We start from the raw sequence: 67,054 nt of genomic DNA, 5'->3' as shown, positions 1-67,054 counted from the left end.
TTTGTCGAGCAAATGCTTCAGATTTAACTGACGTCTCACCGTCAGATCATTTCTGAGTCATGTTTATGTTTTTATATTTTGTTGGTCTCACAAACCAAACGTCACATTCTCAGGAAGTGAGATCCACTCATGAACACATTCATGCACAACGCTGCTCAGATTAAACGGCTGGATTTTATTTAGGGGTGCCACAGTAAAAAGAGTTGACTACAAATGCACGACAACTTTTTCAGAGGGCTGTTTCTGGAAAATTGTAGAAACATTGTCTTGTTTCCCTGTCTCTCTCTCTCTCTCGCTCTCTCTCCACTTTTGCACTTTGTATTTGTCTGTCACATAAAATCCCGGAATAATAACCAGACATTTGTGTCTGTAACCCGACAAAATAGGGAAAAGTTGAAATGCATTCATTATGGAGAACCTGCTCTCTGCACACCGTCTTACTCTCCTGATATTAATGTGAAAGAAACAACATTTAATGAGACAAAATGGTGAAAGTTACCTGCAAATGAAGAAAAAAAAAAAACTTCTCCGATGTCTGGAACTTTAATGAATTCTTTCATTGTAAAGACGTACCTTTGATGTCAGCTCGGGGTTTGTTTACCTGCTGTTTGCGACGCCGGAGGTGTGATTAATTAGGTCAGGCACGTCTGAAGTACACCTATCCACTTTCATCATTAGAATGAACATCGCCTGCTGGGATCTTTTCTGTTCTTCTATAATAATCTAATAATAATTAACAATTATCTGTCACCATGATCAAAGTGCTTGTATGTTTGCAGACGGTGCTCGGCGTTGTTCGGTTCAGTTAGAAGGAAGTTAGGCTAAAGCCTGCAAAGGGCTTTAATCTGACCGGAATATGTTACTATGGATTCACACATATGGTCATCAGCAGACGTGATGGCCGTCATGGATGCACCCAGCATTGACTGGAATGTAATGTCTGCAAAAGATAAGCAGCAGCTACGTTTTCACCAGAGAACACAGACAGACAGACAGACAGACAGACAGACAGACAGACAGATGGACAAGATTAACTCTTGTCCATCTCCTACTGTAGTCAACAAGTATGGTGGGGTGAGACCCAGAAGAAAACAGTGGCAGAAACCCGGCGTCTGGTTTCTGGAACAAGTTCTGTGAGCTTCTCACATTTAAAAATGAAAGGTTATATCTACAATATGCAGACGACCCTTTCTTAACAACTGAAAGGAAGTCTCAAAGATGACACCTAACTGCTGGCCGTATGGGGCGCAGTCTCAACATGGTATTTCAGGAAACTCCTGTTCACTCCTGATTTATTACCCAGGGTTCCTCAGTGCTGGTGAGCACGGCTGAGGAAGCAGTGGCTCTGGTTTAAGGGCGTTTTCCAGAAGCTGCATTTATCCGCACAAACAGTAGATGTGCATCATGTGCGCTGTGCAAGATTAATGCTAGACTGTGCAAACGAGCAGAGCCCCAGTGTGACTCCGAGACTTTATCCAGCCTGAATTCTTTCAGATCATCAAACAAATGCTAATATCACAGAAAACTGCAATTTAAAAAAAAAAACATCAAGTTTTCAATACTATTATTATGTGTCGTTTATTGAGGGAAAAACATTTCCAAACAAGCCTGGCCCTTTGAGAAAAAGCCCCCAAAATGTAACACTGTAACTGCCTCTATGGTAGCAATGGTCATCAAGTGTTTTGAGACTGAGGCAAAGCAAGAGTGGGTTGAGTTGATTTTTCTTAATAAAGTGTTCTGTTTAAAAAAGTATGTGTCTATTCCAGCAGGAAGTGTAGCCATGCTAATCACTAGCCTCTTCAAAGCTAACAACAGCTAATGGACAGCAAATCCAGTGGGTTACCAGCCTAGCCATGCTAGTCACTAGCCTCTGTGATGCTATCAAAAATGAGTAACCTCCTTCTTATTGGTCCCCCTGAGTTTTTGTTACTGGCCTATTGTTAATCAGACCAGTGGTAGCAACACTGACAGATTTATCTGCAAGACTAAAATATCAGTCTCATTGTCTGTTTAGCTGAGTAACAACTGCTGAACCCTATACAGTAGACAAAGTTAAAATAGATAGCATAAAGCCTGTAGTACATTACACAGGCCGATGCTGACTGATATAAATTGCATTTATGTTTTTTCATTCATTTACATTCATGTACAGTATCTTACTACCAAATCATTACAATGAAGTAAAACATTCATTAAAAAATAAAAACTGACAAGCCATACATACTGAGTGCTTCACTTACAAACACTGCTGTCTGCACTGGCAGCTCGAGAGGATTTTGTTTTTATTAAACCTGTCAAATGATATCATGCTGATTTGTATTTTAAGTATTCAGAGTTTCATAAAGAGTTTAATGAAGTGCCAAATTCAAAGGATTGCTTGACATGAATCAGTGTCGAGAAGATAAATACTTTAATTAAAGTCAGAAATGTGCGGACATTAGCCTTGAGATAATACAGTGCCCTTTATACACAGTCACTGTTAAGATGTGCAAAAAGCAGGAAATCAGTCTCATATTGATTGGCTGTTCAGAGTCCCTGGGAACTTTTGGTTTGTAATCGTTGACTTCCTGTTGGCCTGGGGTATTAACATAATACCCCAAATACCCCAGGACAGAAAGTCAAAACGGCAACGGAGAGCAGCGTCTTGCTATCAACAAGTCTCCACAACAACCACTAAACTAAAACTTTCCTGTCCTGCAGTCATAAGCTCAAATATGTAGAGTTTGTCAAACTCTTCTGGAACTTCAACTAGAGTTGTGTCCTTTGGTCAAATGTGACCAAGATTGAGTTTTTCAGCAACAAACGCTGGATAGGAAAACATGGCTGCTGCTATTTATGGAGAACGTCTGATGGGTTAGGCATGTTTCTCTTCCGACGCTCATGGAAACCTTCATGGAGGGCATCAACAAGTCTTTACTGGTAATGGAAAACCTGTGAGGTGAACTTGGTCAAATTAGGTTATTACTTTGATGATGATAACTCCAAACATTTTGTGGTTTCGATCACAAATTTACTCTCATTAAATGTTTTGACATTTCTCCGTCGTAGACTGTTTTACTGCAAGAAAAGATCAACTTAAATTACTTTAGCCATGAATCATTTGGATCATTGTGTTGTTTGGGTTTTTTTTAGCCTTTTGAAGTCTTTTAGTTTATTTTTTCATACTTTGGCTTGTAAATTATTTACGGCTTGTTCTCTCTGTTTTCTCTTTTAAAGATTGCACTCACATACGGCTCTGCTGAATCTACATGTGAGGCTGAAACCAGGTTTTGAAGTCCATTTTAGTAACCAAGGCGAAATGCTGCAGGAAGGACTGATAACGCTTCATTCTGGACGTTAAAGTCCAGTAAATTCAGGCTCTTCAGTTACAGCTTAATAGAAGTAAACTGATTCTCACCGCAAAGAAAATTCACTTTGTCAGATAAATGTCTGTTTTGTGTTTTCTCCACGGACTGCTGATTCTGATGTAATCCTTTTCCTGTTTAAACTGTGTTGTACATCTTTCACGCTGTGTAACAAGGACTTGTTTGTACGCTAGTGAGCACCACACATACATCAGAATTGATCTTTCATCTACAACTCATGCTCTTCTCCAAGTCCCTACAAAATATTCTTGTTGGATTAGAGATTTGTCACAGTAACTTCCTCTGCCATGATGATTTCTGTAAGCTCATCCCCAGTGTGTTTTACTCACAAACGCTTCGTACATAAAAACCCAACATTCATTGAGGTTAAGGACCATAACTTACTCTGGAAGCCATCTTGCCGTTACTGTAACGGCAAACATTTACAGTTTTCCTTATCTGCAGCCAATCAGCTCCAAGGTAAACAACAGCCAATAGTGTTTGAAGTAGTGGGGTTTTTTTAGCTTCCCCAACTGCATTTTCTTTCAAATATTTTGGATAATCTCATTGTAAAAAAAAAAAAAATCACTGCACCTCTGCACCACATTGTTTTGGAAAGCTGTTTTCCATTGGTTAACCGGTGAGAGTAAAGGAAGATCACTGGATTGTCCATTCCACAATCCAGTGCATTCCTCTTCTTGTTATTTCTTTATTCCAGTACAGGCCACCTGCCAATCGCCCCCACGGGATTAAATGGCCCAAAACAACACTTATCCTTACTGTTGGTGCTGGAAATCACCTCAAAGCCTTGGATGAGCCGTCCTCTGACTTTTCCCTCCCACTTCCTGCTCCGCTGCGTCTCCGCTTGTCCACCGTGCATTGTGGATGCAAACCACAGCAGCTGAAAATGTAACAAATGCTACAATTTTGTTCCCCAATGGAACTGAGTCTACCGGACTATCAGGTGTGAAAACACCCTAACATACAAATAATTTATGGAACTCCAATAAATATAACCTAAAACTCCAAGAAAAGAACAAAACCAGAGCCCAATCCTGAGGGCCAGAACACCATTTTTATACAGCATGTTCCAGTATGAACATAGGACCTGCAGACTTGTTGTCAATGGAAACATGCTTCACACTGTAGGCGTTGCAGTCAGTTCCAGTCCTGTGTTGTGTGTGACGTTTTACAGAGGAACTAAAGAGAAAACCGTCACAGTGATTACTCTGAATTGCTAGCATGAAACAGGATTGATGTAAATAGTGTGCGATCAGGGCTGTTTTGGCATCTTCAGTGCAAGACCTGGCAACCTACTTCAATTTAGCATCACACAGGAGAGACGGACTGCAAGCAGTCAACTTCCAATCGATGTGACAGGAGAGCAGCCCAAAGAAAGTTACTTTTCTTCTCTTTAGAACTTCCTACCTTTCATCCGAGCTGTGACAGAAAGGCTGGCTGAAGTAAACACCTCTCCTACACTCATCTCTGTTTGTTCCCGGCTCTTATCTAACCCCGCTGTCAGATTGAGCAGCAGCAGCGAGCTGAGTAAAGAGCCTGCGGGCTCATGCAGAAAAGCTACAGTACAAACAGTCAACTTATCTGACTAACTGTTCCTCACTCCTTCACCTCAATGAAGCAATGCCTGGAAATAGAAGAAATGCCTTGAATCTCCGAAAGGACAGGTGTTTGTTACAGGGAATGAGTGACAAATGTTCGACAAATGAATGAATCCCTAACACATTAATTTGTTTGCATTGACTAAATCACAGAACAATTAACAGAAAGTTGCTTAAAACAGAAGTTTGCATCAGTTTTCTCCTTTTCAAACCAGTAACAAGCAAATGATTTTCCTTCTACAAGTTTCCTGCATTAGTTTGCTGGAGTTTTGGCCCATTCCTCCTGACCGACCCAAGGTACTGGTTTGATAGGTCTCCCCTCTCACACATCTTTTCACTTTTGACCACTAGTTTTCTCTAGGACTTTGTGACAGCTGCTTTGAAAGCACAAGCTAGCTTATTGATGACCAATAGTGTATCAAGGGGCATTGCTCCCAAGCTGCTTCAGCTTCTCACGTTGCATTTTATTTTGAATATTTTAGATATAACAAATCTGTGAATGGAATCTTCCAGAATGAGCCGGAGAGGAGGCCAATCTCAGACTGACAGAAGATAATGAGCTAATGGGTTGATGGGTTGTCCTGAAAATGCTTCACCTAGCTGCTGATGAAAACCCATTTTACACAAAGTTCTCAAACTTCAGTCAGAATTCTTGAGCAATAGTTTTCAGAGAAATGTTTCAGGTCAAACGTGAGGCACGTTTTACTCTCTAGAGGAACCAGGGAACATCTCCTGGAAATCCTCCAACAGAGAGCTCAGGTCAGGAGTCACTGTGATCCGGTGGGTAAAAGGTCAGCAGCTGACTGAGCTCCATGTTTAAGTGAAACCAGTGCTACAATGAGAGAAACTCTGCTTTCTGCAGCTTTTAATCAGTCTTATACATTAACATAGGGGAGCTGTAGAAGTAATTTACTGGTTAATGTGAAGCTTCGCCCTGAGGCTGTGACGTGTGAACATCAATGTGCTTTGCTGCTGTCACAGAACAAATTAATTCCTAATAACAATGCGGCACAGTGCTAACAATCCAGCATATAGCCCATAATTAGAAATGAGCTATTTTTCTCATATGCAGCTCCAAACTACACCAGAGAGCATCCTCAGTCACCAGAGAGCAGGAGATCAAACAGCCAAACAAGCATTCATCATTGTGGTTGCTATGCAACACAAACAACCCATGAGCTGTCTTCTTAGTTTCACTGATCTGAGCTCTAATAACATTAGAATAGTAAAAAATTTACTGTCAGTGGCTCTCCGCTCGCTGCCGAAGAGGAACATGAAAAGCTAATTGTGAATTAGTATGCTGCTGACGCTTCATAATAAAAACGAATTATATAATCATAGCAAAAAGATTAATAAACCAAACCACCAACAGCAGCGAGACACAAACATCTTCACACCCAGTGAACTTCTCCGCATATGGTTCCAAACGCAAATTTCCGCTGGATGTTTTGTTTTTTACATGAAACACAGCAACGCAACGTAGAACATTTATTTAAAGTAAAGTGCAAGAAAAATAAAACTTGGAAAACCATCTTTTCACAGAGGGCGTCTTCGCTCTCAGTCAGCTGAAAGCGAGGACATCCACATACACAGCTGAATGCTAAAAAAAAAAAAAGAATCTGTTCTTTGATCTGGACTTTGACTAGGCCATTCTGACACATGAATCTGCTCTGATCTAAGCCATAGAGTTATTGTCCTGCTCAAAGTTGAACTTCCACCCCGGTGTCAAGTCTTCTGGAGCCTCTAACAGGTTTTCATCCAGGATTGTTCTGAGTTTGGTTCATCCACAGGCTCCAAACTCTCAACATGGAGAAATGATTGCTTGCTGGTGACATGGACTTTGTTGACGTTTTAAACTATTGGGTTGCTAATTTTTTTGGCCGTGACATATGTAATGTACCAGATCAATTATGAAGAAAGCTGCACTATGAAGCTTACAAGAAATTGCATGACACAGCTCTTTCACACAAAAAAGGTGGTAGCTAACACCTGGCTTGCTTGTCAAAAGAAGATCCTGGATTCAAAAACCTGAAAAAAATTATCATTGGTGTTCATAATGTATTTATTTTAAAATTGGTTTGTTTCACACGTCATCTGACATTTAGAGAAATGGTCATTTTACTATTTACAAGGCGCTGTGACTTAGTTGGTCAAATCGCCTGTCTAGTAAACAGGAGATCCTGGGTTCAAATCCTAGCAGTGCCTTTGATTAAGTGTTCTCCTGTAATGGTGGATGTATGCAAAAAACTCCTCGGAAAAGGTTAAGATCAAGGACATAAAGCTGTTAGTTTTGGATTTCTACACATTGGTAAGTTTCGGTTTGACTTTGGCAGTTTCTAACACAAAGTTGGCAGATAGACAAGAACGTGTCTCTGAGAAGGTCATAACACTTCCCTCCTACCTCGAATATTCTGTCTTCCATATACATTTGCATGTGGAGTAGAGGCACAATGTCTTTGCCAGCAATAAAGAGAGTTAGCATAATCCACCCGGCTGCTTCTGTGATTGATGCTCTCCTGCCAGTTTAACTAGACGTCCATGTCTTAGTAGGTCAAAAGAAACACGTTGGTCAAATTGAAAGATTCCATTAAGCCCGAATCTACCAGCAGTAGGAACAATTTGGGGCTTAACTGTCCTTCCCTTCACCATATTGTTTGCATAACGACACAAAAACAAAGTATGAAAAAGTTTGATTCATATCAGCACTGGGCAGCTCACACATCCACATAAACGCTCTCATAAATCCGCATTGTCTCACATAAGAGCAGGTGTCAGTTGTTTAGGTCTGTAATAGAGCAGCTAAAACAGAACTAACAAGCTGGAAGCTGCTCACCTCTACCTACAGTGGCCCAGTTGGACACACTTCTGTCAATAAATTGATTCTCCCTCCACGCATGCATACCAGGACAATGGCAGCTGTCCAATTAAACCGCCTGGTTGAGCTGTAACTATTGCTGTAACTATATCTCAACTTAACTGTGCATGGACACACTGTGACACCATGAAGAACAACTCCAAATGGTGTGTTAGTGTTCGCATAGCAGAGGGCACTCATTTTACACACACACACACACACACAATGCTGTCACATGATTTATATAGTCTATGAATAAGTATTGACCCTCTACAGATTACATCTGTATTTCCTTTCAGAACACCAAATAAACTTCCATAACAGATAAAAATAGCATGAATAAATACAACATAAAGTTTTCAGATGTCAGAATGGAAACTTATTTTTCTGTACTTGCTTGATCATCCTTCATTTTTGTTTTCCTTGACCTGGCTTGCTTTAAGTCACAATCTTTCTTTGAGATGTGAGATATTTGAGGAGTGTATCGCACACACACATTTCAAGTGATCTGCAGCACTTTAATAGAATTAAGATCAGGATTTTGACTTTTTTTAGGCCAGACTAACCCTGCCTGGATGGATTTTCATTACAAATATGTGCAAAACGTGTCGGTAAAAAAACACAATTTCACAGCTGTGGTGTTTCCATTAAATAAGAAGAGTAATTAAAATCACATGTGAAGAAGTTTGTTCACACGGTGTCATTAAAAAACAAGACGTGTTATGATCCTTCAACTACTTCCTGTCGTCTTCTTCTTTGTGGTTTGTGCCAGTGGCAACATCCAGTTTTTGATCATGTGACTCGTGTGATGTGAAATAAAGTGTTTCCATTGCAATTCAGAGAAACAAACCGATTTTTATGTGGCCAAGCAAAACAAAAATCACTTCATCCCAGTGGCAAACGTTTTATTGAAAAATGTGTTTTTCCGTAATTGGCATGTTTCCATTAAGCAAATTTATTTTCAAAATGTCAAATTACATAATTATGTGGTAAATGGAAAAGTTTCTATAGTTAATCATCACCAAGGCTTCAGTCATTAGCCCACACCCAATCTATTTCAGCCTATTCACACAACTAACTACCAACATGCACAGTCTCTACAGAAAGAACCCAACCGGGGATTCAAACCCAGGACCGTTTTGCTGCAAGGCAACATTGCTACCAACTGCTCGACCATGCGAACTGTCTTTTAATGAATTGGATTAATTGCTTAGAGATATTAAGAAGACGCTGCAGGATGCCCTGCTGCCGCTTGTTCCTCCTCAGTTTGCTTCCCTTTGTTGTACGAAGCGTTTCCCTGCTTCTGTCCTCGTTGCTGTGGGGTTTCCTGCAACATTTTCCTCTTCTGTGGCTGGGCTTCATTCTGCTGCTCAGCCGAGGCCGTTTAAAAGTTTTCTATGGGAACGGGACCTATTTTAAGTTGTGCGCACGGTGAATTATTGAGTATTAATTTTAATTGTTTCTGGGTCAATTGATTTCTTGAAAGTAAAATTATTGGCCTCCCTTATTGAGTTCTTCTGTGGTGTTTTTGTTACACTTGTTACCTGAGTAAATAGTAAATCCTTTTTTAAAACAAATGATTCATTTATCTATGTAAAAATGCAATTGCCATTCTGAGACAGAATACCTGATCAACATGGTAATAAAAACTCATTTAAATAGAACCTGTCTGACGACATGAAGTTGAGGAAACAAAACTGCTGACTTCTAACACTGAGGTTTGGTCAGATTATGAAATGTGATGATTTGAAATTAAAAAGATAAAATAAACCTTTAAGTGACTGAATACTCTAACAAAGCACTATGTAATTTTTTTTACCTTATAGTTAAAATACTTATTACCTATCATGTAAAGTTAACTTCAGGCAGCCTTCTATATTTTTTGCTTTTGTGTAATTTTTCATAATCCAGTCCATGTGCCATGTTTTTGCCTTCCTAATAAGATGTCAAATATTAAGTAAACCTAACCATGTAGTCTTTAGGTAGATAGTTAGCACATGTTTGTTATGCTGCATTGATGTTGAAATAATGATTTCATTATCCAAAACCAACCAACAAGCAGAATAATAATTAGATTTTTTGTGTGTGTATAAAATATAAGCATCTGTTTAAACTGTTGCCCTGTAGGTTATGGTTTCTCTAGTGAGTGTTACTATAAATAAGTTGCTATTTTCTTCACAGCTGGCTTTGATCAACATGGAAACAATTGTTTTAATGTTGATCAGCTTTAAAAATAAAATACCGGAATACAAGACTATTCCACACTTACTACAGAATCTTGGGAATATACTGTAAATTGTCCCAAACGCAAAGATACCAATCCATTGACAATCTGAAACACTTTCTGATGTCCACAGTAATGTGACTGATCTAAACTTGGACAGAAGATTCTTGATTTACAAGATTTAAATGACAAAATATAAACATCCTGAAACATATGGAGGTGGACAGAAGAAACATCTTAGACACTAAAATAAAATAAACAGAACATCAGCGAGAAAAATGTTTTAAAATCACACACTGGTACTCTTGTAGCTTTGTTCCAGTTTGTCTGCAGGTGTCAGAGAGACTTCTACCAGAACCCCTGCCCATAGGAATACTTCGATATCCGCTTACACACCGCTGCTCAGGCAGGATTCAGAACTATGAAACACTGATTAAAAATGTAGTCATCTAAGGCTGGAAAGTCTTTCTAATAACTAATGTTGATGTTCTGTAGGATGAACAATAAAGAACAAAATAATTAGGGAAGCAATCAAACCTAGAACCTAAGAAACACAGAGCTACTAGTGGTTACATGTGGAAACAGAAGTAAAATCACATTAAAGTCACAAAAAAGAGAAATGTTTTAATAGTAGTGGCTGCAAGATGGCTGCATTTGATTGTAAACACTTTAATGCAACACGTTGCATCACTTAAAGTCAATTTTAAGGCTTTTAAACTGGGACTTGATGGGAACAAGAACAATGTTTAGCACCTTCAGAGTAAAAAAAAAAAAAGAAGCTCCACCTGTAGTTCAATAAAAAATTTACAAAAAAACATAACGTGCTGTCTGTCATGAAGTGTGGTGAGGAGAACGCTGAGGACCCAGGTTGGGATGAAGAAGTGAAGCTTTAATGGTGAAAATACAAGTCCAGAAAGTCCAAAACCAGGCAGCACAGCTGAGCGGGAGGCTAAGGCTCAACACTGGTAGCGACTGGAACACGAACAGACAGCAAGACAAAAACAGACTGGTACGAACGATAGACAGTTTAGACAGACAAGACACTTTAGGACAAGGACCCGACGAGGAACAAGGTGGGATTAAATACACAGAGGGTAATCACGGAACGAGACACACCTGGGAACAATCAAGGGGTAGACAGGACAACCCGGAGACTCGAAAGACACAGAAATCCAAAATGAACACTCAGAAAAACTCAAATCCTTACACTGTCTCAGAAAACAACCCTAATTCCTGAAGTAGTCTCCTGCAGTGGAAACAAACTTCGTCCTTTTTGTGTTGACTTTGATTAGGACATATTCTTTAAGTCTCATTTAAAACATGTTTTTAATATATCAGAAACTACAAAATGTCCTGTTGCAAAGTGATGCAGAGAAGTGAGTCCATCCATGCTTTTTCTAACCTGGACAGGATGTTAAACAGAATATCTGTCTTTTGTATTTCTTGATTTTTTTTTTTTTGGGGTTGCTTTGATATAACAAATGATTAGTCACCTGTTATGTAAGCGGAGTGACCACATACTAGTAAACCATAGATGAGATAAGAGGTCGATTTTTAGTTGCATTAATAATCTCTCAGATCAGAGATCTTATGTAATTTTGCCAGGAATGGTGCCGTTATGAAAGATCAATCCAAGTCTGGATCAGATAGTTCGTGTTTTTCTGTGTTCAGGGCAGAACTCAGGCAGAATCGACGCTCTATGCGCCAAGGGTAGGGAGCATTTTTATCATTTCCCAAAGGCAGTGCAGACAGAGAAGTTGACAGTGCTTGACTGTTTTGCATAATGAAAGAAAAACAAAAACTTGTACTCCCCAATCGCAGGAACAAAGGATGGGGTCGAACCCCTGCCGTTACATAAACATGTTGGAATTATTCTGCAAAGAGAGGAAAAACAAACACGGATCCAGTGCATGATGTTTATCTGTTTCATACCATAATCAACCATAAACCAATTTTATTGACGAGGGTATGAAAATATCATATACAGTAGAGACAGAAAGAGCTCTAATAATAGCTATACACATAAGAATATACTCATAAACATACCATTGAAGCTACTTTAATGCTACTAGCGCCACCTTGTGTACAGTCTTTGTACTTCCATGCCTTAAGAGACTGATTGTGCTGTTATAGATCATCCGAGTTCAGCTCTTCAAAGCAGGTGGAGCAGGTGGAGCATTCCCTCTAATTATTCCTGAACCATCCCTAATAAAAGCTCAACTTACTGATGTGTGGATGTGGAAAGAGAAGCTTTCCACCAGATGTGGATCCTGGGATGAAGCGGACTCTCCAGCCTCTTGACCCTGCAGACATTCTTTTATCTAGTTTCTAGAATCCCCGTTCTCTTTACAAATAATCTCCAAATCCTGAAGGTTTTGATTTTGTTGCTTGGCAACCTAAAGTTTCAGCTCCTTTTACAGATTTTCCACAGGGAGACAGGTGCAGGTTCTCCTTATTGAACCCACCTTTGTACTCTTGGGTAAATCTACTGGGTCAAGTTCCATTCAAGGCAATTCAGCTCAGTTCAATATAGATGTAATTGTCTTCTAATTGTTTTTGCAGATGTTGAAGGCTGTGAAGAATCTCCTGTAGCAGTCTGTATTAAGACAAATCTGAAAAACCCTCTGACAGAAAATCATGAAGTTAATCCACAAAGCTCCAGACTGTAGACTTCAGACTGTTATCTGTTATTTCTTCGTTTTTTGTTTTTTTTTTGGAATTATGGAGCCATCAGCGGTCTCTTTCATACCGACCACCTCGTGAACTGTCTTGCCGTCTCTTCCAGTCTTTTACAGGTCAACAATCTAGTTCCAGATGGAGACCTTTAAATGGAAGAGGGTAGTTCTGGTAAACTACAACCTAAATGTGCTCTGTAGGATTGGAAGTTTGTGACTGTGGAAATCATTGGGGTACACTGAACTTGTTGAAGCAGGCAAACTTTCTCCAATCGTTGATTGTCTAATGCTTGAATAAGCATTAACCTAAATTTCTTGTTCTTAGCTGACAGGTCTGGCACCTGGTGTTGTTTCCTCCTGCTGTAGCAGACCTGTTCATGGACGATACTTTACATATCTCAGTTGCAACAAGTGGCTCTTTGAGCCACTGCTAACGTTTTTCCAAGTCAAACTACTAACTTCAACAAGGCATTTTTGTCCAAACAACTACTACTTACTGAGTTTTCCCCCTCTATTCCCTATACACATGAATAATGGTGGCACATGAAAATTCCAGTATATCAGCAGTTTCTGAAATAACCAGGATAACAACTAATAACTCTTCAAAAGTTGCTTAAATCTTCTTTCTTCCCCATTCTAGTGCTTGGTGTGACCATGCTAATTTAACAATAGTCAAGCAATAATTGACTGACATGATGAAATAAACTTCATTACATTGTAAATAAACTGTATGCCATTTCATCTGAATCTGTTTGAACTGAAGATATCAGAACTGGACGCTCAACAACTTTTATTTGCTGCACTTTCAGCAAATAAGGTGGACTGGGAAAAATGGAGGGTTTATTTTTTTCCATCACGGTTCTCAGATCCTCCTGCCTTACTTTTGTCTTCTTCCATATTTGCCTCAATGAACATCTAAAAAAAAAAATCTTTGAATATTACAAATGCCATTCTGGTAGGCTTCCACGTTGTTGGCTAAAACGGGCTTTTGGAGCTGGGGCAGGACAGAGCACACAGGCATTGTCTGGCCCATTGATAAAAAGGGAGAATGCTGACTGTGCTGAACTGCAGTCAGTCTAACTACATCCACACCCAGTGTGTAGCTGCTAAAAACCCTGAACCCAAACAGACTGCCCAAGCTGCCCCTGGGCCAGGCAGCCTTTTGCAGCCTTTTGCTGCCTGGCCCAGTTGCTCTTGGCCTGTGGCTGCATGGTGCCACTAAGCCCCCCGTGTTGGCTAGCCAAAGCCCAGAGGGATTACACTAATAGAATACAACGGGAAACCAGTGATGGTGAAACAAGAGGCTTGTGAAAATCCCCAAACATCTTCTAACACACTACAGCTGAGAGCATGAACATTCATAGCACTGGTGGCCTTGATTCTGTTATTTGTTCTGTTTGCACTGTTGCACTAAAATAACATCTTAAAATGTCCAAGACAGTTGTGAAGTAATAATACTGAATACCTGTTCGGGTACAGGAAAGGGAGCCAAAGCAACTCTCCCATTTCAGTAAAAACCACCTGCAGGACTCCATTTTGTGTCAGACATGTTGCCTGTAACAAATTTGGGCCTAATTTTTATTTTTGCAGACCTACAAAAACCTCTCTTGGATCATTCAGTGTAGGCTACAGGCACTGAAGATCAAAAGTTATCAAAAGGTTTTTTTGCCATGTGGACATGGCCATGCCACAAAATCTGACGTCTCACTATCAAACAGGATTGTGTCATAACTTCCACATACAAGGGTGGATCTGTACCAAACATGCATCTGTCATCACAGAACTCCCTGTGCATTTTTATTACCACCTCTTAAAGCTAAAATACATTCTGCTTCCCGTTCACTATGACTGTCTCTGTTAGTGGTTGTTGCTCCATTGATCCTGGGAATCATTGTACCTAAAGCTGGTCAACGTCCAGCCAGGCTGCAAAACAATCCAGCAGCATTATGTCACTGACTGGCTGAACAGATGTGTGTATCTGTTTCATGCAGGTAAAGTTGCTCTGTGTGTCTGTAGGCCAGATTCCTGGCCTTTTTGTTCCTCACATAGAATTCTTCCATCTACCCATGGTTTGTTTTGGCAGCCATGTGAGTCTGGTGTGTTTAGAGGGCATTGGGTCGCTCCAGGGTATGGTAGTAATGGTGCGTCCCCCACACACACACACACACACACACACACACACAAGCCCCTTCTGTCACCTCTGATTCTGCTGACAGGGTCCAACCCACCATGAGATAATGCCATTCCAGAGGGATTGTTGTTAAAGCCCGTCTTTCTGGTCCTCAGGTATATAAAGAGGTGTCAGCTGTGGAGCAGGGGACGAAGTACCGTGGAAACATTCTTCACTCACAGATTTTTATTGTCTGCCTTATTCTGCTATTCCTGCTCCGTCTGCAATTTCTGTCCTACTGGACTCTGAGTTCTGCAGGTGGACCTGCCAACCTGAGCCAAACCAAGCAAACATAGACCAAACCGCCTCCAACCACAATGGATATTGCCATCCAGCACCCCTGGTTCAGACGTGCCCTGGGCTCCATCTACCCCACCCGACTCTTTGACCAGTTTTTCGGAGAGGGAATGTTTGACTATGACCTTTTCCCCTTCGCCGCCTCCACGATCAGCCCCTATTACAGACACTCACTTTTCCGCAACCTTCTGGATTCCTCCAATTCTGGGATCTCTGAGGTAAACTCAGTTAAGACCGTGACAGTTGAGAACAGATTAACATTCCTTAAGCTCTTCATATTCCTCTTAATGTTAGCTGGAGTGAAATGGATCTTCTGCTGTGTTGCTGTTAAAATGCATAAGGTCTTTCCACAGTGCTGACTGAACCTCTATCCGTGTGTGTTTCTTCAGGTGAGGTCTGACAAGGACAAGTTTACAGTCTACCTGGACGTCAAGCACTTCTCCCCCGATGAGCTGAGCGTGAAGGTCACTGATGACTACCTGGAGATCCAGGGCAAGCATGGAGAAAGACAGGTGATGCTCTTGATTTTTCTCCAATCAGGACTAACTTTTGGTGATAATGACAGTTAGACAGCATTCAAGTCTGATGTCACTAGAGGTATACCAGGAAATAAAAATTAAAGAAGGAAGAACATGAGGACATTAGGGGGGGGAAAGGAGAACACAAGGAAAGGACAGATAAGGAAAGAGGGAGCGGAGGTAAGAATGGCACAAGGGGGTAGAAGGATACAAGTAGGGATAGAAGAAAAGATGCAAGAAAAAGAGGAATGAAGAGGGAACATAAAAAAGAAAGGAAAGAAAGAAAGTTCTCTATGGGGTCAGTCATTGAGGAAGAAAGAACACAAGATAGGAAGAAAAGAACAATGTAATGAAGAACAGATAAATATACAAGGAGGAAAGGAAAGAAAGAAGCAACACTGAAACCCAGCAACAGAAAATTAAGTCTGAAATTTCAATAATGTTTCCAAACTTAGGTGGACCTGGAAAATACTTCAATCTAGTCCCATTGTTTTCCAGACTGCCTCCTGGATCTGTTCTGTGGGCTGGTTCTCTAAATGTTCGGAGTACCACTAAATGTGAAAACTCATTAGTTTTCTCGCATCTTAGGACGTAATCTCGTGTTCTAAAGCAATGGCAACATGTGATATACTGTGTCTTATGTTCTAAGATATTTTCTAGTAAAAGCTAAAGCTATAAAAAAATATATATATCCCCAGCTCTTGGGAGTACAGCCAATCAGCGCAAAGGAAAATAAATGACGCTCCTCAATTGGCTAACAGCAGCCGGTAGTATGTCAAGTAGCATTGCCCCTCGGTATTTTAGTTTCCCAAACTACATTTTCTTTCAAATATTTTAGATATGCTTCAGGAAAAAAAAATCTGCCAATGGACAATTTTTCCACAAATAATTTGCTATTAAGTTCCACAGAAAAAAAATCAATAAATAGGTGACTCAGACTGGGTCCACTGTACTGAATAGTCCAAATCAATTCAGTTTACTTCTTTGGTACCAACACCCAAAAAAATCATCTCAAGACCCTTTACAGAAAAACAAATAGACCAACCACATGTCAGTCAGAACAACCGTCTTCACTTTGTGTTCAATAACAGAATCCAAAGTGATTTAAACTAAAAAAGACCTCCAGCCGAATCAGATGAAGTCTCAAGAAGCTAATTAGATTCTATACAGTCTAATACTGTTCAGTATGGTGTAAAAACACCATTTCATCTAACTGGAAAACATGTTTGAGCTCCACTTTGACTTAAAACGTTCAACCATAACCAGATTTCATAAACATTTTGGGCATAAGACACCTTGTGGAGAAGCCTATATATAACTTATGTTCAAATCTTTAAGAAATCACTAACTCTGTAAGAAATTGATTGGATCTCAAACTTTTGAAATTGAGCAATGGCAAAGTTTGGTCCTAATATTTCTTCTCAAAACATAAATTTGTAATCCTCAACCCATACCTTATGGCACCAACCGCTTTGTTTTTCAGGACGACCATGGTTACATCTCTCGCGAGTTTCATCGCCGGTACCGCTTGCCCACTTCTGTTGACCAATCAGCCATCACCTGCGCCCTGTCAACTGATGGTCTGCTGACGCTGACTGGTCCAAAGCTATCTGGAGGAAGCGAATCTGGTCGTGGTGAGCGTAGCATCCCCGTCACCCGTGACGACAAACCCAATGCTGCTCCATCCTCATAGAGGAAAATCGGTTCAGTTCCCCAAGAACCTGCTAGTCTGGGATGGACAACCAGAGATTTCTTCTTCTTCTACCCTTCCCTAAGAGGATACTCTTGTTCTTCTTCCTTCATTTTCTCTAGTTCCTCTATAGCTTCCTCATCCAGAACTACAGTATCATTGTTTTTAAGTATAACATAAATCAGCCCTTAGGGGTTGTTAAGTAAGGTGCTCGATACCCTTCCTTCTTTTGTCCTACCCTGTAATGTAGTGTAGACCTTGTTCAGTGAATATCTGCTAATAACATATAATAAAGCTGTAATATTAACAAATTGCAACCAGTCTATTGATTTATTCCCAAAGATTCGGCTGAACTTGGGATGCATGAATAACAGAAAGACTAAGTGGCCTGTAATCAAATGTTTTTTCATGGTAAAGCAGGTAAGTACAATTCCAACATCCTTCTAACATCTGGTCCTTTCCTGGTTTGGTAAGTTCACCATCAGATTTATGACAAGACATCATGTAGGACACTCCTCATTCACCAGCTTCTAGAACCACCTTCTTTATTAGGAAACGCTTTCTATTAGACTTGACAAGTCCTTTCAATCATTGCAGAGGAATTTTGGTCCAGTCTTTACAAGGTTGCAACAGTTTCTGTCATTGCAGTATCGGTGTAGTCCACAATCACCACCTCAAAAGACTGCTTGGATACGATGTTTAGTGAAACATATCTCAGACCTACAGTAGTTGAGTTTCACTTTAACATGATGGTTCTTCATGTTGTGGACGCTCCTACCACCATCTGGTGTAAATATTGATTGTTTTCTAATCTTTTACATTATTAGTTAGTCAGATGGACGGCTGTAAAGCTGGCAAACCCTGATCCATACCAGGTTGTGACTACCTGCCCAACTATAACTACTTCAACATCAGTGGGCTGGAGCCGACATATGGAGTTGGCGAAAATGCATTTAAGTCCTGGCCTTAAGTGTTCTGCTAAAGATGACAAAAGATACTTTAACGATATGGTGTTTGTCAGTTTGTAGTTCATAAATGACAGCAGGTGTCAGAAAAAGGTGGCAATCCTAGATTTACCACTAACAAATTTGAAACTCGCTCTGCATGCAAGAAGTTATTTTTTTAAACATCTGTGTACAGTTCCTTTTAATGTCATCGGTGACCAGTTTTAACATCTCAAATATTCAAAAATCCAAAGAACAACCATTCAAAATAAATCCAGGATGAAAACTTTCTCGTCATTTCTGATGCCTAAACACCAGTTAAAATTAACATTATAACTTATATTTTTCTATGTTGTATTGGTGCAAGGATATGTAGGTGTACAATGGATGGATGAGTACTGGGATGTGTACCTCCTCCTTGCAGGTGGCTGAACAGCAGAACACCAACAGAAACACAATTCTCTCAGGAGTGTAACCATCATCTTTATGGTTAATAAACCAATTAAACATACCATGAATATTAATGAAGAACAGTTTAACAGTGTAGCAAGAGAAGTATAAAATCAATCAATTCAGACCCCGTCAGGTCAGCTCAAATCTAACTGAAAGACAGCAATGGGTGACGCCAAGCAAACTGAAGATGCAGAATCCAGCGTTCACACTTCTGGGTTTATCTAACCAGACCTGGAAAACACACACGGCTTTGTAAAGACACAGAGAAGAGCCAAATGTTTAACAGATTTCCATCTTTAAGGCAGGGTTGTGTACCTTGGAGGGCCTGCAGGTCCTCCAGGGTTTGCTGAGCTGTGGCCTTCAGGCTGGGCTGCAGGCTGGAGGTGAGCCGGCCAACCCGAGCCTGGAGCTCCGGATCCAGCAACGAGGAGCCGAGAAGCAGCACAACATCCTCCTCCAGCAGCACGGACTGGAGGAGGCGCAGGCAGTGGAGACACACCTCCCAGTGCTCATCTGACAAGGGGCCAATCAGAGGGCAGGATTCTAAACTACAGCAGTCCATTACTACAGAATGTCAGAATGATCAACCCTACCGTCCAACAGCGTCCAGATGAGTGGAATGAGATCTTTATTCTCAATGATGAACTTCAGTCCTTTAATGCTGATGCTCACATTATACAAAGCCATCAGCATCAACCTGCAGCAGAACACCAGCCGAGTTCAGGAGTGTCCTAGTTAATGTGGTTCTGATAACAGCTAAAGTTGGGTACCTACACTTTCAGTTTGGGGAAGACGGCAGGCCTCATCAGCTGCAGCAGCTTCATTAGCGTGTCCAGTAGGACATGTCCTGAGCTGGACAGGAAGTCCCGCCCAGGTGTTACTGCTGCTATATCTAATAGGAGGAAAAACAGTGGTTGTTTAACATTCAGTCAAACTAAAAAAAAATATATATATATTCCAACATATTGGACTCACTTGTGATTGTCCCAACCAGAGCCAACACAAACTGGTGCTCTTGAGAGTTGTGGTCCCCGGGTTGAGTTTTTATCTCGTCGTCCATGGACTTGACGAAACTCTCCAGAGTCTGAGCAGCAACAGTCAGGAAGGAGGGGAGCTTTCCCTTCGCCATGGAAATGCAGAAAATATAGAAACGGAAACATTAGACGGCAAAATCTGACATCTGAAGTAAAGTATTACATTTTAGCTGAATCTGAATGTGCAGTGTGTTATGAGATGAAGACATCAATCAGCGGTGGTTGTCATGGGGATGACAGCACACAGACGGACTCACATCAGCCAGCCAGAGAGCCACCGTCTCCTCCCTGGACGAGCCGCTCCACAGGAGGCTGCAGGCTGCGGATCCCAGGGTGGAGCAGAAGTCGGCCTGCTGCTGCAGCTCTGCTCCGCTCTGCCACAGCTGCTCACGCAACAATAACTTCTCCTGCACACACACAAAAATACATGCAGGAACTAAAAGCATGGATGCTTGTCTTTAAAATTTTCCACATTTTGATTTTGCTTTATGTTTTTTTGGGTTGTTATGTGACGGAGCAACACAAAGGCGGAACAATAAAGTACTGCTGAAATGAAGCCAAATGCAGTTTGCCACCAGTCCAGTTGGGGGCGCAGGAGCCATATGGAAGTAGGTGAAGGAGGTTTTATTTAGCAATGAAGTTGATGTGGAGATGAATGGAGCTAAATCCTGGACAAGCCTACATGACATACATTTGATTATTTTCCTTCTCTCTGTGACTATCCTTCACATAAATTCCTCCCAAACCCCACCACCACCACCACCCCAGGCCTGACACTTCCCTGCTCTCACCTCTCTTTCTTTCTGACATTCAGAGTGCGCTGCCTCCAGCCGGGACTGAAGATGTGAGCAGTCCTGTCTCAGCTGATTCTGTTCCTGCTCCAGGTGTTCCTTCTCTAAACACAAAGCCACATTTACTGACTTCCTCTAATGCAGGGGTCTCAAACTCCAGTCCTCGAGGGCCGCAGTCCTGCAACTTTTACATGTGCCTCTGCTGCACCACACCTGAATAGAATAATTAGGTCATTAGCAAGACTGGGAGAACTGATCTACACCAGGAGGAGGCAATTAATCCATTTCATTCCAGGATTGAAACTTTCATTCCAGTTTCAATCCATTTCATTTCATTTCATTTTGTACCTGTGGGACATCTAAAAACTGCAGGACTGCGGCCCTTGAGGACTGGAGTTTGAGACCCCTGCTCTAATGTGACACAGTCCCAAGAAAACAAGCTCTTTCTTTCCATATGCAGTGGCTCTGATGTGACAAGCTTATGCAAATTTGGATAAGCAGCATCAAACAACAGAGCATCTCTTCAAAAATGACAGTGTTTTCCCTGATTTATGCTACTTCTATGGCTTCTTCCTCTCTCAGTCGCATTTCAACTCATGTTGGTACATAGATGAGTTTGATTGGATACTGACTTCTCACACACTTCTTACCAAAAACCATTCATATCTGGGAAGAGGACCAGATATGAACAGAAGGCCTGATTGGTTTTGGTCTTAAGGTGTTGCCATATGTTAACTCAAGTTTTGTGAAATAACAAGGTAGGGTAACACCACCTGCGCTTTCCCTTAACTTCTCTTTTTCCCAAAAGTTTTTCTTGAAGCATCATAAAGTGTGTTGGAACTTTGGTTATGGTAGCATACTTGTCTCTGCTCTCCGGGCTTTGTGAAGCATTTCAGTCAGATCACCATTCACAACTCGGGGCAGGAACTCCCTCAGCTGCATGACTTCTGTCGTTAATTTCTCTAAATCCCTCTTCCGCACTCTCACAAACGCATCCTGAAGAAAAAAACGGAGAGAAATGCTCAGTACAAGCAACACTAAAGCAGAAAAAATACAACCTGATTGGTCTAACTCGAGTTTTAATAGTTTACCTTAGCCTTGTGATTGTGATCCACGGATTTCCCGCCATATAAAGACATCTTCAGCTCTGGTGATTACAGAAGACAGAGTTCTCCTATATTGTTAATATTTTTTTCCAATACAATAATCAAGTCTAAATAGCCAATCTGCCCATTCACCGGGCTAACTAGATGTAGCAGTAACATTCAAGTTAGCTAGCTAACAGTTTTGTTAATCAGATAGTAAGAAATATTGAAGTGAGAAAACAGAGAAAGTACTTGAGTTAATAAGCCCGACCTCACTCATTATTTCAAAGATAATCATATAATAATAATAATAATATTTGCCTACATATGAAAGAAAGTGCGGCTGATACCTCAGTGACGTTCCTAATCGATTATTTGCCAGAGTTGTCCGAGCCAGACCAAATGCAGCCAGAAAACTCCAGTCCGGGTCTTTGGATTCTCCGCACGTTCACAGAGGCTTATGATACATTCAGTGTGTCTCGGATATGGAAGCTTTTGGAATTGAAATAATTTCCGTCCTTTTCCTCTTCGACGTACAAAGTAGATTTAAGTTGTAGTGTTTCTTTTCTGTTCATTACAAATATGCCTTCGAAAGTTGTGTAGGTTGCTCAACGTAAGTTGCAGCAATGCTCAAAAGTATTTTACTTCATAAAATATTACAAATTTTTAAAAAAATTGTTAAATATGCAAGACTTTTTCTTGAAAAATTTTAAACATGTGGCTAGGAAACTGTTCAAATCCATAAATTAGGCATCCCCCTCTTTCAATAACGTTTATTTTGATTTTAATCCAGGTGCTGGAAATCCCGAGTTTCCGGCTCCAATTGAAAGCAGCATTATCCCCTTTTTCTTTTGTGTTTCAAAATCTCCGCTGAGACCAGAAGTGACCCAGAGGAACTCTGTAATCCACGCGGCGTGAACAATTTATCTTATGTCGGTGGGAGTGGGAGCCGAGTTGTCTCGCGATGAGGGCTTTTTTAATCAGTTTCCCATCCACCGCGCGTGCCGGGATGGAGATCTTATGGCTTTGATGTCATTGTTGGAGCAGCTGTCAAACCAGGCTCATCTGACCGCTGAGGACTCCTGCTATGGATGGACTCCCATTCACTGGGCTGCTCACTATGGACAGGTAGGGTTTTGATTTGCCGAAGTTATTTTTTTTCTGCATTAGAAAATAAAAAAGAATGCCTCTTATTATTAGAAATATTCAGTTTAATTTCAGCCCCAGCGTCTGTAACTGTGAGTTTAACCGCGGCTGGAACAGCAACATAAGCCGTCTGTATAGACTTAAACGTGTTTGTTTTATTGAGCGTCTGCTGTGTTGGTTGCTTCTCAATAAAGTTTTGTTATGTGAAAGAAAAAACAAAAGCCTAAGCGGCGCCGCGCTCTCATTGGTCCCCGCTGAGCCAATCACTGCTTTGGCGCGAAGCCGAAAACCGGAAATGCTGTTTTTTTATTTCAAATACAACCGGATAAATAAGAATCTGATTTAAAAAAGCACTTTTATTTAATAATTCAATTTAAGACATTAGACATAATCCATTGGGTTCTCTTTGCATTTTTTAAAATGTCTATTTCTAAACTTTTTTTTTTTGGCAATAGAACAAAACATTAATAAAAACACAAACATGACGACCTTTTCACATTTACTATTCTTCCTAAATAATATATCTTACATACGTCTTCCTAACTAACAACGCACTTTCATTTTAATAAATTGCTACACCTGCTTTTAACAGCAGAAGATATAAAGCTATGAACATGGTCGAAAACAAGCAAACATACAAAAAAACAGTGAAATGTGAGGATTTAAAGTATATTTTAAAAAAAAGAACCGGAAAACCTGGGGTTTGTAACAAATTCTGTAAGTGAGAAAAGCTTAATTACAAGAATTTAAATTTTATTTTTTACAAAATAACATAATAAAAACTCATTTTTAATGCTTTCTCAATTTTAACTATTTCCAAACTTATTCCCTATTCAGTTTTCTAAATGAAGAATTCTTCTTTGTCTTTCCTTCATCGTGACGTTCCTCTCTCCCTACTTAATTAAATGCACCAAAAATTAGTGCTAACACAAAATCCCTAACCTCTGGGATGTCGTGTATTGACACTGTAAATGTTGCTTTGACAAGATAAAGAGGTTGAACACAACAACAGAACCTCCAGGCGTCCCACATTAAGACTAAACCTTAAACCAGGAGGTGCCGCCCAGAATGCAGCTTTTTAGGATTCCTACATGTCACTGTCTGATGTTGTGTTCGACCAGCTGGAGTGCGTGGTGCACCTGGTGCAGATGGGGTGCGAGGTGAACACAGTGACGAGCCGCTTCAACCAGACGCCGACTCACACCGCCGCGTTCGGAGGGCACCCTCACTGTGTGGTGTGGCTCACGCAGGCCGGCGCCGACATCAACAGACAGGTGCGTCTGTGGAACGCCGTGCGGCTGTCCTGTGACCAGCAGGTGTTTGAGCCACATCCTCTGTTCTCAGGACTGCGTCGGTGAGGCTCCCATTCACAAGGCGGCTCGCTCCGGAAGCTTGGAGTGTGTTCAGGTCCTGTTGATAGCCGGAGCAGAACCACAGTGAGTAATCGGGGTCAACAGTTTCTGGAAGATCTTGGGTTAACAGGTGCGTTGTTCCAGATCTGAAGACTAACATAATGTAAACTGAAGACCAGGGCTCAGGGCATATTTGTAAATGTTTATATGTAAGAAACAAGGGGGGGGACAAGGGCAGGAAGACAGTGGTGAGGTGTGCGGTTGGAGTAACAGATTGGGTTTCATGGAAACGCTTATGCTCTGGAGACTCGATGATTCTCATTTTAAAAGAAAGTAAAGGATTAAGAAGTCTTGGAAACTGAGGCCGGAAAATGTTGGAATTCTACCATTAATTCCAGAGTTCTCCTTCCTGTTCAGCTTAAGGAACGCCAGCGGACAGACGGCAGCTGACCTTGCCCAAGCTCACGGATTTCATGACTGCTTCTGCATCATCTCCAACGCCCAGACACAGCTGGTCCAGCTCAGTGTGCTCCGAGACTGCGCCCCCTGTGGGCAGGGACAGCACTGCAGGAAGAGGCAGCAGACCCAAAAGGAGACCCATCACATGAAGAAGGCCCGGAGAGCGGAGGGTAAGAAATGTGAAAAAAAAAAAAACAACCATGAATATAAGAACCATTCAGTGCAGAAGTGTGTGTTGGAACTGTTGCAGTGTTGGTGCAGAGCAGCGTTGGTGATGAGGTGGAGACCATGAGCATGGAGCCGAGCTCAGGTGAGAATCGAACCAGCTTAGACCCACCAGCCAACGACGGGAGATTTCTTTTCAAACATTACACCTGAACTCTTCCAGAATTTGCTTTTGCTGTATTTTCTCCACACACAGACGCAAACACCAAAGCGTTCCCCGGCGCACATCAGCCCACCCCTCCCTCTGAGGACACACAACCAGAAGAACGGCGCCACTCTCTGCCCGGTCCAGCTGAAATGTGCGGCTCGCTGCACCTGGCCGGCAGCTCTGGCTCCAACCGGCCGGAACACTGGCGGCTGACAGGAGCCGACTGCGGGGACTCGCTGCTCTACGGACACTACCACGGCTTTGGAGACACGGCCGAAGACCTGAGCGACAGCGGCTGCAGGCAGCCTCTGACCAGCACCGTCCACCTCTACCACGGCTCGTAAATGAAGCTGCCGAGACGCCGTTAGGCTCAGAGTCACAGCAGCAAGACTTCAGGAACTTTGGGGCTGAATAGAGTTCAGGAGGTCAAACACACGAGTCAGGAACTGAAACATCTTCAACGTCCTAAAGTCTTAATTGTTCTTGTTTGTTTTCCCCAATGTTTCAGACTTAAGAATGGTCCTAAGATTCAGTTTGGTCTACTTTTAACGGACAATTTGGCAAATAAGTCTGTGGAGAGATGTGAAACACTCCAAAGAATGTCCCCATACTACGGGTCCAGTCAGGAGAATGGTACCAGAACAAACGTGATTTTCACGTTTAAAGCCACTTTGCTAACTGTACTGCACGGAACGGACACACCGTGACCCAGCCACGCTCCGAGACGTTCCATCCGAGTCAAGTTGAACCTTCTTCAAAACAAACTAAATTGGTGTCAAACATTTGTGCAGCTAGATTTTTCGCTCTGCTGCGAACATTTTTACGTTTCCAGAGGTCAGACAAGGTCAACGAGCCCCTCCGATATTTATATCAAACTAATTTGAAGTCAAACTGTGCTACTTTGTGCTGCTAAAAGTTTCCTCCACAAATGTTTATTTGGGTAATGTGGAGGGGGGGGCCGGTCGAACCTTTGACCTCTTAAACTTCCATCAATATCTTCAAAATAAAAGCATTTGCTTGCTTGATTTGAAGGAGGTGGGGGACCAACTTCACTCAGGGAGACGCTCTACTTGGGCCTGGAAAACTATGGAATTGGGAGTTCAGTATTTTTCAGATCTTGAAGTATGGAGAAGGAAAATGAGCATGTAAAAATATTTTTTTCCAGACATTATTCTCCTTCATGCTGTCTATACATTGTCTCTTTTTTTCCCTGTGTCCTACTTTACTTTTTACATTATTATTCATTTTTTATCTTTTCTCTCTGTACTTGTGTCCATAATTTGTGCCTTCATTCCTTCAGTTTCCTCCTGATGTCCTTCAGTTCTATCGCCCTTACTTCCTTACATCTTCTCTCATTACTTTTTTGTTGTTCCTACCCTTCTTTCCTTTGTGATTTATCCCTTTATTGGAACTTTGTCTCCACTTTTCTTTGGTTCTGTATTTAGTTGTTGTTTTTTTTAGATGCATTTAAGGAGCTTGGAAAATAATCTGAAGAGCTGGGAGCTCTTGGAAAGCATGGAACATCGACATGAGCAACTTGCAAGTTGCCAGGTTGGTTGCGGTAGCTCCTGTAAAACTGACGGTTTCTACCAGCCACCTCGTGTGGTGTATTCACGTTTACACCGCCGCTGCTTTTGCACTATGAGGGGTGGCCAGATGAGGCCCCCCTCTGTCCATCACCAAGAGGATCTGCTGCACTGAAACTAAACTGAAGGCCTCGATGTACCAAAGGGAACGTTTTGTACCGTGCTGTGACTCTGTCTCCAGGGACTTGATCCAAACCTATTTATGTTTTACGAAAGGGGAACCTTGTGCTAAAAGGACAAGCCATGTCAGCTGTGCTGCCACAACTGCCTTAAACCAGCAACACTGCTATTCAGAGCTAGTTTTCTATTTTGTCCTGCTCTTTCCTAATAAAACCGATTTTACACATAGCGACATATTCTGAGTTTTTGCTGTGATTAAGAAATCTGCTCTTTCCTTGATGTAAAGCTGAGCTCAGAGGTTTTAAGAATAAAAAGGAGGAAAGACACTTTATTTGAATCCTTACATATATTAAAAAAAAAAAAAAAGGTCAAACACTGAGCTGTAGAAACCTGGAGGCCGACGGGTCATTTCCTCAGATCCAGCTGAATGGTTTTCTGCAGGTTGGCTATGCTGGCGTCCAGAGCTGCCAGGCCATCTCTGAACGCCGCCTCATCTCTGGTGTTAAAGGTCGACTCCGACTTCATGCTCCAGTTGGACCACACAGACGCCGCCTCGCACGGCGGGACGTCCTCAGAGAAGGCTAGGTTGGGGTGATGATGATGATGATCCTGGTGATGAGGTAACGTCTCAACACATTGCTCTCTTTGATTTGATCCGTCGCCTTTCGAGTTTTCTTCTCGCTCTGCAGCAACGCGCAGACTCTCGGTGTGTGTGGGCTCCCCCTGGTTAAGGGAGATCAGGAACTCCTTGATGCGGTCAGTGGATGCCGCTACTCGATTTTGTTGGCCAAAATACTGCTTGGTGACGGACAATGAGTTCTGGACATCCATAGGTTTTGATGAGTAGTGACTCTGAAGGAGCCTGAAACAGACAGGAAGCAGGAAGATCAGATAACTTAGAGAAACATTAGATTTTAAAGGAAATATCATTACAGATTGAAGAATATTTGGTAAAGCAGAACTCCCCCAGGTGGACTCTTTAAGAACTACACCCAGACCTACCTTCTAAGATGTTTAATTTCCTTCAGTCTTAGCTGAGCGACTGATGCTAGCTCAATCTTCTCTCGCTCGCTCTCCAGCAGCCGGTTTCTAGCCGCCTCCAACTCTGCAGACACGCACATGTCGCTTGACCAAAAGAAGTCGACTTATTCCCTCCGTACCACTTGAGGAAGTAGTAAAAACATTTTAAACCACCAGATTTAAACTAAATACTTATTTTGCAATGCAATAAAAAAAAAATCATATTTTATATTTAACAGTAGAAAAAAAAAATTTTTTCCAGCTCTCACTCTTTTCTCACACCTCACCACTGTCTCACTGCCTTTCAACACGCTTCACATTCTTCCTACCGCTGCAGGGAGTTGCTATGGATACAATCTCAGTCTGTCTGAACCTGTCTTAATGAGGGCCTTCTCTGCCTCGGTGTCCCTCAGCCGGCTCTGTGTGTCCTGCAGAGCTTTCCGTAGCTCTGTGAGGTCATCCTGGAGTCGCTGAAGGCTGGACTGGGCAGAGATGACTTCCTGTTGGAGGCTCGGTTCTGTGGGGAGAACAGGATGCTGCGGTGACAACTTCCTTCAGGCTGGGTCACATGGTGTCATGATTCAAATCGTCAAACGCCAACATCAGACACAGAGGTTGAGTAAATATGCAATTCAACTCCCAATAATTTCATCTTTCAAAAACATCTGCTGCTGTTTAGCAAAGAACAACTGGCAAAACTTCACCTTCTGAAGAAAGTAGTATCTGGCCTTTCTGTGGCTCCTCCACCTTCTCATGCCGATTCTTCACACTGAAACACACACACACAAATCAGGGCAGAGGTGTGTCTGAAGCCATGGGTGAGTAGAGCATGAAGGGAAACAATAGCGTACCTGCAGAGCTCAGGGTTCTGAGTGTCTGAAACACAGACGGTCTGCTCCAAACAGCCAAGCAGCCACTCTGCTACATTGCCTACCCACACACACATATACAGTATATCAGGAGCTGAAGACATAAAGCTAAAGGAGCAGTAAGAGGTTTCATTTGGGCACCTTGTCCAGGAATCAGAGCCCGGACTTCTTCCAGCAGAGAGCGGAGCATCTCCTCCCTGCAGCAGCTCTCCCTCGGGATGCAGCCGGCTGCACCATCAGCACCTCCCACAGGACCACACTCCTCCCTCCCATCGCACACTGCAGACGCAGAGCGGGAATGGTTCCGATGGTCCCGCAGCGCTGCGCTGGACCGCAGCGGAGGCGGGACGGAGGCGGACTGGCGCGCAGATGTCTGACAGCCCGCAGACAGAGACTGAACAGACTGGGTTGGTTTCTGAGGAGGATGAAGCTTCACTCCGGAGTGCGGAGCCGGAGGGGTGAAGCTGTGGGCGGCTGCTGGTTGGCGCCGTTCTGACCTCTGAGCATCTGAGGGTGGAGAGGCAAAACAAACATTAGGGGATTAGGAAACAGAGGTATGCAGGTGTAGTTTAATAAGTAATAATAATTTTTAAAATGAATTTGATTTTGGGAATTTATGTCAAAACAAAATTTATCTCAACTTCGTAAAAATACCTTTTGTTTTATGTTTTTGGCCAAAAACTATAAAACATTAATATTTACATTAACTTTATTTGATCAGGGGGAAAAAATGAACGATTCAGAAACCGGGTCCTGCCATTAAAATTTAATTACTTCCTTAAATCAGAATGTTTGAAATCCATCCCTCTGTGTGAATCTAGAAATTATATGGAGTTTCATATTTTTTACATTGAACCACTGGAATAAATATACTTGCGGATGATGTTTAAACCCCGACAATTCTGCAGCCAACTTGGATTCAGTGAGCTACGCTGTACCTGTAAGGACTTCAACACTCACCAGCTGATTTTATGGCCGGTTTCCTTTCGCTCGCCTTCCCCTGGGAGGTGGATCCTCTTGATTTGACTGTGCCACCCTTTACAATTCTTAACAGAGTTGGAGTGGCTTCCACACAAAAAGAGAGAGAGAGAGAGAACACAGCTAAGTACAGGAAAAAGAACCTATTCGAAGATGCAAAAGATGGTAGAGACTTGCAGCTTTAATAAAAGCTGTTTCTCTGGGGTTCTGACTCAGTGGGTCTAAATACAGAAGCAAGCCACACTTTTCAGATTTTTTCCTACGCAACAAAATGTTGGAATTTCTGTTCCTACTAGGTTTATCCTAGTAGAAACCTAAACTCTCAACAAATAAACAACCACGCATGTTGGAGGGCACCGTTTCATTCAAACTGGGCTAAAATCAGAAACTGGACTCTAAACACACCAAGTACCTGCCTTCGCTGGGAATTTCTTTCCAGGCTTTTTCCCTTGGAAACTGGAGGATCTTGGTTTAATCGTTTCTTTCTTCGGGGTTCTCTGAAGACCTGCTGATGCTTGAACACACAACACAGCATTTTGGATATATTTTCTTAGGTTATTCTGCAGGAGGATCCTTCAACGGAAAGCTGTGAAAGGATTTCACTGAAAACACGTTAGAAACCTAATTAACAGACTGACTGTTATAAAAAAAAAAGGGGGCTGATGTTAAAATCTTAAAGTCTTCTTCTGTTAACCTTTGATGAAAGCATCAACATTGTCCATAAACACGGCTTCGGATGCAGGAGAATGGCGGGGAAAAAAGCAGCTTTGTGAGTGTAAATGAATACAATTCTGCACAGAAAAGTGAGCCAAAAAGAATGATGGCTTCTTCCTGTCTGAGCGGCCCTTCAGTCCACGTCAGGAAACGCCACAGATCTGAGGCCATGCGGTTCTTCAACTCAAACAGACACAAACCTAAGATAAATGTCACCGTTTTGAGTCCAGGTATGAAGGAAAGCCACCTGACCTGCTTCGTCTGCCACAAGAATGCCACTGAGCAAGGCAGCACACTTGTCCAGGCCCCTGTGGAGAGTGGTGACCTGAGGGCAGAACAAAGACTTAATAATCAATCAAGAGGCTATTCCAAATTAATTATTTTCATCCTGGTCAGGGCTTCATGGTGCTTAGAGAATGGGTTTTATAGACTCTAACAGAATGAAATCTGGGCATAACTGTCATTGTTATGGGCCTGGAGACTAAAATCCCTGCATGATTCTTACCTGGTCCTCTGAGTCTGTGGAGTAGAGAGAGTAGTCAGGCTGAGGTTGGAGTGGAGGTCCTCCATCAGGAGGCGCTCTGATCTCACAAAACAAAGACAGCATAAAAAATATTCTTTTAAAATCTATTCTGAACTTTCAAACTCACCGGCTCACTGTAACTTTTCCTGTCAGTCTTCCCGATGTCACCACCTGGCGGTTAAAAAGAGAAAAACACACCCAGGTCAGATATAAGCCCGTCTTTATCCGATGTTTCAGACTAACAGCTAATATAGTGATTAAACCCCTTCGGCTATCCGGAAGTCATACTTTGTCTCGCGTTTTTCCACTCATGGTTTCCTCACAGTCCGTCTCTAAAGGCAGCAGATGGACCTAGAAGTGGACATGTCTCTAAGCTAGCCAGATGGGAAAGAACTTTCAAACAAATCACTTCCGCTGGAAGCGCGACATCTAACTGACCAATGGCGTTATGCTGCGTTGAGGCTTTACTCGGAAATTTAGAATTCCAGGTCGGAAAAATGAATTGAAGGTGAAATTCCGACTCGGAAAGTCGGAGGTTCTTCAACTCTAATTTTAAAACCCAATACGACGTTCAAGTCGAAAAACGTCTGTATATAATGCATGGAATGCCGCACTTATAACTAAGAATGCTTCTTAGGTGCCGCGAACGCATCATTGTAAATGACTCCGCCCACACCCAGCGGCCTCCCGTAAACATGCAGCGCTCGTTTTAATAGAGCTTGAAGGGATTTTTGTATTATTCATCCCAGGTCGACAGGGTGGGTCTGTTTAGGAGACACAAGGCAAACACGATGACACTGAAATAGTCTGGAGACCAAGCAACTGTGTAATAGAACAAGACCCATTATAGATATAAAAATTGATAAAATTTCCACCAAAAAAAAACAGCAGAAATCTTGAGATTAATCTCAATGTTTTCTAGCAAAAACCTCGGAAATGTCTGAACTCGAAAACTCGGAACATTTTTTTAACTTTTGAAACTCAGAAATAATCCTGGTTTAAAAAAAAAAATGTTTATTCTCAAAATTATAGCTTTTTGGTGGAAATTTGCCAAATTTATTTCTGTCTATAACAGCTCTAACATTCTGTAGTAGTTTGAAGACTTCAATTGTAAATAAAAGAAAAACTAATTTCTTAATTGAGGTCTGAAGATATGGAATCTACAAATACCTCAGTGGCACATCCACAGCTTTGGGGACCGCTGTGGAGTCTTCAAAATATGAAGATTAGAGAACCCTCAGCATCCTCTTCACAAGACTGATTTAACAGTTCTTCAGTCAGATGCTTCTTCAGATCGCTGAAATACAGACTGCTGCAGGGCATCCATCAGCATTGACTCTTTAAACAAACTTGTATGAGTCGAATACCTTTTGGTATTAATAAAGTCTTATTGAATTGATGGAATATAGTCTGGAAACATTCCAAAGTTACCCAACTCTGGAAAGTTCTACACATATAAGGAACCCAGAAAAAGGAATAAATGGGCTAAAAAGTCATTCTTTTTTGTTTTTGTTTCAAACAACGTTTTTCCTTTAAAGTAATTTTATTGGAGTTCATTTAAACATGCATTCTTCAGGGAGTCGTTTACATTCTGTGCTGCTGACCATGAGGATGAGCGCCACTCTTACTGCTCGTTTGTCCCTGCATCACCTGGAGCTCTGCTGATCACGTCAGTTTGGATCTCCACACTGACTACATTACTGAACTGTTGCTTTGAACATTGATTGATGGGAAAACTGACTGTGGCAGAGCAGCTGTACTGCAACTGGAAAGCTGAGCTTTTACCTCTAACTTGCCTCGTGTGTTTGACTTTCAGTAATAGGAAAAATTCAGGCTGCTTACTATTTATTGCTCATTTCAGGAGTGCCAATGCTCAAAAGAAATAAAAACACTAAATTTGATCAGCAGACTGACCGTTTTAATTTATCGAAAATTGAAATCAAAACTGCACAATATCACCAAGTAAAAAAAAAGCTGCATGCAAGCCCGGGGTTCTACATTCAACATTCACAAGCTGAGGTTCCCCAGGATTCATTTAACAAACACTGAAACAACAAGTGAACCAAAGAACCAAATCAACAGTCTGGGATCTGGAGAAGCGTCACTCCCATTCCTCGTCATCAGCTGCAGCCTGAGCAGCAGCCTGGCTCTTCCCGCTGCTCTCCTGGAAGGAGCCCGTCTGCAGACACACAACACAGCAAACGTGTTAGAAGAGCAGAAAATCGGACATGGCTCAGAGTCAGAGTGGAAGTAATTACCTTTCTGGAATCCGTGGAGCCGAATGTTTTCCTGGGGTTGAAGCCGGCGCCGTGGCTGCTGAAGGCAGACTCCTCTAACCAAGGCGGCACTTCCTGCTGCGCCTGTCAGGAGAGAAAAACACAGGCTGTTATCACAAGCTGAGAGCCAATCAGAGCTCAGAGTCTCACCTTGGACAGAACCGTCACTAGGGAGCGGGCCAACCCCCCGTCAACCTCTGGGTCAAAGAATGACACGGCTCTCCCAACGTTCCCACAGCGCCCAGTTCTCCCAATACGATGGACGTATTCGTCGATGTCCTTTGGGAGGTCAAAGTTCACCACATGCTGAACATCTGGAATGTCCAGACCACGGGCAGCTACAGAGGTGGCCACCAGAACAGGACATTTCCCAGAGCGGAAATCTGTCAGAGCCAGCTCCCGTTCCCTCTGCTCTCGGTCACTGCCAGACACACACAGTTACCGTGGGCAACAAAAACAACAACAACAACAACAGGAGGAGATGGAGGAGTGAGGTACCCATGGATGCTGGTGGTTGGAACTTTCTCCTGGCACAGGAACACAGCGATGAAGTCTGCTTGTCTCTTGGTCTCCACAAACACCATGGTACGCTCCGTTCCTGAACACAGAGGTCAAAGGTCATCAACCCTCAGCCTCTCATTGGTGTAGCAGCATCTCATTATCTGCTCCACCAGTTGAAACAGTAAGTGATCATGTTTAATTCTTCATTATGTGCTCCGCCCATTTTGTTCCATGGGCACAAAAATTATATAGCAACTTCAATCACTCTTTTAAATATCTCCAGATATTCATGGATTAATAGTTGTTTTTTTTTTTAACAAATACCAATATGAACTTCAATCTTCACTATAAATGATAATATTTCAGAATTTGTATCATCATTAACTGCCAGGTTTAGCAGCTAAAATCAGCTCCTTTATTGGAAAACCACAACATGAAGAGTTTTTAGTTTCAGGGCCAAAAGGGGATAAATTCTGATCAATTTTTACATTTTATTCAAAGTCAATAAACAGTTGGTTTAAACACTTGATTCAGGTGTTGGACATGGGGCACAGCTAAAGATGCTGCAAAAAGCATTTTTAAGATTTGGAGAGAGAAAAGATTTTATGTAATTTTTTCCCCAATTTATGTAAATGGACAACTTGGCCAAGTTTTGTCTAATTTGCATAAACAGTTAAAAGTCCTGCACAGATAGAAAGTAAACAGAGTTCCCAGCCACCAGTGTACCTGTGGTTTTGAGGATATCAAGCAGCTGCTCTCTCTTGGAGAACTTGGTGACTTGTACAAACTTCTGTTCCACGTCGCTGCAGGCTCCGCCCACAATGCCCACAGCCAGGAACAGATAATCCAGCTTTAGGAAGTCACCAGCCATCCTGTTTAAGGAGCAGAACCATGAATGAGGCGGGGCCATGAAGGTGAAGCTGGAAGACTCTGTGTTCAGCAGACCGACCTCTGGATGTCTTCAGGGTAGGTGGCGCTAAACATTAGAGTCTGACGATTCTCCTTGGACGGCATCCCAGGGGAGCCAACCAGGCGCCGCATGTCTGGCTCAAAGCCCATGTCCAACATCCGGTCGGCCTCGTCCAGCACCAGGTACCGCACCTTACTCAGTCCCACCTGGAACACACCCACTCAGTTCCTCTCTGCCTTACCCAGAGGAGTAGAAGTGTTCCTGTCCTCACCTTTCCTCTCCCAATCATGTCCAGCAGACGTCCAGGAGTTCCACACACCACGTTACATCCTTTCAGGATTTCCCTGATCTGGTGTCCAGTGCTGACTCCTCCATAGACCACAACAGGTCGGACACACGTCCTGAAACACCAGGAGGAAGAGTTCAGCTCCTGCCTGGTCCTCCAGCCAGCCAGGCTGGCAGGTTTCTAACCCTCACACCTACCCATAAGCAAACTTCCTAGCCTCCAGGTAGATCTGGTTGATGAGTTCTCTGGTTGGAGCGACTATGACGGCTTCGGGTTCTTGTGTCTCACTGAAGCGACTGGCCGCCACGCCGTCCGTCATGAGCTGCTGCAGGATGGGCAGCAGGAAAGCAGCCTACAGGACAGGAAGGAACGCTTAGTTTAAGATTTTACACACTGGTTGGATCATATCCAAAAGTACAACATTTTTATTATTCAACAGAATTCCTATCTTTAAGATCTCACCGTCTTCCCAGAGCCAGTCTGTGCGCAGGCCATGAGGTCTCTGCCTGCAGAGATGATGGGGATGCCATGCTTCTGCACCGGGGTCGGCTTCACGTAGCCAGACTTACTGATGTTTTTCCTCAGGGACTCACACAGGGCCGCCTCGTCAAAGGTCTGAGGGACGGACGGAGTCAGTGTGGCTGCAGTCCTCCATCAGACACACAGCTGAGGGACTCACCATGATGGCCCTGGGGGGGTTGGTGCCGCTGATGTCCACCAAGATGTCGTCGTACTTGTCAAAGTTGATTCCACTCTTATAATGGGAGAAGATGGAGTCTTCGTCTTCAGGGAGCGTTGGAGGAACGTATGTGACTCTCGGTTCTGCGGGTCAGAACACAGACACCAGGTTCTAGGCGGCAGAACATGCTGTGTTTATCTAAGAGCCCAGACGATCACTTACTGTCACTATCAGGGTCGTCCTTGACTGAACCTTTGTCTTCTCCTGCAGCACACAGAACAGCCATTACAGATTCACACTCGCACACATCAGTTCATTCTCTCGTCCTGTAGCCTCAAACCTGGATTGAAGGTCTCTTCGTCTTTTCCACGGTAACCTGCAACGACAGACACAGTGAGCTCTTACTGACAGAAAACTCCTCTCAAGACAAAGGTCTGGGTGGCCAACCTCCACCAAAGCCTCCTCTTCCTCCCTGCTCAGCATCTTCAACACACAAGCAGTGATTAGTCAACAGCAACACCTGTGTGTGCAGAAAGCTGTGCATCCATTAGTACCTTGTCTGAATCCTCCTCTTCCTCCCCGACCTCCTCTTCCTCGCCCTCTGAACCCTGCCAATCAGAACATTCAGCCAATCAGGAGCTCTTAGAGCAGCAGAAGGAAAACCTTCAAGGTCATTCCTACCATTCTCATGAGCTCCATCACCATCCTCTGCAAATCAGAGACCAAAAGTCTTAGAGGCTGATCAACTCCCAGGAAACAAAACCAAAATAAAGATTTACAAACATTACCAGAGAGACTGTCTGAGTTCATCCTGTTGAATCCTCGGCCACGCCCTGATAATAGGACAGGTAAAGTCAACAGAGCAGCTCAAAGTCAGCCCAGGCTTTTCTTGTAGATAGCTGGAGAATAATATACTTAAAATACTTGTGTAGCTGAATCTTTATCTGACTGTCCTGGAGTTAGATTGAATATTAATGGAACTGGTCTGCTGTGATCTAGTGCCAAACATAAACAGATTTCTTTTTTCCTCATGTGGACAAATGAAGGTCTAGTCTGGTTCAAGTCTCACCTCGACCTCCTCTCCCACTGAAACCATGTCTTTCCCCGTCTTCGTTAGATTCCCTGCTGTCTCCGTCTGCGGCAACAACAAACCTGAAGATTTAGAACACTAGAGAGTTCAACAATCACTTCTACCCAGACTGATCCCTGATACTGCAGCAGGTCGTTTAAAAATGCAGCAGAACCTTTCATATGGATACAAGAACCTTGCTTGGAGCAGGTGTTTTCAACATCTTGGTTGGTTGAGGAAAAAAAAAAATCTAGATGGCCACCACAGTCATAAAAGAAAACTTATTTTTGCACTAAATTTGACAATATTTATCACAATTGAATAAAACATTCGATTGTGATAAATGCTGTTAAGGCATACATAGGTGGGCCCATATAAATCATATTTACTGACATGTTTTTATTTCTTAAGATGGTTGTCATGAAAAACTAATTTTTGCACTAAAGTTGGAAATTAGATGGAGATGAATGTGTCTGCTTGTGATATAGAAGTCATACATAGTCTGGACCTAGGGATTCTCTTTTCTGGAGAAAAGAGTTCAAAATGGTCACCTAAGAGAGTTTATGACCTCATAAACTCTTAGGCTTGTATCCAAACAAGAAAACTGTTTTACAAAAATATGCTGCACTATAAAGACAGACAACACCCTGTCTCCCCCTGCACTGGACTTCACCAGTATTGAAAATGGATGGATCACTGTATCAAATTTTCTGTTGAAAACCATTAAACTGAATTAATGGGAACCTGCGCTGGAGTTCCAAAATCCTCCTCTGCCTCTCCCTTTGCCCCCTCGACCTAGAGAAAAACATCAACTCAGTCTCTGTGACTTTAAACTGTGTGATGGAAAAAAAGATCAGAAAGTGCTTACAGCACTTCCTTACCTCGTCCAAATTCACCATGTTCACTTTTCCATGAGTCTCTTCCTGCCGCTTAGGAAAAAAAACAGTTTAAAGATTAGTTGTTGTTTCTTTTAACTTAGCTACATATCCTCAATTTAAATATGACGCAATAAAATGTAGTTAATGAAAAACCAGGAGACATTTGAAACTTTACCATCATTAGAGGAATAGCTGGCTGCTGTAAATGTAGTTGCTTTATTTTCCTGTAAAAAAAAAAAAAAAAAAGAAGAAATAAAGAGTTAAATCGCATGTTGACAGTTGGAAAACACTAGCAACAAACTTATTGGTCAATTAGGAGAGAAGTAGCTCACCTCTTCTTCCCACTCGTCCATATTTATGGAAATCTTTTTAAAAAAGAAAAAAAATTACAATTTAATTTTTTTTCCCCTCCCCATGACTTCAGGATTTTAATGTATTACCAGTAACTTAACAGAATCATGGTTTAAAAATCTGTAACCCCTTTAGGAAGCAGGACCATCATTCTTCTAAATTATTTGTACTAGATGTGGGAAGGAAAACCACAATATAAAAATATGTCTACAGCTAGAACTTTCTCTTGCATCCCTTAAAAAGGTACAATAAACAACGGGAATGCCCAACTCAAGGGAAATAAATTTTTTTTTTCGAATACTCTTCGGTATAATTCACATGAAAGCACAATTGAAAACGTATAAAATTTAATTCCATACTTTCCCCAGACGGTGTTAAAAACCCTGGTTCAATAGCCCGTTAACATTTGAACGCTAACTTCGACGTCAATGCCTCGAAAACCCGGCAAACATCGCGATAACTGCTATTAAGCTAATGTTTCAACGACGGGCTGGTTATGAATAATTGAGACATGAAGCCTACAATGCGGTCTCCCGCTAATTATGTCACTCTAACGCAACTGCAGCACATGTCAAGTGTCGTCCTTATGCGAAGCCACGACCGCCATGTTGCTCCAAGCTTCAAGGCAGCAGCTTGGCGCTGGTGCTCCGCCGCCATATTTGTTACAGCTTCCACATGTTCCCAGACACGAAAACTCGCTGAAGCCCGTTTCTAGCTAAGCATATTAAATTTTGACGCAATTTTGTCATAATTATCAGCAATATAGAAACGATTAACATTTCAAGTTATATCGGCGTGATAATAACCTTGCACTTTCAACAGAGCTCTTTACAAAAATGAGTTAACTTTAACCTAAAAGATCAAATAGACTCAGACGTTATTTTATTTAATTGTTTTAATCTTTCCTCATGGGAAGTGGGAATAAAAAGCAGTAAAAACAATAAACTAGCTAACGTTACCTTTAGCTTCTCGGGTGGAAATCTATTCTTGTGACTGTCTCCGTCCGCTGTCCAATCACGTTTGCGACGTAGAGCTCACGAGCCAGGGTAGATGACACGCGTGGTTGCCATGCCCGCTTTTTTCCCGCTTTACTGGAGCATGTTGAGAATACGCTAAACAACCTTCTTTTACGTAATTATTCCGTTTTCATTTATCATGCTAGCTTATTTCAATCGCTTGAACAAAAACAGTCAAATGCGGAAATTATATTATGAGTTTCTACATCATAAAGAATAAATGTGAAAAATAATTAAAGCAGCGTTGCAAACATTTGAATGGGGATGTTTTCTTGGGACATGCTGATTTTCATTTAAACGTGTTAAGTTCCAGCATCATGTGATTGATAGATTAAATTCACAACAAATAAAATATACTGGAATTCTAATAGTCTGTGAAAATCTGACAGTTTGAACGCAATACTTGTTCACTCTTAGCGATCCCGCAGTAAAAAAGGATCTTGATGTGTCAAGTCAAGTCAAAGTTTATTTACATAGCACATTTACAGCAGCAAACACAACATCACAAGCTCATAACCCTTTACTTTTTCTCTCTTGTGATTAATGTCTGTGGCTTTGCTATTATGATGACCAAATGATTGCTCTTAATTACATGCCATTAAAAATATCCAGCGCCTTCTCCAGATTTGGGAGTCTCAGAGGTCTACATAAAACCCCTTGGATTCCATGCTTCGTGTTTGACCTCTGACCTGCTCTGTCAACAGTGGAACTTTATATAGATAGGCGTGTGCCTTTCCAAATCAAGACCAATCACCTGAATTGACCGCTGAATTGTAGAAACAACTTAAATGTTGTTTCTACAACTTAGAGGTGAGTTTCCGTTTTTAATAAATTTCGAAAACACTAACAATCTTTTTTTCTACATTGTCATAATGGGTTATTGGTGTGTTGAATTTTGAGTAAAGAGATTTTTTTTTTATAGTTTTGAATTAGGCTGTAACATAAAATGTGGAAAAAGTGAAGCACTGTGAATACTTGGTGGATGCACAGTTTGTTCTTGCCCAAACATATATCCTGGTGGAAATTTAGACCATATTTTCTAACAGAACTGGTCGAACTGCATCCGGCTTTTAGGCCTCCCTACTCACACACTCCATTACAGCATTTATCACTAATGCTCTCTGGGCCTGAGATTACATATTTTGTCTCATCATCTGCAGCTAGAAATACGTTTTAACTTGTTTTACTTTTGTGTAACTAGGTGTGTTGCATTTCTGCTCAGGTCCCTCTTGAAAATGAGATCTATATCTCAATGGGGTTTTACCTGGCTTAAAAACGAAAGGAGAATTTTGGTTATTCTAATTAAAGTTTGGTCTAACTTTAATTAGAATAATTTTTAAAAAATCCACAAAAAAATCCTCAGACAGTGAGAAAAATGTGTGTCGTTTTATTCGCTATATGTAAATTTCTGGTTCTCAAGTACATTTCTGACTTGACTTAAGATTTGATTCCTGAATAAATTAACTTCTTGATAATATTTCTTTTATTAAGAAATTATAGTACTGTGAGGTTGAGTCCAGTCCCTGGAGTTGTGATCCAGGCCAGCAGGTCTTGAAGCTGCCGCGCGGAGCATTGTGGGATACTGGCTAACGGGTGAAGTCAACATGGCTGCGGCTCTCAAGCAAAGGATAGAACCTGCAGGAAGAAGGCCGTAAATGAAGCCCGGTACACACACAGCTCTACCGCCTCTTTAGTGGGCTTAAAACCGCCGCGTTCGCCGACTTCTACGCCGCCTGCGGAAGGCCGAGACACTCCCAAACAGCAGCAGATAACAAACAAGTGAGGATAAAGTCTCGTATGAATTCCGACGAGAAGGAGGACTGTGAGTGTGCGACACCACAGGCCGAGACCAGCCCCGCCAGAGGAGCTGCTAGGTGAGGAAGCCGAGAGGAGGGAGCCGGGGCTGCCGGGGAGGAGCGAACCGATCAATAGCTAGCCTGCCAGCTAGTTAGCTGTTGCTGCTAGTTGCTGTGTGGCTGCAGACTATCTGCAGCTGCTGTTCTCCCCCAGCTTTGGTTGTTTGATAAGAAATATGTATTGTAAAGTTATTAGCTTTAGGAATTCTGCACACAATGCAGCTGGAGCGAGGAAGCCTTGATAGGTTTGCTATCTTAGCCTGCTGGGTCAGCGTCAGAGAGAATCTGTCCGTGACATTTGTCTGACTGACTTCTCTGACAATGGCTGCGAGATTTTCTACAACACAACAGTTACTTCTTATTAATCGTGGCACTACGGTGATATATCAGCAGAAATGTGCTGCTGTACACATAATTCAGTAGGCGACAAGACCAAGTGTGGTTCCTCTTTTTTCTTAGGAGGTTTACATTGTGGCTCTGCATCAGAACAGCTCAGATGAGTCAGTCAGTCTTGACTTTAAATCTTTGTTTTCTCCTTTTAATTAGAGAACAAGAGGAGCCTGACATAGAAAACCCAGAAGCAAGCCGAATGTAAGTAAAATATCTGTAGTTACACATTTTCATTCATTCCATTTCCATTCCTCCATTCAGGAACACCAATTTCAGGACATGGTTGCTCACGGAAGACCTAATATGTCACCAGCTCAGGTGTTATGTCAGGTTTTTGTGATGTTAAAAATGAGACCAGACACCTCTGCAGCATGATGCTGCCACCACCTTACTTCACAGTTGGGACTGTGTTTTGAGGCTTGAAAGCTTCCCCCTTTTTCCTCTAGATGTAAGGAAGGTCATTAAAACCAAACACTTCAGTTATAGTTTTATCAGACCCTGGGACATGTCTCCAAAAATTAATCAAACTGTCCTTTTGGTTTTGGGTCAGAACGTGATGGTTTGATATTATCTGTAGAAATGTTACTGATAGGCTTTAGGCATCCTGTCTGACCATTTTCTGTCTGTCAGTTACAATAGGGTAAATATTTGACACACCATTGATTTTTCAAGTTTTTCCTCTTCCAAAGAATGAAGAAGTCTGTAAGATTCATCATAGGGACACCTGAACTGTGAAACAAAATAAAAAAAAAAAAAATCCAGACAATCCCATTGTATGATTTTTAATTATTAATTAGTATGTTATTGTCTGAAATTAGTACTTGATCTCCTAGCAACCAGCAAGAATTCATTCTCTCACAGAACTGTTAGTTCATCTTTACAAAGCCCTCCTATCCTCCGCTCATTACTTGTATTAAGTACACCAGTGTGAACTGGTTAACTGTACTAAAGACAACAATCCACACACTCAATATCTTTCTATCACCGCCACTACAAAAAAGTTTCGGGCTCAGGTGTTTTTATTTATTTATTTTTTTTACTTTAAGCCCTTCATGGCTGGGTCTTCCAACCTTCCACTTATTGCATTCAAAAAATGCCAATCAAATATATCAAGATCATATTATTTATACTTCTCTCTCAAGTTTGCTCTGGAGCCTTGAAAATAACCTCTACTATCGTCATCCTCCTCATTGGTTTGTGCTCATTGGTCCGTTTCTGTCTTCTGAACACAGGAAGCGTGCAGCTGCCAAACATCTAATAGAGCGCTATTACCACCAGTTAACGGAGGGCTGTGGGAATGAGTCTTGCTCCAACTCCTGGTGTGCCTCATCAGCGGGATTCAGCCGCATGGACAACAACGCGGCGGCAGTCAAAGCTCTCGAGCTCTACAAGGTCAACGCCAAACTATGTGACCCACACCCTTCGAAGAAAGGCACGGCGTCCACGTACCCGGAGAGCAGCGCTCACAGCAACTCGGCCTGCAGTAACAGGAAGCTGAACCATAAAGATGTCCACGCTGTTAGAGACAATTTCAAAGGTGGGTCCATTCAAGACATACGGGACATTTGCTAAGATGACGTTTTGCCTTTTCTCTTCATGAAACATTTGTCTCTGTACGCAGATATAAATTACCTGACAGAGGAGAAGGTGTACGAGATCTTGGGCATCTGTGGAGAGAAGGAGGATTACTCTCCTCTGATCCGGGTAATAGGTCGGGTATTCTCCAGCGCCGAAGGCCTGGTGCAGAGCTTCCGGAGATCCAAACCTCACACAAAGGAGGAGCTAAAGTCCCTCCAAGAAAAAGACGAGGACAAGGATGAAGATGAAAAGGAGGCGGCTGCGTGCTCTGCCACAGCCATGGAGGAAGACTCCCCCACCTCCTCATCGTCACGGCTCGGCGAATGCTCCTCAGGAGAAAACGACGTCCAGAAGTTGGCCCCTGATGAGGTTTCGGTGGACATCGAAGCCGTGCGGCGGGTGTATGAGCGCCTGCTCTCCAACGAGAAGATAGAGGCCGCTTTCTTGAATGCACTAGTCTACCTCTCACCTAATGTCGAGTGTGACCTGACATACCACAATGTGTACTCAAGAGACCCCAACTATCTGAACCTGTTCGTTATAGTGATGGAGAACAACAACCTGCACAGTCCAGAATACCTGGAGATCGCTCTGCCGCAATTCTGCAAAGCCATGAGCAAACTCCCCCTGGCCGCCCAGGCCAAGCTGACTCGCCTGTGGTCCCACTACAGCGCCGAGCAGATCCGCCGGATGATGGAAACCTTCCAGCAGCTCATCACCTTCAAGGTGATCAGCAACGAGTTCAGCAGCCGCAACCTGGTCAATGACGACGATGCGGTCGTGGCGGCCACCAAGTGCTTGAAGATTGTTTACTATGCAAACGTGCTCGGAGGCGACCTGGACACAGAGAACAACGAAGACGAGGACGAGGAGCCCATCCCAGAGTCCAGCGAGCTCACCTTGCAGGAGTTGCTGGGCGAGGAACGGCGGAACAAAAAAGGCCCTCGAGTGGACCCTCTGGAGACAGAGCTGGGAGTCCGCACCAACGACTGCAGGCGGCCGCTCATTCCCTTTGAGGAGTTTGTGAACGAGCCTTTGAACGAAGTGCTGGAAATGGACAAAGACTACACTTTCTTTAAGGTGGAGACAGAAAACAAGTTCTCCTTCATGACCTGCCCCTTCGTCCTGAACGCCGTCACCAAGAACCTGGGCCTGTACTATGACAACCGCATCCGCATGTACAGCGAGCGGAGGATCACGGTGCTCTACAGCCTGGTGCAGGGCCAGCAGCTCAACCCCTACCTGAGGCTCAAAGTGCGCCGAGATCACATCATTGATGACGCTCTGGTCAGGGTACGTGTGGACAATGCCGACGTTTGCTAGCTCCCGCAACCAATGAGGTGTAGTCATACCAGGTTGTTTTTGTTGTTCTTGCAGCTGGAAATGATAGCAATGGAGAATCCTGCGGACCTGAAGAAGCAACTGTATGTGGAGTTCGAAGGCGAACAAGGCGTTGATGAAGGAGGAGTGTCCAAAGAGTTCTTCCAGCTGGTAGTGGAGGAGATCTTCAACCCTGATATTGGTAAGAAATCCCAACAAGTGCTCAACGTGTCACCCACATGCTACCCTGACGGTATGAACGGACTTGGACTAATTCCACAAGAATCTTCTCGCTCAAAAGAGGATGCTTCTCTTCCACGGTCATGTTTCTGTTTTTTTCTTTGTTCAGGCATGTTCACGTACGATGAACACACCAGGCTGTTCTGGTTCAACTCGTCGTCGTTTGAAAACGAAGGCCAGTACACGCTGATCGGCATCGTCCTCGGCCTGGCCATCTATAACAACTGCATCCTGGACGTGCACTTTCCCATGGTCGTCTACAGGAAGCTGATGGGCAAAAAAGGAACCTTCAGGGACTTGGCTGATGCTAATCCAGTGAGCTTCACTTCAGGATCGGTTCAAGCAGCAGTCGATGAGTTGAAGGTTTTTGCTGACATTCAGTTGTGTTTTGAAAGGTTTTGTACCAGAGTTTGAAGGAGCTGGTGGAGTACGAGGGCAATGTGGAGGAGGACATGATGATCACCTTCCAGATCTCCCAGACGGACCCGTTTGGTAACAGACTCATGTACGATTTGAGGGAAAATGGGGACAAGATTCCAGTGACGAATGAAAACCGAAAGGTATGCCAAACTGATGCCACCCTTGTTCTTCACTGCAACACTTTCTGCCATCTACTGACGATGTGTGTTTCCACAGGACTTTGTAGCTCTGTATTCTGAATATATTTTAAACAAAAGCGTTGAGAAACAGTTCAAAGCGTTCAGGAGAGGCTTCCACATGGTCACCAACGAGTCGCCGCTAAAGTACCTGTTCAGACCAGAGGAGATCGAGCTCCTGATCTGCGGCAGCAGGGTGAGATCCGGAAACATCCGTCAGGAATCTGGAGTTTTCGTTGTGTCTGGGAACCTGGGTTTGAGTTCCTCTCTCTCTCATTCAGAACCTGGATTTTCAAGCTCTTGAGGAAACAACGGAGTACGACGGCGGTTATAACAAAGACTCTCGAATTATTAAGTAAGAAAGCAACTTTTTTCTCTAGGTCTGCATTATTATTGTGTGTTAAAGATGTGGTCTGTCTGTTATATATATACACCTTCTTCCTTGTGTCTGTACTTCCCTTCCTGTTGTGCTTGCTTCCTTCACTTTTCCTTCTTTTCACCATAACCCAATTTGTTCCCTGTCTTTCCTTTTTTCACTGTTCTTTTCTTAACTTTTCCTTTCCTTTTTTCTTTTTCTTTCCTTCCTTCTTGCTTTTCTAGTTGCTTTTTTCCATTCACCTTTTCCTTCCTCATTCTCTCTTTTTCCTCCCTTGCTTTCTTCCTTCCTCTCTTACTCCCTCCTTCCTCTTCTGATGTAAACCTAGAGGTTTAGTGACTATATGCTGGATACTCTGTAGCTTTTCCACTACATTTGGTTAAGAGAACTTAAACCATAAACATGCAGAATGTGATAAGAACCAGCAGGTGAAGAGTTTTTCCTCCAGCGGTTGACTCCATGCTGTGATGACAGCTTCTGTTCTGACTGTGGGATTTGTCTCCTGCAGGGAATTCTGGGAGACGTTGCATTCTTTCAGCGAGGAGCAGAAGCGCCTCTTCCTGCAGTTCACCACCGGTACTGACAGAGCGCCTGTGGGCGGGCTCGGCAAGCTGAAGATGATCATAGCCAAGAACGGCCCAGACACAGACAGGTGAGGTGTCACCACGACAACCGTCCTGCTCCAATAGGCCACCGGTCAGTCACACAAGGTTCCCCAGGTCAGAAGGAGAGCTTCCTGTCTCGCTGAGTCAGAATGTGAGCCTGACTGAGCCTCACATTCTCAGTTAGCCTTAAGAAAATATTCAGCTAAATTACCATTAAAACAAAGTTAGGGCTTGTAAATTCATTAACAGGCAAATTCAAACACACACAAAAATAAAGTTATAACAAAAATATTTGCATAAACGACTCAAAGGCACATGCTTCCTAAAGAAAAGTATCCTTTAATGTCCCACAGTGAGGAGGTTCAGTTTAACCAGCTGCTAGTTAGAGGTAGTAAACTCATTAAAATATATATATAGGAACAGAGACTGTAGAGTAAGGGGTAAATTTATGAAAATAATATTGTCCAGTTATTAACATTATTTAACATAGACACTCAAAACTGTTTACAGTTTTGTCAAAATGACATTTTTAAATGATATATCTTTCTAAACAAGGGCTGAATTGTTTCCTACTCATTGCATTTAATTATATTTTTGCTCTTTACTACAAAGAACCCTAAAATAATGTTGCCATTGTTTTGAAAATGGTGTCAAATATTTTTTTTAGGATCAGTATTGAGCTTCAAATATTACTGTCGTAACACCACCAGTAGGAGGCGCTTTTGCCTAGTAAACTCTTATTTTTCTGTCCTTCCTTCCTTTATTCTTCTTTAGTTTTTCGTTTTTCCTGAACTTCCTGTCATCTTGTTTTCCTGTCTGCAGGTTACCAACATCCCACACCTGCTTTAACGTGCTGCTGCTGCCAGAATACAGCAACAAGGACAAGCTGAGAGAGAGACTGCTGAAAGCCATCACCTATGCCAAAGGGTTTGGCATGCTCTGAGCCCCCACTACTAACAGACTCCTTCTCTGAAAGCCCATGAATCCCTGCCCTGCCCCGCCCCTGCTTTATCAGACACAATCCAAACGGCGACAGAACACGGACCAGGAGGAGAACGAGAGGACAAACGGTTCCAACTGAGCACTCTAGTAGTTTTGCTGCTGTGCCTGCATCATCTTCCATCAGTCAGTGTAAGCACAGAGGCCTCCTGAACTTCCCACTCCCACATCCACAGTGTGTGAATGTGTCGCAGCCTCCTTTTGGGTTTTCCATGTACAGAGAGGATGGTTTTCCTTATTTATTTTTACGTTTCAGTGGGTTATCTCATGGCTGCCTGTTAGCTTCCCTAATCTGGGGAAAGGGGGATAGAGTCCAGTCAATGTTAAGATAACCTGGTCTAACAGATGATTGAAGGTTCCCCACTAAAGCTTCACTGACCATTCCACTCTACTTTTGCTTAAACACAATTCAGATCAAGGTAAGCATTGGGAAATTTACTGTCCTTTGGTCCAAAATGGCACATCATCTAAATTAAAGTTCAAGTTTGTTTCTGGGCATTTGTTCTTGCTCTGGGTGGGGGTTTGGTGGGAAGGGGTTACACCACAGGTTAGAATCAAATCTTTATCAGATCAGAGCTGTGTAAAGTGCACTTAGACATTTTCAGAATGTTTTGTTTTTTTTGTTTCTTTCTTGGCCACAGGTCACCATGATTGTTTGGAGATTTTCATTTCCTTGTCTTCCTGTGTTGACAATTCCAAATAAACACAGTGTTTATATATATATGAGTGCAGTAGAAACTGCAGCGCCATATTGTGCAACATCTACACATGTGGACTAAAGAGGATGTTCTCCATGTGCCAACCTACCAGGGAAACCAGATATTTACAAATGCTGTGTATAAAACACAACCTGCTTTAGCTTTTTGTGACGATGAATCAAGCTAAACAACCTGTTTAGGCTGGTTAGGATCACAAAAAAGATTTTTGTTTGGTTAATATCAGAGTAGGGAAACGTTCTTCAAATGTGCAAGTTTTCTTCCGTTGCCTCGGGATTTGGTATAACTGTCCTTTAAGCTCAAGTCAGATGAAGGTTTTGTTCCATTAACTTCTCATAGCAGTTAGCTCCTCATAACTGGTTTAGTAGGGCTCCATTACCCACCTTTTCAGCTCTGATCACTAATTTCCTTAGGTCTGAGGTCAGGATGTAATGGACACTACAAAACACAGACTTTAATTTCATCAGTTTTAGCTTCTTCAAAAATGACATTTTGGGGAATTTCATTTTTTTGGGACAGCCCCAAAAATGAGTCCCTTTGGGAGCGTCGTTACAAACCGTAATCTGGCTTTACGCTTTGGTTTTTCAGTGGAGGCTTCTTCATTGCTGAGCAGCGTTTCAGGCTATCTTGATACAGGACTCGTTTCAGTTTTAGCTGTTGTTCTGGTGTCGAGTCACACATTTCACACCAGAACCCGTTCATCTGTGGGAAACGGAACCCGGCGTCTTCCACTGTGACACGTCGAGACACTCCCATGCTGTTTGTAGTTGCATGTAACAGTTTTAGCAGCTGTGTGGCACCTTCAGGTATCTCAAACATGAACCAGACTTGTTTAGGTTCACAGTTTTCATTTTTTGGCTGAGTTCTTTAATTTGCGACGACGTCACACAAGGAATCAGTTTGAGATCTTGCGTTAAAATACATCAGAAGCTTCATCTGCACTATACCCCGAATAGCTTAAAGATACAGGAATCTTAGTGTATGTAAATAATAAACATCTTATATTTAGCAAATAGAAATAATTGAGGTAATCCTGATGGCCCTACAACAGCTTTGTCTGCTTTAACGTCAGACAGGAAATGAAAAGGTTGGATGTTTCAAGCTGTGGTGTATGTAAATATCTGGTTCCGTCTCAATACATTTGCTAACCGTTTGTCAGGTAAAAACTCCCGTTTGTTTCATCCACATCTGGTTTTAACGTTGAACACTTAGGAGGCTCGCACTGCAGCAGCTTATCTGGAACCTTCTGCACAGGCAGAGTCAAGAAGATACCAATAGATCTCAACAGTTTGGCTTCTCTGGTCTTTAGTTCTTGGACTGTAGTCGGCGGTGGGACGGCTCAACGCCATCCTTGCTCCTTGCTATGGGACACAAGAACCACCATGAGTAGAAGAACCCTACTAAAGGTTTGCTGACCTGTCAGAAAAATCCACAAGTCACTTAGTCTCAGGCAAAGCTCCGTGGTGACTTTCCTAGCAGTTCATCTGGGCAAGGTGTTCCGATTGTATTTGGATCTCTCTGATGTATGCTGTGAGAAATGCATCATCTAAACAAACTATATGAGCCACTTCCTTATGAACCATTAAAGAAATTACTATGAATGTAAATGTCATTTTGTTTGCATACAGACCACACAGAAACAATAAAAGGAACTACGAAAAAGATCTTGTTATATTTTACCAATTAGTAAGAGGACCTGACAACCATCGTGTATCATAACCGTACAAATGCCCATCATTTTGTCGTCAAACATTGTCCATCTTTACTTTTCCAGTTCTTCAGTTTTAAAAGGTGTTCCCTAATTCATACATAAACCCACTAATATGGTCCCCAGCAGGTTCTGCCTCACCACATGTCTGGAGCTGTTTCCAGGAATCTGGACCATTTTATTTTGGCAGTATTGGTGGAGTACCAAAATAGGTTTTCAGGACCTGGATTTGAAGATAAGTCCATAAAATTTGAGATTTGCACTCTGGGAAGACATTTCCAGAGTCTTAATGTTAGTCTGCATATTCTTTCCAAAGCCAACCTGAAATTGCTCATGCCACTGGCAAATTTCAATTCCAGATGATTTTAACTCCAAGGAGTTTGTCTCTAAATCTGACAGGTATAGGGATAATTTTGAGCTAATTGCATGGATCTTACATAAAGCTGAGCAATGTTGACCTTCAATATTTCAGTAACATTGTGCATCCTCACAATTGATGCCTCTGCTGGCAACATGTGGGTACTCGGTACACTGTGTCCTGAGATATGAATGCGTGACCTGGACTCTTCTAAACAGACATCGGGTCTCATCTCATTGTAAGACATTTGGATTTTCAATGTGGAACCCTGTTTTTGGTTGCTGCACTCTGTTCTGGTGGTTTCACTGTAGGTTATGGCAGTGGAGTTCCAGAAACTTCATCCCTTGGTAGTTCCTGGAATGATCCCACACAGTCTCCATTTATACTCCAAAGATCATCTGCAAAATATGATGGATACTTTAATCTGATGGCCTTAATTAAAACCCCACTAGGTGGCAGTATCAGGTAAGAATTCAAATTTCACATTAAGGCCACTACAACTGAGTAGTATAGAGTTAGACATTCATTATGGATTCATCTCTTCATTGTATCTGAATCTCTTGTTCTCTTTTGACCATTTTAGGTAGAAAAGCATCATGTTCTTATTGTCATTACAGTTTTTTGTTTAAACTTTGAAGTCATAATAGGTTGGGTGATATTTAGCATGGTTCTGTTAGCATTGCTTTTGTGTTCAGTGCTTGTAGACCTTACCAGGCTCATCCTTATGAGCCCAACTGGAAAGACACAATGGAGAACTTTAAAGGCAGCCTTTTTTATTTTAGTATATTTTGTATGGGGATAGTGAGTAGAAACACTGTCCAACTGTTTCATTTATTGAGTATAAAAGCTCTACAGTGCCAAAGACGACAAGCCTTCACTATCTCTTTGTAGACTAATTTCCCAGCAAACATCACTCATCATCTCTGAGGCTTTTGACCTCATTTGACAAGTTAGCGAGCCGCTGATTGAGTTTACGCTGAGAGGATTCATATTGATTTGTGAGCTTTCGAAGTTTGATCGTCATGACGTCCACACTGCCTTCAATCCGGTTGACTTTATCCTCCAAATCCTTGGCATCAACAGCAGCTACCAGCGACTCATCTATGAGATTATCCTTCATCAAAATGGCCCTTCCCTTGTCCTCCAGAGCATATTTAGCATCAGGATATTCAATGAGAGCCTCCATTAGATCATCTTTGGATAGTGCAAACAAATCTGAGTAGCCAACACTTCGGATGTTGGCAGTTCTCCGGTTTCCTGCTTTGCTGCCCTTTATTCCAAGGATGCTGATTTCTCCAAAATATGCCCCATCACTGAGGACAACAAATTGCGTCACCCCGTCATCTGCCACAACGGCTAGCTTTCCTTCTTTGATTATGTACATTTCCCTGCCAATGTCCCCTTTTTTACAGATGTAGTCACCAGGGCTGAAGACCTGAGGTTGAAGCTTCAGAACCAACTCCACCAGTAAACCTGCTTCACAGTCTTGAAAGATACGTACTTTTCTCAGAGTCTCCAGGTGGACGTTGATGGCTATCTCAGCCTTAAGCTTGTCAGGCAGATTCTTTAGTACCAGTTTCTCGTCACAGGACTTCCCCTCTGTCCACAAGTAGTCAAACCACTTCACCACCCTTGCCTCCAGATCTTTTGTGACCTTCCGAAATTGCATGTACTGCTTGATTGAGTCAATCTTGGCCTGAAACTCCACGCGCGCAGCATTCATGTTGGAAATCATGGCACCAACATTGCCTACAATTGTTGCAAAGATCAAAACCCCAGTGAGAAAGTCGGCTACAACAAAAAAGTACTCTATGTCCCTGACTGGAGGTGGGGTCTCTCCAATGGTTGTCAAGGTAAGGGTGGACCAGTAAAAACAGTAGATGTACTGTCTGGTCAGACGAGCATAATCAGGATTGCTCATGTTAGGATATACCCATGTGTCTGTACCAAAACCAAGAGTCTTGGAGACAGCAAAGTAGAGACAAGCGTTCCAGTGAATGATGATGATAATGTAAAGTACCAGATTTGCAATTCGAAAGATGTTTGGAAAGTTAGTTCGAGTTTCCGTCCGGTCAAAGAACTCAAAGAGTCGAGCTGACCTAAAGAGACGGTTGAACCTCCACTCTGGGTTGTTGATTCCAATATAAAGAAACACAAAGTCAGTAGGAATGATGGACATCATATCTAACTTAAACTGCAGGGTCTTTGTGTACTTTTCTTTTAGCACCTTTTCATCCTTCACAAGCAGTCCTTGCTCCAAGAAACCTGTTGGAACATTGCAAGCTTTAGGAAGTGAACCGTCTGTGACAAAAGCTGAAAGAAATAACTCTGCCTTTGCTTACCAGTCCTGACTCTCACAAAGGTGTCTACATAGTAGATAACATCTGATATGTAGTCCAAAGCCATCCACAGTGTTGAGTTAGCATATTGGAGTTCGTTAAAACATGCCCTACATGGAGGCAAAGTCGTCAAGAAAAAGTCGACAGTAGTGAATGAAAATAAAATGATACATGAAATGGATTAAAAAAGTTACGGAAACCCAAACCTTGCCACAAGAAACATCAGGTTGTAGAAGACCGGCACGGAGACTGTGCACAGCCAGTTGTAGTACATATCGCTAGCAGGGTCCATGATCCACACCTCCTTCCTGGTTGATAGGCCACGGTGAGTAGACAACAACGTCATTAGTGAGGACAGTGTACTATTCATTACCACAACCACAGAGCTTGACTTTATAACAAAATTATGACAAATAGAGCATCAGTAGACATACGGTAAATGTCTTTAACTTCCCATGAGGGAGTGGTCGGTGTACCACTCAAATTCAAGAAACTGATTAAGGTACTTACGGTGGCTCTTTTTTATCATCCTTTTTGTCATCTTTCTTTTCATCCTTCTTTGCGTCCTTCTTATCATCTTTCTTCTCATCCTTTTTCTCATCTTTTTTCTCATCCTTCTTTTCCTCCTTTTTCCTAAAAAACAATTGTAAAAAGCCAGATTAGGGGAACGTGTCAGTAAGGAATATCACAGTTCAATAGACCGGTGGTTCTGAATACAAATCAGGCACAACATTATGACCAGTAAAGTGAATACTTTTTGTTGTTACAGTGACACATGTACATATTTCACATGATTCATCTCATCAATTCAATTAAAAATATGAAACGGATATGTTATGTAGATCAATTGCACACAGAGCCAATGAAAAGCCACTTTTTAGTTTATATGTATTTCATCTACACCATGTGCACTTAAAAAAAAAAAAATGTTCAGTGTCTATTGACAACAAAATCTCCTTCTTGACTTCAGCTGGTTTGCAGTGCCTGTCTCTGCTGTAGAATCATGAACATTTGAGGCCTGCAGAGCTTTATATGTTGTTCTAAGTTCTTCTCCAACCTCCTACATGAAGTCCTGATGAGCTCTTAGGGCAGTGGTTCCCAAAGTGTGGGGCGTTGCAGGGGGGGCACAGGAAGCGGTATGGATAAATAAAATTAAAAAAAACAAAACGGTTACACAAAAGTGTTTCACTGTAAAGATGGTTTGCAGTGTGTTTTGTTGCGACCTGAAGTGTGAAATGAACTTCAGTGGAGTTTGAAAACAAAATATGTGTTTAGGTTTATGTCTGGTTGAACAATGTGTGTGCCCAGTGGATTTTCTTTTTCTTTTTTGGGGGGGATTTTTATTGTAATCCATAGGGGGGCCCAGAAAATCTTTGGGAACCACTGCCTGAAGGTAACTTTGGTGGACTGGACACTAATCTATTCAGGATTTTTCATTGATCGGGCCGTTATCAATTACTTTTTTTATGACAGAATCGCTCATTGGAAGGTTCGCCACAGTTTCATGTTTCCCATCGTATATTCCTGGAGTACCAAAGTCCAGAAAGTACCACGGTGTTACAAAGTCATAAAAATGGCTTTGCAACACTTCATACACACACAGTTATTGACGACTGTGTCTGATTTGTTCTTGAATTTCTTTAGATTGGGGCTTGATGTGATACGTTTTGAAATCTTTGTCCCGGCTTCATGATTCCAGACTTACCATGTGTACTAAACTGAACAACAGATTTTCTAGAATTTGGAAAGGGAAAATGTTTTTGACAAAAGAAAAAGTAAAAAAAACAAAGTCTACCTTAGAAACTCTTGATGCACCTGTAAAACCAAGAATTGAAAGCAGATGTAGTCTTATTCATTGTCCTGAACTTTGGGCTGTAGACGTGCTCATGGTCAACTCCACAACCCGTCACTGTCATGCAGACTTTCTGATTCAAGGTTGAAATGAAGCATTGGCAGAAGGACAGTATAACCATCTGCTGACTTCAACTGGGCTTTATGCTCTTCACAGCCTACTTTTTCTTTTCAATAATATTAACTCTCAAACAATCAATCCAAGTCCATGTTTATGAGCAACAGTATTGTAAGCATACCGGCTGTCCTTCACAGTTTTTTTAGAAACTTTTGCACAGTTTCAATTTACGTGCTACCAGGATTGTTTGCTTTCGTGCTGTGGCACTTCAAAACCAGGAGTGACAGGTCAGTCACCCCTTAAGTACCTACACTCTGATTGGTAGGAGATTGAATCCACCTGGTTCTCATCACTCCAGCAGAGAAGAAAGATGCAGTAGAGGGGTTTGGCAGAGGGGAGTGGCTTGCTGGCAGTTTGTCAGAACAGTATGAGTAAAAGGTTTTATACAGAGGCGTTTATGTCAGCTCACCTGACATAAATTTATGAGACAATTTGTGACTTACCCATCGTTGTTGTTGGAGTTGTTTGTGTTTTGCGCAGCTAGGGACCACCGTTTCTCCCTGCAACAGGAACAAATGGAGAAGTTCATTCATTTTGATAAATTCCCTCAGCATACAGAGAGAGGAGCATCATGCTAAACTGCCATAAGCTAGATATGAAGAACTACGTGGTTATGCACAGCTCACCGATCTGTCCTCTGGTTGCTGAGGCCGGACTCTCCAGGACCAACGCTGCTCCTTCCAAAGCGTGTCATGTTTGAAAGCCTTTGAGAAGAGAACCAAAAAAATTATTTGATGGTTAGAAAAATAGTGAGTCTTGCCTGAGACTGTCAAACAAGCCTCCCGAAAGTAGTCATCTTTATCTGCAGGTTCAGAAACCTGTGGAGCTTTTTAAAGAGTGAGTTCTTGTTTCTTGTCTTGTTGCAAGTTGGGATAAAATAAAATATGCAATGTTGTGGGATTGGGTCTCTCAGTGAGTACAGTGATTGGCTGTACTGCTAATATAAGGAAGACTGGGGATGTTAGTGCCAAGACATCTTCCTCTGTATTAATGCATATTCATGTATATTTGGTGTTTGAACTATTAAAATGGCAATTATAAGCATTTTTAGAGGTGGTGTCAAGGATTTGCAAATTTTAGCACCCAACAGCTTCAGATCAACTTTGAGGACTCATTATAGAAACGTATACAAATTTTTTCATAAATGACACTAACAGAAACTGCAATATCTAAGTACAATAGAGTATCTCATCATTTGCTACAGACACAAAACATATTTTTGGCACAAATGGAACCCCATAATCCACTGTTTAGTGAGGCTTTATCTGCTCTCACCTGGACAGAAGTCCTGTTCCTACTGCCTGCTGCTGGGGCTCCATCCTGTAACACAGGACAGTCAGTCTGGCACACAGGTGCTATGACAACACATAACAGAAATATTAATCATGAGTCAATGCCTCATAGTAAACATGTTTTCCAAAAAGAGGCACCAAAATCTCTGGCTTGACTGGTTACTTTTGCTGTTTTAGGAAATAATAATGGTACTTCTGACTCGTGCCACAGATAATTGAGATAGTACCTGGTGTAAGTGTACTGATAATGTAACCCTCAGAAGTATAGTCATTTTGTTAATCCTACTTAGGTTGAAAGGTTTTGTCTGATTTAATGTCAAACAGAGAGAAGAACAAAGATTCAGTGTCATGTATATAGGGAGTCTGTTTTAAAGATCATCAGTGTTACGCAGGTCCAGCAGGACTGCAGACCCACGCCGTGATCATCCAGGTTTTTTATCATTAATTCAGGCACAAACTTCAGCTCTTACATTAGAAACCATTTATCTCATGTCTGCAAACTGAATGAGCGGACGACCTGTCTGAATTATAAATAAAACCAGAATTGGTTTGTGTTTTTCACATTAGCTCATTAAGCCTCTCCAGTACGAGTTCGCTGAAATCCTTTTCTCGCAGATTACAGAAACTAAAATTAGATTTACAGACCAACGTGACTTGCTAAGCCTCGGACTCGAGTAGTTTTCTTCACTTTAACCACCTCAGCAGTTGAAATTTACCTGAGTGTAAATGATGACGATGACGAGAAAGATGATGACGAAGAAGATGATGATGATGATGATGAGGAGGAGGAGGAGCGTCTGTGACTGCAGAGGATTCAGGGTGAGCTCTGATTAAACTCCATCCTGCTGTTTCACACCCAACAGAGCAACACTCTCCTCCAGAAAATAACACATCACCAGGAAGGAAGCGCAGCTCAGTGAACAAAGTCGTCTCCTCGCTCTGCGGAGTTCGTCCTCTGCTGGTGGAGGAAATCCTTATCGTAGTGACACCTCCCAGCAGGAGGTGAGAGGAGGAGGAGGAGGAGGAGGAGGAAGGGAGCGAGACATTTCTCCTCCCTCAGCTGCAAACCTCGTCCAGGTCGTTGAATCCTGACGGACTGATGGATCTTAAACATCGTTTTAGAGTCATTGATTATCTTTCTCAGTCAGTTCAGTGACACCACCTAATCTTTGAGCATTAAAATGATTCTGTGATGTAAAAAAAAAAAAAAAAAAAAAGAGCCCATGACCAGTAGTGGCTTTTGATTTGGGCCATAAAGGCAGCTGCCCAGGGCGGCAGCACAAATGGGACGCAGAATTTTCTTTTCTAATTTAGCTCAGCTTCCAACAAGCTGGAAAAGTTTTCTATTGCTTTCATGCACGTTGAGATGAAACTTGACTTGGAATCTGTTTGTATGATTGAAATGTATATATATATATATATATATATATATATATTTGGTAAAGGGCCTTGAGGTGACACGTGTTGTGATTTGTCACTATATCCATTTGGAGCCAAATGTTTACATATGTTAAAAAAATTTTTTTTTAAAAAGACACACACCTCTTTTTCTCACTGTTTGAAGTTAAATCAAACCAAACTCCTCGCTTTTTAAAAATTATTTCTATTAGCTAGATGCTACAAAAAGTGACGGAAAAAATATAGCAGAGATTTATTTATTAACGTCTTTAAAGTCAGAGGTTTACATACAGAATGCTTACTATCTCTTTAAACAGTGAAGGAAAACCCAAATGATGATGTCATGGCTTTGGGTACCCCTGATAGGTTAATGGAAAAGGCCAGTACTTGAACGGGAATACATTTCAATTTCACCCTGCATTACTTTTAGCTGTTGCGCTGTGTCCTCATTCAGCTATAAATCACATAGCAAACTGTCATTTATGTTTACTGATAGTATTTTTAAAGCACTAACTGCAACACTAACAGGACTTTATGCAGTCTGAGCTCCTTCCTTATTTCTATCCCCTCCAGTCTGAGCAAATCCTCTTAGAGTGGAGAGCTAAAGCAAAACATCATGACTCCACCTGCAGCTCAAAGAGGAGTGGGACAATCCTGGTATCCTCAGCTGATCTAAAATGATCACCCCCTGTTTCCCTTTGCCTGCCTGGCTACCAGCTGAGGGGATCAACACCAGGACAACAAGGACAATGGGAGAACAGGGTTGCTGTCTGAGATTCTAGGCGTTTCCTGTTGCCTTCTTCCAGTTCACTCCCACTTCAGTTTCCTTCAAAAGCAAATGGACAGAGCATATTCACAGCGCATCACTTTTGTTTCCTGTCAAAACAGGAAACAGAAAAGCTGTGGGATGGTTTTCTTTTCAGTGGGCTGGAGTACTGCAACGCTGTCTAAAATGCTGCTGCCAGAGTCCTGACGGGCCGTGTACATTCAGGCAGTTCGTTTTTAAATTAAACCCCCCAGCTTTTTCATTTTTCTTTTTAAACCAAAATGAAAAATTGGGCAACGAACTGCTTTGTTAGCAAATTTGGTTATTTTTTGTTTCAAATGATAAAACGAACTTACTGAAAGTAAACAGACCGTAGACGGAGCCCTGAGCAATACCAGAGAAACAGAGTGACCTGTGGGTTTTGATGTAGTAAGCTGAAAAAACCCCCAAAACAAAAAAAAAAATCATCCATCCATTTATTCAGAATTATGATGAGTACGTATCACAGTTGTTTTCATATTTCTGTCTCAGGGATTCATTCCAGTTGGTCTCCGGGGTGATTAATTTTCTGAGACTCCCACCCAGAGCTCATCATCTCCCACATGTGCATTAATACCAGCCGGGTGGGTGGGCTCGGCTGTGTGAACTAAACCCCTTGGCTGCTCCTGTATGTCAGTGAATACTTCAGTAGGACAGGAAAAGCTGATCAAACAGGGAAGTTATAGTTAATTCCCAGGCCTGCTGATGTGCTAACGAACTGCTGACAGTGGTGTGCCTCGCCAATTAACTCCATTCCAGCCTGAGCTCTGTGAGCGTCGCCATGGGAACGTTTTGTCCCCATCAAACACCTGCTGGCTAGAAGATGTTCCAGCGTTACTGAGAGGCCAGTGAAGGATCCAGGTGATTATAGGAGCAACATCACCGACTGACAGACCAGTAGTAAACAGGAATGAAGCCACTCAGTAGTGGCCTAATCAAAGGCTGAATTGCATTAAGATGCCATGGATAACCTAAATCTGACATTCATGCAGGGAATGCATCCAATGTGATGCAGGTTGAAAAATTCTGAACAAAAAAAGAGAAGAAGAAAAATATTTCCTCCATCGTGTTGGAAAATTTAACAGCATAGTGCCACCCGGTGGCAGGCAGAGGAAGCTAGCAGCGGCTTCCAGCAGATCCGTGAGGCGGCTACTGGTTGGTCATAACAGCAGAAAGATCTACTGAGGACTAAAGATGGCTGTCATGAAGGGGTTGAAGACATTCAGTTGGAGACTGGGTCGTTTAATTTGGAGAAACCAGCTCTAATATGAAGCTGTCAAAAAATTCTATTGTTGGATTTATTTTTTTTTTAGCTGCTATTTTTCATATTTGGTAATTAGTTTGCCCGGCTGTCTGGTCCATGGTTCTGTATGAACTGACAAAATCCCAGGAAACTGCTCCAGCTAGAAACCCGCCAGTGTGACCTCTGTGTGATGAAGGTCGGTGCTCCACCGCGTCGCAGTGGACAGTGGATCCTCACACCCAGAAACCCAAACAGCTTCCTTCATCGCCACCCACTGCAAAGGGGAACTGCTACACTTCCAAGATCGGTCTTAAGACCATCCTTGATCTTAAGACCAAGGTTGGTCTTACGATCATTGAGCAGGGGAAATTAACCCCTGCCTGGGGGCAGAGAGGCAGGAAGAATGCGATGCATTAAGCAAGCTGCTGGCTCTGCAGTCTTTGGGCTCGGGGTAAGGTGAAACCCTGAAACAACATCCCTGGTGTTAGCAGCTCCCTCCTATAATTACAGAGACATGCATCTGCAACTGAATCCCATAGCCTCCACCTGCCTGCACAGCCAAAGCAGAATGACTTCACAGTTACAGAAATCCTTGAGTCACTTGAGACCCCACCATCCCCCTCCCTCTCAGGTCTCTTAGGTTCATTCATTCATGTCTGAGGTGGGATGAGAGGAGGAGGATCAAATCCTCTGCAGAGGGAGAAAACAGGCCCAAAGTGTCTTCAGGAGATTCTTTTCAAAGCATTTTGATCGTCATATTTCATCATTGTTCTTAAACAACTGATAAGAGGCCGAAATTCTCTCTTCTACTGCCTGACGTCAGCTACAAAGTGGTTTAGGAAACCCAAAGTCAGACAGTTTAAAGGGAAATTTCCCCACTATTCTGGCATTTAGGGAAAGAAAATGGTAAAAATAATAAGATTGGTCACCCAAATGACACAAAACAGAAAATATTTCGTAAAGTTTTGTTGATCGTCTTGAAACAATCATCTCCTTCCCCACAAGCAGTTTGGGTTCACATTGAAGAACTCCGAATATTACTGAAATGATAAAGGAATTATTAGATTAAGGAAACGTTAGACCCCAAAACACAGGTTTTTAGGTCTTACAAGAATTTCCAGTTACAGTTCGCTTATCTCCCCCGAAATGAGCACCAGCACCAGGTCCAGCAAAGACAACGCTCTCTCTTTAAATAGAAACCATTCCACATCCCTTTGGGTGTCCATTCTAGTGGACAACCCAACAACGGGTCAAATACTCGATTCCTTTAAAGAGCTTGTTAAGCCTTTCCAGGAACAGGAAGTCCTCCCCCTTCCCTTTTGCAATAACAACGATTCTTTGTCTTATGAATATTATGTTTCACTATAATACACTTGACTGTTTCTTTCCAAGACAGCATAATTAAAGGGGCCAGTTCTCTGACTAGCAGTGTGTTCTCTAGTTTTCCATACTGAGTGAGTTCTCATGTTTTAACTGTTTCTTACCGTCAACTCTTCACCTTTATTTTAACATAGAAAGTACTCCTGGATCATCACTTCTGTGTTTTTTTGTGTATGCTTCATCTTAAACCCAGAGTCAGGTGAGCCAAGATGGCTGCCAACAATAGGACCAGTTCTGGTTTTGCTGGAGGTTTCTTCCTGCAAAAGGCGAGTTCTCCCCATCTAATGTCGCCACATTTATGTTCAGCATCAGAGATTCCTTCAGAAGTTAGCGTCTTGATGCACCTGACCGGGTTTCCTCAGGACACTTCCTAGATGGAACGATAAATTTAACCGTTGCTATAGAGTTCGGATTGAACGTCTGTACATTTCTACATCAAAATTGGCCCGTTTTGTTCTTAAAGAACTTGGAGAAACTGAATTGAATTGTGAATTTACCCTGGCTGCTCAGTAGGAGGCAGTGTCAAATGAAGTGAACCTGTTCAATGGGCGAGCAGCAAAGCTCTATCTGTGCATGGAAGACTTTGACAGACATCAAATGAAACACAGGACAAAGGTTCACTATACTTTATTTGTCTTCATTTCTGATGAAATAAAGGTGGGTGAACTAATGAAAGGCTTGCTAAACATCAGGTTGAGCATTTAACATCAACATGAGATCCTATGGAGTATTTCGGGTACCAGCATTAGGCAGAGTTAGTTAGCGTTTTCTGAAATGAATGGAGTTCAATCTGCCTGCGACTAGTTTAGTTTACTTCCAACTACATTCATAACCAGAAGTTAACTGTTGAAAGGTTGCAAGGCAAGACATGGACTTTAGCACTTAACATGATGACCTTCTTAGAAAGGAGTACAGCATTGCTTCTCCAACTCACTTTGGTATTGCCTTTATACATTTAAAAGATTCTGCAAGGAAACAAAAATGTACATCTGCATAAATATAAAAATGTTCCCACCATGTTTAAATGACTCGCACATTCAGAGTTACGCCACAATGCTGTTTGAAATCCAGCAGAACAAAAAAAAACAAAAAAAGAAACAAGAAATGTTAAAAACAAGTCAGCACCATTGCCCCAACAGCAGGCTAAAGTGTCTAACAGCCTGGACACGCAAGTCTACATTCAAGGCAAATAAACAAAAAAAAAAAAAAGGTTTGAACCCCAGCAGTAAAACCCACAAGAGGAAAAATAGATTAAAGCATCTCATGATCAGAGGTAAAAGACACAAAGGGGAAGAGGCTCCCTGGACCGCAGCTTTCCTTACATAGATCAGAAGAGTGAACCGCCCGTTTGAAATCATGGCGTTAATAAAAGTGTGCTTTAGTTTCAGGCACACCAAGAGCTGCTCCAGATGCATAGAGGGAAGGTGCATTTTAGAGGGACCAGATTCACCAAGTCCTGCTCTCTCCAAAACCACCACAAGGCAACAATATGTAGAGGGGACAGACGGGATGAATTACACTCTTCGGTGACGTCCCATGGCTTGTGGGAAACTCATTTACATTGGAATAACTAGACGCTTATTGGCCCTACTGCTAATTTCTTCTCTAAATTTAAGTCTAAAGGCTAGAAAGAGGTGCAGAAGCTAGTAATGAAGGCTGATTACCACAACGCCCCAACAAGCATTTCCTTTCATCAGTTTAAGACTAGTGAGGGTCGACTCTTCCCTTCGCATGTGCGGTACCGTTTAAAGGGACGTGTGGGGAGAGATGGAGGGTGCTATATTCCGGACGGTCATGAGTCAACCTGGATCTTGATGTCAAAGCGTCCCTGGTAGCGGTCCTTCTCGTTGTAGTAGAGGTTTTCTCCAAACACTTTGCACTCGATGCGCAGTTCAGTGTTCCGGGTCAGGTTGGTGAACTGCAGCGCCACCAGTGGCTGGAGGTATTGGGGATGATGGCGCTTGCCGTAGTAGGGGTAATACTGCAGAGGGAAGCCCTCGCCTATTCCGTAATATTTGATCTCCCCGATTTTATCAGCATCCTCCTCTCTCTAGGATGTGGGGGAAAAAAAAGAAATGCATTGATTTGGAGGAAAAAAGGAGGGAAAAGGGTGTTTATAAGAAAGAAAGAAGTTAAAAAGGATTTGATACCTTGTTAGTGCAGTAGAGAGGGATGATGTTGGCCTGGACTTTGGGCTTTGCCTCTTCAGGAATGCTGTCATTGTTGCTGGGAGGCTAAAGAAGACAAATCATAGACGTCTTAAAATGAAAGAAGCAAAGACGGCAGGACAGAAGGGGGAGTGGTCGGACATGTGGGAAAAAGTTACAATTAAGAAAGAACTTGAACAATACAAGAAGGAAAGATAGAGGAAGGATGAAAAGAAAAAAGGTAGGAGATAAAAGGAAAATGGCAGCAAATATAAGGTAGAAAGGAGATGACTATGGAAGATATAAAGGACCCAGAAGGAAATGTGGAAGTAGGACATCAAACATAGAAGTAGTGAGAGCAGAAGTACCCTGGGACGAAAGTTGACGATCCGGTTGAGCTTCACAATCAGGCATGGCTTGCCGTCCTTGAAGCCAAAATCATTGTCTTCAATGCCGGAGCAAGGACCCAGCAGAGTCCTGGGGAACCTGCAAGCCTTAACGCCACCCATGTCGCTCTCCAAGTCACCTCTATGCTTGTAGTCTGCGGGTTGTTCTGAAAGGGCCAGTGGAAGGGGACAGTTGGACATAGAAGCGGTTTTATTTTTCTGCCTGCTTCTCGAACATCCCTTCAAAGAATAAAAGGAAGCCTACCACCGCAGTCCTCAAACAACATGTTGTTGGTCTGAATGTTGTCATCGTAAAGTTTCACGAAGTCCCTCATAGCTTTGACATAAGGCAGGTAGGTCTCCGACTCCCTCACGCTGAAGAACACCTCAGCTTTGTCAACACGTGGGGTGTGTGAAAGGCCTGCAGGGGGCACCAAAGAAGCAGAGTTATTACTGACAGCAGCTTTCCACACGCTGCTGCCGGAACCTTCAAACCTGCCCGAAACTAAACAAAATGCCGTCAGATAAGCAAACACCCCATACAACTTCAACACTCTTTGTTGCAGAAGTTGTTGCAGCTGGAGGGGAACTCTTTGAGAATCTGTACTCTCTAAGAAAATAGACTATAGATTGGAGTTACACCTGCTGGTCAGTAGGTGGCAGTGTGTTCTGTCAAATGAAGTGGCTGAAAGGAACATCTATGAAAACCAACACATCCTGTTTAGTACCAGGTTTTAAGTGATGGACGTGAACAGCTCCATGTCTGAAGTGAAGAAGAAGTGAGCTGCCAACTTCAGCAGATAACAGAAAGCCGAAAAGAGCAGTTCAGTTTTAATCTTTTGTGCATTCAACATTTTCTGCCATGCAACATTGTGGATATAGAAATCTGAGCTAAAGCAATTAGCACTAACTGTGCTAAGTGCTAATGTAGGACACGAAAAGACAGCTTACAAATTGATTCAAATCTTTTTCCACGTCTATGAAGGCCTGAAAAAATACCAGTCTCAATTCCCAGACTCTGTAGGAACCCATCAAAAACTCGATCACCCCAAATCTCAACACAAAGAGGTATACTTTCTCTTTGAACAGCAGCTGACTGCCACTTGGCCTCCGACTGGCCCAGTTGCCCTCAGATGTGCCCAACCTGCTTTGGCAACCTCACTGCAGAGAGTGGCCTCTGGGGAGGCTTCGATGGGACGAGGGTTACCAAACGAAACAACATGCAACAATGCTGATTACGGTCAGAAGGAGCTCAGGTCAATAAATGCTAGACAGACAGAGGCTTCATTGGGATCCTCACTTCCCCAGATTAACACTAGTTTCCTCAAAAGATTATTTTCGCCATGCATTATTTTCCCAGAACTTTTCATGTCAGCAGGATTAATAAAAGCTACGTCTTCTGATCCACCGAGTAAGCTCCGCATCGATATAAAATTACAAAAACTCAGCCGGAAATGGAGCAAACTGATCCTGTCATAAGGCTATAATTTTACATGACTCAGCAAAACATCCCAGGCACCATTTTCTTACAGCTTAGACAGAACATGGGTGGCCGACTCTTACCAGGGGGCGCAACTCTGTCCTGCCAGGTGGGCTTGTTCTCACTCAAGGTCATCAACATGGCCTGGATGGTGCCAACGAAGATCCCCGCCAGGATGCCGAAGAAGATGACATAGAAGAGCGCAACTTTGACTGCGGGAGAGAAAAAGATGGAGCTCAGAGTCACTTTTCAGAGAGCAACACAAGAGGAGCGCGATCCCTCACCAACACATCTGTTATGCAGAGGAAAGCGCTCTGAAAATACCCTGACGAGGCATTCTGAGCTTCCTTTACTCTATGAAGGGACATGCGCTTGGGAACATGAGGAACTGGGGGGAAAAAAAGTTGCGAAAAGAGAAATAAAGGCGCATGTGGCAAGTCAACTGGTAACTCTCCTACTGGATGATGCAGAGTGACATCACTGCAGCACTTTCATGTTCTGCAGGAGAACATGAAGCTGTGGCAAGCCAGCCATCAGCAGCCTCAAGCTCTTTTTGCTGCATGAAGGGAAGGTCATCAGGTCACGGTGGAACATTACTTCCAACAGTGACAGGCAGACATGTGTGCTTTCTGATCTTGGCTGTTTTTGCATACATTTTTTTTGCCAGTACTAGTGCTGAAAACTGCAGTTAAAACTTAAAGCTAACGAGAGCATCTCATAATATATGGGGGAAACTTCTCATTTATGTGCAGCACAACACAAATGGGACCAAAGACCTTCAATCCACAGCACTGCGCATGTCGGGTTTCTCTCCTGCATCAGCACTTTCAGGTGTCCTCAGAAGGACAAATGACCCCTCCCCTCCCAGAGGACGGAAGCGGGATGCAAATGATGCGGACCCCAGCTGGGGCTCATGCACTCCCCGCTCCCATGTCATGTTAGCCAGGTGTTCCCGTTTGTCCCCGGCGTGACATTAAGAAGCGGCTAGCGCATGCGCAGTGGCGGCGATAGGGGAAAGGAGCGCAGAAAGTTGTGTCCCGGTGACACCCGATCAGGGGGAGGACGCCGATAGAGATCCATAAACCGACTTCTCGCTTCGGTTCCGTCCAGGCCCCCCGTCACCTTGAGTCACCTTGGACTGTTGAATGCAGTTTTAACCCTTAGGCATCTCATTCCAGGGGGAGTATTAAAAACATAAAAGTTGACGTTTCCCTAACAACCAACACGCTCGGTGCCGGCGCTCCCCGCCTGTACAATAAGGAGGAACAAGCGTGTCTTAACCAACAAGATGCGTTTTTATACATTTTTATAATAAAAAATAAAAACATTTGGAGCTAGCGGAGAGCTTCGGAAGTAAGTCGCGCAGAGAGTGAACAGGTGGCGGCACGTCGCGGCACGCGCTCGCATTCAGCCTGATGATGGGAGAAGAGAAACGCGGCCATTCAGCACCAATACTCACACCAGCTTCCCCCCGTTCGCCCCAGCAGCTCCCCCTTCTCTGAATTCCACAGGAACTCCTTCCAGCCGCCGTCATCTTTATTGGAGGGCATTTTGCCTGCGTTTCTTTTCTTCTGTCACTCGTTCCCCGGCGGACTCCCTCCGTCTGCCACCCAGCCTCAGAGTAGTGGATAGAGGTGCCAAAGTTGCCGCTGGGCTCCCATATATAAACCCCACGCTTTCTTGACTCCGCCCGAAAACTCCGGACAACTTACCGAGTGGTGCTTACTGAGCGCCGGGGGCCAATTACGGAGCGGAGACGCAGTGCGTCGATCTGACGTCAGGACCATGGACAAAAACCATTATAGAAGTATACATTAATAACAATAAAAAAAAAATAAAGAATATAGACATATATGCTTGGTGACAAAAAGTGACAGTATAGTGTGTTAGACCTTACATTAAACTTTAAACTTTAGATATTAGCATCTCTAGTTTGTAGAGTAAGAGATCTTCCTGTTCAGGTTCAATCAATTCACTCCAACTGTTATGAGGCACACACAAAGCCAGATTACAGTCCTCAAACCTACAATTGCGTGTGACGGTGGTTCCTCTAAAACAATAATTACTGACCAAACAATGTGTTCACCTGATCCCCGTCATGAAGTGAAAAGTAGTTGTTTTTTTTTCCAGCTTCTTCTTGTGTTCTTGCTCACCTTTTTATTTTCCATCTGTTTAACATGGTGGGTGTCCATAGCTGTGCCTGTATGCAAACCTCCTAATCAGATATCCTATACTACCTTCCAACCACAGGTATAATAATAATGATAACAACAACAACAACCAAAATACTGTCATCTATAATGAAAGCTTAAAATGAACTACATATTCTGGGTTAAATTTGAGTCATTGAGTAAGTTGTCATGGTTAGAGAACCGTGGCGTGCCCACTACTCATTAACATGCCCACATGTTAATGGCACAAGCCTGGGTAATTCTGTCAGTTTTACACTCTTGCCAGGTGTGTGGGTTATCAAAGTTCGCTCATACAGTGCAGAACTGCTTAGCAGTGTGTGGCCATGTGGGTGTCTTACACTGCTGCGTTTGTTTGGTTGTAAACATGTGTGCGTAAGAGTGAATGGATTTCACACATGGTGGTTTTACCTTTAAATATCAGCTCAAGGACAAGGGAAGTCAAATCTCTAATGTCTTTCTTACAACATGACTTTGAAAGAACTAAAATCCCGCATTCCACTTTATTATTATTAATTTTTTTTTGCCGAATAAATTTGAGAAATATTTGCTGAATTCGAAAGTTATTCCTGTATAAAATAAAAGCTCGTGAAAAGGTCACTTTGATTCTCTTATTTCTCCTTTCGATCTCTCCGCCGGGAAGACAAAACTGAAACTTTACAAACATTTTCACAAGATGGTCTAGATTTACTAAATGCCACAATAATGAAAAAGAGATTTTTTTTGAATGACTTTTTAGAATACTTAAATATTTACTCACTAAAGCTGCGTGGACAGCTGTAACGTGCACGCTGTTTATACGTTCAGATAACAGTGTGAACAGCAGGTTCCACCTTCATCTGTTCAAACTAATGAAGTTAGACTTGGGTCTACCTTCTGA

At 42.5% G+C, this 67,054-nt stretch overlaps 8 protein-coding genes and 1 non-coding gene across 17 annotated transcripts; 4 read left to right on the top strand and 5 right to left on the bottom strand.

Annotated features, from left to right (window-relative positions):
* Positions 1-7,094: 7,094 nt before the first annotated feature.
* trnat-agu (transfer RNA threonine (anticodon AGU)) lies at positions 7,095-7,168 on the top strand. The gene has a single exon. It is a non-coding gene; the product is annotated as a tRNA-Thr (tRNA).
* A 7,842-nt stretch (positions 7,169-15,010) lies between these two features.
* On the top strand, positions 15,011-17,708 carry cryaa (crystallin, alpha A). The gene is made up of 3 exons (XM_028010062.1): positions 15,011-15,401; positions 15,573-15,695; positions 17,185-17,708. The coding sequence occupies exons 1-3, from the start codon at positions 15,204-15,206 to the stop codon at positions 17,392-17,394; spliced, it is 531 nt and encodes a 176-aa protein (XP_027865863.1). The 5' UTR covers positions 15,011-15,203; the 3' UTR covers positions 17,395-17,708.
* A 211-nt stretch (positions 17,709-17,919) lies between these two features.
* hsf2bp (heat shock transcription factor 2 binding protein) lies at positions 17,920-22,331 on the bottom strand. Of its 3 annotated transcripts, XM_028011406.1 has the most exons (10): positions 22,049-22,321; positions 21,705-21,760; positions 21,474-21,609; positions 20,614-20,717; positions 20,080-20,229; positions 19,764-19,908; positions 19,563-19,680; positions 19,382-19,485; positions 19,104-19,301; positions 18,794-19,019 (listed from the first exon to the last, which is right to left on the bottom strand). In XM_028011406.1, the coding sequence occupies exons 2-10, from the start codon at positions 21,750-21,752 to the stop codon at positions 19,006-19,008; spliced, it is 1,017 nt and encodes a 338-aa protein (XP_027867207.1). In that variant the 5' UTR covers positions 21,753-21,760; positions 22,049-22,321; the 3' UTR covers positions 18,794-19,005. The 3 variants fall into 3 exon arrangements, with proteins under 3 accessions (XP_027867206.1, XP_027867205.1, XP_027867207.1); XM_028011405.1 differs by having other exon boundaries at positions 17,920-19,301; positions 21,705-21,787; positions 22,049-22,331; XM_028011404.1 differs by having other exon boundaries at positions 17,920-19,301; positions 22,049-22,330.
* Positions 22,332-22,477: 146 nt separating this feature from the next.
* LOC114141010 (ankyrin repeat domain-containing protein 10-like) lies at positions 22,478-26,966 on the top strand. Its single transcript, XM_028011407.1, has 6 exons — positions 22,478-22,826; positions 23,966-24,118; positions 24,189-24,280; positions 24,614-24,825; positions 24,906-24,965; positions 25,077-26,966. The coding sequence occupies exons 1-6, from the start codon at positions 22,629-22,631 to the stop codon at positions 25,370-25,372; spliced, it is 1,011 nt and encodes a 336-aa protein (XP_027867208.1). The 5' UTR covers positions 22,478-22,628; the 3' UTR covers positions 25,373-26,966.
* On the bottom strand, positions 24,119-31,407 carry ccdc14 (coiled-coil domain containing 14). 4 transcript variants are annotated; one of them, XM_028011402.1, is made up of 13 exons: positions 31,127-31,407; positions 30,966-31,009; positions 30,821-30,896; positions 30,568-30,640; positions 30,014-30,115; positions 29,584-29,688; positions 28,765-29,130; positions 28,606-28,684; positions 28,459-28,523; positions 28,128-28,271; positions 27,737-27,839; positions 27,125-27,596; positions 24,119-24,254 (listed from the first exon to the last, which is right to left on the bottom strand). In XM_028011402.1, exons 1-12 carry the CDS (start codon positions 31,148-31,150, stop codon positions 27,140-27,142), a joined length of 1,638 nt encoding a protein of 545 aa, XP_027867203.1. In that variant the 5' UTR covers positions 31,151-31,407; the 3' UTR covers positions 24,119-24,254; positions 27,125-27,139. The 4 variants fall into 4 exon arrangements, with proteins under 4 accessions (XP_027867203.1, XP_027867200.1, XP_027867204.1 ...); XM_028011399.1 differs by lacking the exon at positions 24,119-24,254 and adding an exon at positions 24,660-24,760; XM_028011403.1 differs by lacking the exon at positions 24,119-24,254 and adding an exon at positions 24,660-24,760 and having other exon boundaries at positions 28,606-28,675; positions 31,127-31,403.
* A 1,327-nt stretch (positions 31,408-32,734) lies between these two features.
* ddx4 (DEAD (Asp-Glu-Ala-Asp) box polypeptide 4) lies at positions 32,735-38,984 on the bottom strand. 4 transcript variants are annotated; one of them, XM_028010926.1, is made up of 22 exons: positions 38,748-38,983; positions 37,770-37,802; positions 37,613-37,661; positions 37,441-37,488; positions 37,304-37,354; positions 36,560-36,625; positions 36,279-36,323; positions 36,172-36,198; positions 36,045-36,098; positions 35,938-35,973; positions 35,831-35,866; positions 35,713-35,754; positions 35,491-35,633; positions 35,274-35,426; positions 35,009-35,163; positions 34,797-34,926; positions 34,565-34,731; positions 34,342-34,487; positions 33,613-33,712; positions 33,265-33,535; positions 33,097-33,198; positions 32,735-33,017 (listed from the first exon to the last, which is right to left on the bottom strand). In XM_028010926.1, exons 2-22 carry the CDS (start codon positions 37,788-37,790, stop codon positions 32,940-32,942), a joined length of 1,920 nt encoding a protein of 639 aa, XP_027866727.1. In that variant the 5' UTR covers positions 37,791-37,802; positions 38,748-38,983; the 3' UTR covers positions 32,735-32,939. The 4 variants fall into 4 exon arrangements, with proteins under 4 accessions (XP_027866727.1, XP_027866730.1, XP_027866728.1 ...); XM_028010929.1 differs by lacking the exon at positions 37,304-37,354 and having other exon boundaries at positions 37,456-37,488; positions 38,748-38,984; XM_028010927.1 differs by lacking the exon at positions 35,938-35,973 and having other exon boundaries at positions 38,748-38,982.
* Positions 38,985-40,363: 1,379 nt separating this feature from the next.
* Positions 40,364-49,136, top strand: LOC114140745 (ubiquitin-protein ligase E3A). Its single transcript, XM_028010925.1, has 11 exons — positions 40,364-40,678; positions 41,207-41,251; positions 42,283-42,587; positions 42,672-43,921; positions 44,006-44,150; positions 44,298-44,503; positions 44,584-44,748; positions 44,825-44,980; positions 45,066-45,139; positions 45,669-45,812; positions 46,588-49,136. The coding sequence occupies exons 1-11, from the start codon at positions 40,602-40,604 to the stop codon at positions 46,706-46,708; spliced, it is 2,688 nt and encodes an 895-aa protein (XP_027866726.1). The 5' UTR covers positions 40,364-40,601; the 3' UTR covers positions 46,709-49,136.
* A 1,175-nt stretch (positions 49,137-50,311) lies between these two features.
* On the bottom strand, positions 50,312-55,191 carry LOC114140747 (cyclic nucleotide-gated channel cone photoreceptor subunit alpha-like). The gene is made up of 7 exons (XM_028010931.1): positions 55,130-55,191; positions 54,481-54,558; positions 54,298-54,354; positions 52,396-52,518; positions 52,092-52,193; positions 51,889-51,995; positions 50,312-51,811 (listed from the first exon to the last, which is right to left on the bottom strand). The coding sequence occupies exons 1-7, from the start codon at positions 55,171-55,173 to the stop codon at positions 50,457-50,459; spliced, it is 1,866 nt and encodes a 621-aa protein (XP_027866732.1). The 5' UTR covers positions 55,174-55,191; the 3' UTR covers positions 50,312-50,456.
* A 5,392-nt stretch (positions 55,192-60,583) lies between these two features.
* On the bottom strand, positions 60,584-65,659 carry atp1b1b (ATPase Na+/K+ transporting subunit beta 1b). Its single transcript, XM_028011563.1, has 6 exons — positions 65,445-65,659; positions 64,069-64,197; positions 62,771-62,926; positions 62,488-62,672; positions 62,123-62,206; positions 60,584-62,022 (listed from the first exon to the last, which is right to left on the bottom strand). The coding sequence occupies exons 1-6, from the start codon at positions 65,533-65,535 to the stop codon at positions 61,765-61,767; spliced, it is 903 nt and encodes a 300-aa protein (XP_027867364.1). The 5' UTR covers positions 65,536-65,659; the 3' UTR covers positions 60,584-61,764.
* Positions 65,660-67,054: the final 1,395 nt, after the last annotated feature.

The sequence above is a fragment of the Xiphophorus couchianus genome, chromosome 24 (genome assembly GCF_001444195.1).
Source record: "Xiphophorus couchianus chromosome 24, X_couchianus-1.0, whole genome shotgun sequence".
Lineage (NCBI taxonomy): Eukaryota > Metazoa > Chordata > Actinopteri > Cyprinodontiformes > Poeciliidae > Xiphophorus > Xiphophorus couchianus.
This window is presented reverse-complemented; position numbering and strand designations above follow the sequence as displayed.

What these genes read in the sequence shown, in the direction of transcription:
- ccdc14 (XM_028011402.1), bottom strand. Translation starts at nt 31,150, where the DNA reads ATGAGTGGAAAAACGCGAGACAAA. An exon ending in GAAATTCCCAGCGAAGGCAG is followed by an intron (nt 29,689 to 30,013) that starts GTACTTGGTGTG and finishes TTTGTGTGGAAG; the next exon opens with CCACTCCAACTCTGTTAAGA. An exon ending in GAAGGCCCTCATTAAGACAG is followed by an intron (nt 27,840 to 28,127) that starts GTTCAGACAGAC and finishes GCGTGTCTGCAG; the next exon opens with AGTTGGAGGCGGCTAGAAAC.
- atp1b1b (XM_028011563.1), bottom strand. Translation starts at nt 65,535, where the DNA reads ATGCCCTCCAATAAAGATGACGGCGGCTGGAAGGAGTTCCTGTGGAAT. An exon ending in GGACAGAGTTGCGCCCCCTG is followed by an intron (nt 62,927 to 64,068) that starts GTAAGAGTCGGC and finishes TGCCCCCTGCAG; the next exon opens with GCCTTTCACACACCCCACGT. An exon ending in GTTGTTTGAGGACTGCGGTG is followed by an intron (nt 62,673 to 62,770) that starts GTAGGCTTCCTT and finishes TGGCCCTTTCAG; the next exon opens with AACAACCCGCAGACTACAAG.
- cryaa (XM_028010062.1), top strand. Translation starts at nt 15,204, where the DNA reads ATGGATATTGCCATCCAGCACCCCTGGTTCAGACGTGCCCTGGGCTCC. An exon ending in CCAATTCTGGGATCTCTGAG is followed by an intron (nt 15,402 to 15,572) that starts GTAAACTCAGTT and finishes GTGTTTCTTCAG; the next exon opens with GTGAGGTCTGACAAGGACAA. An exon ending in GCAAGCATGGAGAAAGACAG is followed by an intron (nt 15,696 to 17,184) that starts GTGATGCTCTTG and finishes TTTGTTTTTCAG; the next exon opens with GACGACCATGGTTACATCTC.
- hsf2bp (XM_028011405.1), bottom strand. Translation starts at nt 21,752, where the DNA reads ATGTCTTTATATGGCGGGAAATCCGTGGATCACAATCACAAGGCTAAG. An exon ending in AGCCCGGAGAGCAGAGACAA is followed by an intron (nt 20,718 to 21,473) that starts GTATGCTACCAT and finishes CTTTGTGTTTAG; the next exon opens with AGAAGGAACACCTGGAGCAG. An exon ending in TGGCTCTCTGGCTGGCTGAT is followed by an intron (nt 19,909 to 20,079) that starts GTGAGTCCGTCT and finishes TCCATGGCGAAG; the next exon opens with GGAAAGCTCCCCTCCTTCCT.
- LOC114141010 (XM_028011407.1), top strand. Translation starts at nt 22,629, where the DNA reads ATGTCGGTGGGAGTGGGAGCCGAGTTGTCTCGCGATGAGGGCTTTTTT. An exon ending in GCGCCGACATCAACAGACAG is followed by an intron (nt 24,119 to 24,188) that starts GTGCGTCTGTGG and finishes CTCTGTTCTCAG; the next exon opens with GACTGCGTCGGTGAGGCTCC. An exon ending in ATAGCCGGAGCAGAACCACA is followed by an intron (nt 24,281 to 24,613) that starts GTGAGTAATCGG and finishes CTTCCTGTTCAG; the next exon opens with CTTAAGGAACGCCAGCGGAC.
- LOC114140745 (XM_028010925.1), top strand. Translation starts at nt 40,602, where the DNA reads ATGAATTCCGACGAGAAGGAGGACTGTGAGTGTGCGACACCACAGGCC. An exon ending in TGTTAGAGACAATTTCAAAG is followed by an intron (nt 42,588 to 42,671) that starts GTGGGTCCATTC and finishes CTCTGTACGCAG; the next exon opens with ATATAAATTACCTGACAGAG. An exon ending in GATCTTCAACCCTGATATTG is followed by an intron (nt 44,151 to 44,297) that starts GTAAGAAATCCC and finishes TTCTTTGTTCAG; the next exon opens with GCATGTTCACGTACGATGAA.
- ddx4 (XM_028010926.1), bottom strand. Translation starts at nt 37,790, where the DNA reads ATGGACGAGTGGGAAGAAGAG. An exon ending in AGACTGGCTCTGGGAAGACG is followed by an intron (nt 35,164 to 35,273) that starts GTGAGATCTTAA and finishes CCTGTCCTGTAG; the next exon opens with GCTGCTTTCCTGCTGCCCAT. An exon ending in ACATGATTGGGAGAGGAAAG is followed by an intron (nt 34,732 to 34,796) that starts GTGAGGACAGGA and finishes GGTGTGTTCCAG; the next exon opens with GTGGGACTGAGTAAGGTGCG.
- LOC114140747 (XM_028010931.1), bottom strand. Translation starts at nt 55,173, where the DNA reads ATGGAGCCCCAGCAGCAGGCAGTAGGAACAGGACTTCTGTCCAG. An exon ending in AGCAACCAGAGGACAGATCG is followed by an intron (nt 54,355 to 54,480) that starts GTGAGCTGTGCA and finishes TTCCTGTTGCAG; the next exon opens with GGAGAAACGGTGGTCCCTAG. An exon ending in CTGATGTTTCTTGTGGCAAG is followed by an intron (nt 51,996 to 52,091) that starts GTTTGGGTTTCC and finishes GCCTCCATGTAG; the next exon opens with GGCATGTTTTAACGAACTCC.